General features: G+C 37.1%; 3 protein-coding genes and 2 pseudogenes across 8 annotated transcripts in view; 1 reads left to right on the top strand and 4 right to left on the bottom strand.

Annotated features, from left to right (window-relative positions):
* The first annotated feature begins 23,327 nt into the window (after nucleotides 1-23,327).
* On the top strand, nucleotides 23,328-25,964 carry LOC136222774 (triacylglycerol lipase OBL1-like; annotated as a pseudogene).
* A 1,497-nt stretch (nucleotides 25,965-27,461) lies between these two features.
* On the bottom strand, nucleotides 27,462-29,124 carry LOC136221759 (scopoletin glucosyltransferase-like; annotated as a pseudogene).
* Nucleotides 29,125-38,414: 9,290 nt separating this feature from the next.
* Nucleotides 38,415-40,270, bottom strand: LOC136221712 (scopoletin glucosyltransferase-like). Its single transcript, XM_066009141.1, has one exon. The coding sequence runs from the start codon at nucleotides 40,110-40,112 to the stop codon at nucleotides 38,649-38,651; it is 1,464 nt and encodes a 487-aa protein (XP_065865213.1). The 5' UTR covers nucleotides 40,113-40,270; the 3' UTR covers nucleotides 38,415-38,648.
* Nucleotides 40,271-41,193: 923 nt separating this feature from the next.
* Nucleotides 41,194-45,671, bottom strand: LOC136224952 (scopoletin glucosyltransferase-like). 5 transcript variants are annotated; one of them, XM_066013377.1, is made up of 3 exons: nucleotides 45,536-45,671; nucleotides 43,732-44,528; nucleotides 41,355-43,200 (listed from the first exon to the last, which is right to left on the bottom strand). In XM_066013377.1, the coding sequence occupies exons 2-3, from the start codon at nucleotides 43,749-43,751 to the stop codon at nucleotides 41,760-41,762; spliced, it is 1,461 nt and encodes a 486-aa protein (XP_065869449.1). In that variant the 5' UTR covers nucleotides 43,752-44,528; nucleotides 45,536-45,671; the 3' UTR covers nucleotides 41,355-41,759. The 5 variants fall into 5 exon arrangements, 4 of the variants coding, with proteins under 4 accessions (XP_065869449.1, XP_065869451.1, XP_065869453.1 ...); XM_066013379.1 differs by having other exon boundaries at nucleotides 43,732-43,901; nucleotides 45,536-45,668; XM_066013381.1 differs by lacking the exon at nucleotides 45,536-45,671 and having other exon boundaries at nucleotides 41,355-42,676; nucleotides 42,773-43,200; nucleotides 43,732-44,955.
* Nucleotides 45,672-69,193: 23,522 nt separating this feature from the next.
* Nucleotides 69,194-72,089, bottom strand: part of LOC136224815 (triacylglycerol lipase OBL1) — a 3,991-nt gene continuing 1,095 nt past the window's right edge. Inside the window, exons 3-5 of one of the 2 annotated variants that reach the window (XM_066013240.1) lie at nucleotides 71,143-71,176; nucleotides 70,343-71,046; nucleotides 69,194-69,564 (exon numbers count right to left, since the gene is read on the bottom strand). In XM_066013240.1, coding sequence (XP_065869312.1) covers nucleotides 69,316-69,564; nucleotides 70,343-71,046; nucleotides 71,143-71,176 — 987 coding nt within the window. In that variant the 3' untranslated portion in view covers nucleotides 69,194-69,315. The remainder of the gene's footprint in view (nucleotides 69,565-70,342; nucleotides 71,047-71,142; nucleotides 71,177-72,089) is intronic. The other variant, XM_066013241.1, reaches the window with a different exon arrangement.

Raw genomic sequence — 72,089 nt, 5'->3', positions numbered from 1 at the left:
ACAAACCGTTTACAAGGCAGTTGAATATGCAAGAGTACCTTCCTCTATTCGTCTACTCAACTCCTACTAAGTGTTATACCCAAACACCTAGATTTCTCTACCACTAAGCACTCAACACCGAGTACTCAGCACAACACTCTCAATTTACAATTGATACAAGTTTGTTCTTTTCAGAAGAAGAACACTTTAGATGATTACAGAAAATCAATCTAGCTTTTACACAAGAATAGAAATTTGGTGTAAGTTCTCTTTTGGTTTTTGTGTGCTTTGTATGTATGCTCTTTTTTTTTGTTGTAATCTACTAATGATCCAAGAATGATCATGTCCTTTTATAGTTGAGGTCGGAAGCAGAAATGATTTGAATCTTGGATTTGTCCGTTGATCCAAATGGCTCCTTTTTTAGACAAGTTCTAGCCAGCTTCAGTTTTGCAGGCCAATCCTGTCGTCTGAATTTCCACAATCATCAGGCTTGTCTTCTTCTCGCAGGTTTCATCTTCTTGTGCCAGTTTTTTTAGCTAACGAACAAGTGACCCATGCATCTCGAAATTGACTTTTGCGTAATTCCAAGGTTCTGGATTAGTGCAGACTGTTGTCGGATCTTGTCTTTTAGCAAACGGATCATTCATGCTGTCTTGAAGATCACTCAGCTTGACTTTGATAGGCGTTGTCTTTGATTGTTGTCAATTCATAAACTGAGTTCTCTTTTACTCAGCTTCCATGGCCAGCTTCGTTCTGCAAGACATAATTCTCAAGGAGACTTTTCTACTTTTGATACTGAGTTTCGCTCCACTCAGCTTCGTTGATTAGCTTGATCGTTTAGCTTCTGTTCTGAAGACAACTTATCTTCTTTCACGCTGAGTTCCACTCTACTCAGCTCGTGCTATGATCTTATGCTAACTTCGTCATGTCTTACTTTTTATTTCTATTTGTATTTATATTTATACTCAACATTGAACAAACATATTAGTACAATTAAATCAAAGCACTTAAATTTAATTGCCCCTTAATCATGGATTAACTTAAATAATTTTGTCAAATCAAAATCATGTCGAAAGGTGTTTTAACACTTTTTTGTTAAGATAGCTGAGGGCGTACCTTTAGGTTTTCCTTCTGGATGGAATTATAACCCAAAAGAGCAGGCGAATCAGAGTTTTACCCTCAATCAGGAGGAGAAAGATACTTTATGGATCCTTCGATTCGTCAAGTATGACTTCTGGGCGTATGACCAAGCCCTAGCAATTATGAAATCTGGCGAGCCCTTGGTAACACTACAAAATGGGGAGATCCGCTATGCTTCCTTCAAAGCCTTTGAAGGTATCTATTTATCCTTTTGTCCGCCCTTTTAACTTATTTTTGTTTTTCACCCCTTCTTGCAGGGGGAGGACTAACGTCAAAGATATCATTATAGAGAAGCGGAAGCTCCAAGCCGCCTTAAATGCTCAGAAGAAAGCGAATGCAGCTCTTAGCAAGTAGGAGGGGGAAAACACCCCACAACTGAGGTTCAAACTCAGCCTCCTCCGAAAAGGTCCAAGACTGATGGTACTATTAAGGAGAAGGTTGTGTAGGCTAGTGATAGGGGTTAAAAACCCCTATCTTTGGGTACGGTTTTAGGACGGTTTTTAGCTTAGTTTTGTGAATAAGCGAGCAATTCTCGCATTTATATGCTTTTATGTGAGTTAGTTAGAAATTGTATATTTTCTATTTATTTTTCGTTGTTTAGGCTCGTTTTCTGATTATTTTAGGCAAATATGGCCAAATTAGCATGTACTTAAGTTTAAATTATCTTGTATGGCTAATTGGTCCGCCAAAAGTCGCACCAAACGGAGTATTTACTCAAAACAAGCAATTGGCGGGTCAATTTAGCATCGGAACTAATGTTATTTGGAGTTTACGTGCGTGTGCAGGTTAAAACAGGAACGAGTTCGGGCGCAAATTGCATTTTGGGACATCTGGCAGTCGCACAAGGCGTTCTGGGCACTCCAGCTCGTCGAAACTGGCCTTTTTGGGCCAGATCAGTGAGCTGGCCCTCAGGGGCCTGCTCCGGCGAGCTAACCTACAGGAATCAGTCAAAAGACCGATTCTCGGCCCCACGATGCCACGATCTGTCCCCACTATTCCCACCTGCAAAAGGAAACGAATTAGGTCAGAATTGGGGCCCGAACCACAATTATAAATAAGACTTTCATTATGTATTTTAGATATCTTTTATCTTTGTAAAAACTCTAGCTTCCACCTTGAGAAATCCTCTCCACCTCCTCCATCTCCTTCAACCTCCATTGAAGACACCTCTGAAGCTCCATTCACTGAGGATTGCTCAAGTTCCATCTTTAAGTCCTAGGAAGACGCCTGCATTGGTAGACAGGTTCCCTGAAAGAGATTTTTCTTCTCTTTTTATATTCTTTCTAGCCTCTGATCCATGCTATGAATCCTAGGCTCATTGTATATTCGTGACAATACTCTTCATCTTTAATATATATTATAGTTTTGTTTTGTTCAATTGTTTTATTGCTTAAATCTTTGTCTTACACTTTGTCTTATTGGTTTAACTGATTCGATAATCCAAATATTAAGTTGGCACATATTGCGAGCTGACTCTAACCTAGTCAGTGCCTATAAGATTGACGACCATATAGATGATTAAGCCCAAATTGCTGAGCCTTAGAGCTAGTTTCGGCCTTACAAGGGAATCACGAACTAGGTACCTCAGAAGGATAGGTAGGGTTAATCGCCTCGGACACAGGTGACTTAGATTAGGTTTTAAATCCGTTGTCTAAATAATATATTTTCATTATTATCGCATCACCCCATGTCCCTTCGGGCAATTACATTGGTAAAAGATCACTTAGGAGTAGAATAATTTAGATAGGAGTAGAAGTAACTTAACTAGGAGTAGGTTAATTTAATCAAACCAAATTCAAACCCCCCACAACCTAGATAACAACCGAGACTGAGTAGATCGGTACTTGTAGGAATAAATCATGTGGATTCAATACCTGGACTTGTCCAGATTTTATTACATGATAACGACGGGGTACACTTATCCCTTAGTGAGCCTTCTGACAGAGGCGCATCAAGTTTTTGGCGTCGTTGCCGGGGATTTATTTCTTCTGCAATATCAAACCAAAGGTCGATTTGTTAGTTTAGGCATTCTTTTGTGAATATCTTTGTTAATATCATCTATACTTGTTTATATATAATCGTTCATACTTGTTCATATGTTGAATAAATTAGGTTGTACCTTTTTTATTTCTATGTATATGTCATACGAATATAGTATGTTGTCTTGTAAAAATCTGTACTATTTGTTTCGCCAAAAACGAACTTAAAGTATTCATGTAGGATTATGTAAATTGTATGATAAAATTCTATACTAGATAGTTATACTTTCCTTCTCTAAGGAAAACTTTTATTTTATTTTATTTATCTTTTCTTTTCAGCATATGCATACTCGATCAGCGGAAATACCGTGTGTCCTTTTTAACCTTGAACTTGAACGTACTCTTCGTAGGAGCAAGCAAATCGGGATTATCAAGCCAGACGAGATCATCGAACCAATCAAGATGATTGAACCTGGGAATGACAATACCAGCAACAACAGGAATATGAACAATGAGAATACTGAAACGGGAGCTGACACTCACTCGATGAGCAAAATCTTAGCACCACGCCGACACCAGCACCTGGCTGGGATCATTGCCCCAAACATTTCAGCTAATTCCTATGAAATCAAGTCATAATTCACTTGATTCAATAGACGGGATTTTTTGGAGGAGAAGTGCATGAAAGCCCGAATGATCATCTGGATCACTTTCTGATGTGCGCAGACACTACGAGAACAAACGGGGTTCCCCAAAATGCTGTCAAACTGAAGCTGTTCCCATTCTCACTGAGTGGACAAGCTTTGGAATGGCTGAGATCGATAGAGCCCGGGTCAATCGCCATGTGGGCAGGACTGGAAAAGGAGTTCTTATCTTATTACTTTCCTCCTTCGAATACGGTGATGCTAAGGGGTGAAATTACTTCATTCCACTAACCCGAGCACGAAGTGCTCCATGCAGCCTGGACCCGATTTAGAAAGATGTTGTGCATGTGTCGTCATCATGACATACCTAAACACCAGTTGGTGAGCGTCTTCTATCACAGCTTAACGCCCACTAACCGAGCTACTGTGGACTCCGCTGCGGGTGGAGATTTGTTTAGAAAGATTGCAAAAGAAGCGTATGATATGATCAATGAGCTGGAAAGGAAGAGTGTGCAATGGCAAGAGGAGAAACTCACTGGCCCCTCAAGGCAGTGGGTACTTGTTGTGGAAGACCAAGAAGAGAGCCCAATTATTGTGGAGCTGAGCAGAAAAATAGACGTCCTGTTGGCTAAATTCAGCCAACCTCCCACCTGTGTGCATTATGGCGGCGACCACCATGGAAAGGACTATCAAGCAAGTAGCCCTTTCGCTGGAGATGGGATGGATATGGTCAATTGCGTTGGAGGGACAACAGAGGTACAACCAGAACTACAATAACTACAACCCCAACAACAACTACAACTCCTACAACAACAACAACAAAAATTATAGGAGGCCTCACCACCCGAACTTATCTTACAAGAGCTCGAACTAGAATGTGCTAAGACCTCCCAAAGGCTTTATCCAGGAGCATAGAGAGCAGGGGCTTGGCATGCCCCCATATCAGCAGCAAAACCAAGGGCCCGTGCCACCTTCCAAAGAACCTGATGAGGTGGTGAATCTCCTGAAAGAGATCTTGGCCATGCTTGCTAACAACGAAGCCTTCTGCAAGGATCTGAGCAATCAGGTGGCTCAGATCAACAGGGATAGACCGGAAAGGCCATAAGGTTCTCTTCCAAGCACAACGGAGAAGAATCCAAAGATCCTGAGGAAGGATTGAGTAAGGGGGAAAAATCGGATTTTCCCCGGTTTTAATTCAAAATTGAACAATCATTTATGTTTTCAGTTTTTATTTTATTCTTTTTATAAATTTTGTTGATTGTTTTCTTTTGCATTTTGTTTCTTTTCGGTTGTCGATTTTGAACCCCCCATATATGCTTTTCGTTTTTCTCTGTTAAAAAAAATCGAATTTCCGCCCCGGGATGCCCAGCTCGGGCGAGCTGGGCGCTGCCTCCCAGCTCGACGAGCTGGACGCCCCAGCTCGTCGAGTTGCTCGGCCGAGACGGGCAGAGTTTGGGATTTTTAAATCCCGAACTTAATATATATATATATATATATATATATATATATATATATATTAAAAGGGGGATGAACATTCATCCCCCTTCTTCTTCCTTTTCTTCTTTCTCTTTTCTCTTTTCTTCTCTCAAATACCTAAACCACCAAATCCTCAAATCTAACCCGAAATCGACAAACAATGTATGGATTCTTACCTATTTTCGATTTCATGCATGATTCTAAGGTTAGATTTTAGTTTAGAGCCTTGATTTTTGATTATTAGGTAATTATTCGTTTCCTTATTACTCTTTTCTCATTCATCCCCCTCGGCGAGCTGACCTGCGGGAATCAGTCAAAGACTGGTTCCCGGCCCCACGACGCCACGATCTGTCCCCACTCTTCCCACCCGCAAAAGGAAATGAATTAGGTCAGAATTGGGGCTCGAAACGTAACTATAAATAGGACTTTCATTATGTATTTTAGATATCTTTTATCTTTGTAAAAACCCTAGCTTCCACCTTGAGAAATCCTCTCCACCTCATCCATCTCCTTAAACCTCCATTGAAGACACCTCCGAAGCTCCATTCACCGAGGATTTCTCAAGTTCCATCCTTAAGTCCTATGAAGATGCCTGCATTGGTAGGCAGGTTCCCTGAAAGGGATTTTCTTCTCTTTTTATATTCTTTCTAGCCTTTGATCCATGTTATGAATCCTAGGCTCATTGTATCTTCGTGACAATACTCTTCATATTTAATATATATTATAGTTTTGTTTTGTTCAATTGTTTTATTGCTTAAATCTTTGTCTTATGCTTTGTCTGATTGGTTTAACTCATTTGATAATCCAAATATTAAGTTGGCACATATTGCGAGCTGAATCTGACCTAGTCAGTGCCTATAGGATTGACGACCATGTAGATGATTAAGTCCAAATTGCTAAGCCTTAGAGCTAGTTTCGGCCTTACAAGGGAATCATGAACTAGGTACCTCAGAAGGATAGCTAGGGTTAATCGCCTCGGACACAAGTGACTTAGATTAGGTTTTAAATTCGTTGTCTAAATAATCTATTTTCATTATTATCACATCACCCCATGTCCCTTTGGGCAATTACATTGGTAAAAGATCACTTAGGAGTAGAATAATTTAGATAGGAGTAGAAGTAACTTAACTAGGAGTAGGTTAATTTAATCAAACCAAATTCAAACCCCCCACAGCCTAGATAACAACCGAGAGTGAGTAGATCGGTACTTGCAGGAATAAATCATGTGGATTCGATACTTGGACTTGTCCATATTTTATTACTTGATAACGATGAGGTACACTTATCCCTTAGTGAGCCTTCTTACGGAGGCGCATTAGCTGGCGGATTAGATCAATTGATGGTCCCATCGAAGACTTCAAAGGTTTCGTTGTTCTCTTCTGCTTTCACCCAGGTTAGCTCCTTTTTCTTTATGTTTTTTTATAAATGATATAAGGATTTTCTAAGCCTCGATTTGTCCCTTTGTGAATTTTCAGTCTTCAAAGCCAGACCTTGGCGGTTACTGGGTGGCTACTCATAGTCCGGAACTGGTTCTTACCTCAGATTTCGTGATGAACAACATTGAAGAAGCTATCGGCAAGATTCCCAATGTTTTGGAGACAAGAGCCAAGTACAAGACCGCTACCCACCTTAAAATGATTAAGCGTCGGGCCTTAGCGGTAAATGACTATGCTAAACCCGGTGATTTTGACTATCTCAATTCTCTTCTTTTCACTTACTGTTTTTATTTGATCCAGACCATTGATCATGTCAATGCTGTTGAGGCGGACATCGCCATGAATGCAGTGAATGAAGCCTGCCTTAGAGAATTGGAAAGCGAAGCATCCGTAGCTAGGTCTGATGCCCAGGCGGCAAGCGCTCTAGCGGATGGATTAAAGCAGAAGATTACTCAACTAGAGACTGATCTGGAGCAGAAGACAACGGAAGCCATCAAGCTGTCTGGTGATCTGAGGGTGGAGTAGGATCGATGAGAGAGGGACTGGGAACATTTGGAGGAGGCATGTGGGCTTCGCGCGTATTATTACAGTGAACGTATTATAGCGGCTCTCAAGAGAGATTTTTCGGACTCTAGGATCGATGACCCTGAGGTAGAAGTGCCCTCCGAAAAAGGCGGTTATTTATCAGAAAGCACTTGCTCCTCCTGTTGTGCCGGCGAAGAAGAGTGAGGGGGTCATCGAACTGGAGGATATCGCCTTTGATGCGAAGGCCCAAGATAATACAAAGGGTGATGATGCAAAAAATGGCGATGCTCTACCCGAGGCGACCCAACACATGGAAGGTCAACATGATTCCATCACCGAGGCTGTCGCAGAACCTCTTGAAGTTGCCCCAAATGTTTCCACTCCTAATGATAAGATCGAAGATCTTACTGCTTAGCTTCCACTTTTAAGGCTTTATCCATTTTTATGTAAAAATGCTACGATACTTTTCGCGAGTTGCTACACTTTTATTTTTATATTCCTTTGCTTTTTAAGAAGTTTCTTCTTTTTCCTGCATGTTTCAAGGATGCATGTTTACCTTTTAAGTGTTTAAACTTTTTTCACCAAATCATGCATTTTTTTATCCTTCTTGGGAAGAGATCTTTACGTGTTTAAACTCGTTCCACCGAATTATACGCTTTTGATCTTTTTAGAAAATATATCTTAAGTGTTTAAACTTATTCCACCGAATTATACAATTTTGATCTTTTTAGAAAAGATATCTTAAGTGTTTAAACTTATTCCACCGAATCCCGGGGTAGGTGGCCAGCCGTCCCCCAATAAGCTTGCGATAAGCTTTTAAGGATTTCCTTTGAGTATGATGTATCCGCCCTTTGGTAGGATTTCTAATGACCACTTCACAGGGAAGTGAGTCCATCCGTTCCGGGACTTTTTAATTGGATCCGCCCTTTGAAATGGACTTTTGTAAGATTTCTTCACGGGGAAGAGAATCTGCCCTATGGAGACTTTGTATAAGATTTCTTCACGGGGAAGAGAATCTGAATCTATGCTTTCCCTCTTTGTAAGAAGACATTTATGTATTATACGCCAAAAATAAATATTCATACAAAATTTATCAATCAAAAGTAATTTATTTAATGAGCAAGAAATGGCTTGCCTTTATTACAACGGCGAATGACCTTTCTTATGAGCCTCATTAAAACCTTATAACAGGAAAAAAAACCATTGGGAAAAAATCTTGTTCTAAGGAAAAAGAGTACTCAAGGCCTTTGTATTACATTCTACTTTTGAAAGTATTTGCGGAGGTTTTGGATATTCCAAGTTCTTGGTACCTCCTTTCCATCCATTTCTTCTAGCTTGAAGGTGGCGGCTGCAATCTTAGCTGCTGTTAGACAAGGTGCCGCGGCCTAATCTCCCGGGCGGACCGGGGGGTGGACACCTCATGGCGACGTAAGCGGTGATTGGCGCCGAAAGCAACCAATCGTGGAATCAAGCTGCTCGGCAGGACCGGAGCTCGGAGTATGGAAGAGTCGCCACCCACGAATGGGAAAATGAACACCGATCCCTTGCGGGAGACCGGTGAGGGTTCGGGAAACTTAGGTACGAGCCGAGAAGGCTAGCTCCTTTCCGGAGAAAGACTACTAGGCACCCCGACATCGCCCGGTTATGAACCACCGGCCTCCTACTCAGCATGTTAGGCGATAACGGACTAATCGCATATTTCTTTAAGTTTAAAATTCATTTGAAACCTTTTCTTTCTCGCTTTGAAAACCGTTTTGAGCATGTTATTCGAAAGCCATTTTAGTAAAGAATCACCCATTTTGTGTAAATTTAAAGTATATAGGAGAGAGAAGGGGAAGAAGAAAGAATTTGATTTGTTCACAACGTGATTTATACTTTATCTTATACACTAACTCTAAGCTAATCTCATTCCCCAAAACGAGTTTATTTACATGGTTCGTACCTTAATCGTCATTGGAACGATTTAGGTACGTTTTAAAACCCCGTTAATTTACATGACATCGACTCGAATCGCCGTTGGAACGACTCGAGTGTTTAAAAACGTGGAATAAAAAACTTTAACTCCAAAAACGTGATTAGGCATACAAGTCCATTTATTTTGTACAAATCATTTAAGAAAGCGATTCGAAACTCTATTATTTACAATGAAAACGATTTTAATTACAAGGTTTGCCTAATCCGTCGTTGGAACGGATTAAGGTTTTAACACGTGATATTTTGTAAATGGTTTAAAAAATTATAAGAAAACGTTATTTACACTTTAGGAATATCTAGAAAAGCTTTAATTTAAACAAACAAATTAAACTCTCTTTTTTGTGGTTTATTTTCCCCTTTTTCACTCAATTATCCTTTATGTAGATAAAATGACAACAAGTAATGAATTAAATCTCAAAATTCACCAAATAAAACCAATTTAAAACACATACACCTAAATGTCAAAAGAATAAGAAAAACAAAAGGTTATATACATATATATATATATAGATTTTGTCTAAAAATAATGATAAAAAATGAGTAAGAAGATAATAAGTAATAAATATATAGGTATAAGAAATGATAGTGAAAACATTAAATAGAGTACATTTTTATCCTACTTATAACTATGTGAAAATAATGAAAACCATAAAAACTAGAAAATAAGTTGGATATAATGAGTACATAGAAAATACCCTTCCCTAAATAATAGCTAAACCATCATTTGATAACCCAAGAATATATATATACATATATACCAAAACCAAATCAATGAAAATCATAATAAAAAATACAAAATAAGTAAATATATAGGTAGTTATAAAGGAAATACCTCAAAAATAATTTCTACCAACATGTTATATAATTATACATATATATATATATATAAAGGATTAAAATACCAAAAAGGTGAGAAAATGGTTTAAAAGGGTGATTTTTCGGTTTCCAGCAGATTACCGACGGAAAATCCGTCGCCAATCTGCTGTTAGTGACAGAAAAGGGAGAATTACAGAAACAGTCCACAACTTTCCAGATTTATTCAAACGCTTTGGATTAGATCTATTCTATCGTTTTAGACCTCCGAACTACCAAAAATTGATCATAGTCTATAGCGGAGGTTCCTAACGATGTTTTTTTATTTAAACCGTTATTTAGAAAAAAATTTGAAAATTTATAATTACAACGTTTTTTAATCCCGAACTACCTTTGAATCGGATCACGGTTCGTATTGGGATATTAAAACGAGGTTTTTATTTCAAAACAAAACCGAATGTTTATTTAATACGAGGCGAAAATTAAATAAATACGAAAAAATAAAGCGTGATAAATAAATAAATGACTAAATAAATAAAATTATAACCTAAAAATAAATAAATAAAGGAAATAAATTAAATAAAATAAAACGAGTCTAGTCCTCGGATAATACCTCAAGATCGGTATCTAACAGTCGAAGTCGGTTGATTCCGCAAATCGTGATTTTCCGGTGTTTTTTGTGTTTTCGATAAAATATTCAACTTTGGAAAATTTGGATTTTTTTGGAAAAAAAAATATTTTCTCCAAAAAATTGACCTTCTCTCTCTAAAAATGTCTAGAGTGAGAAAGCTCCAAAAATTCTCCTCCTCTAAATGCATGGGGATCCGTGCCTTATATAGGCACGGATCCCGGAGACTTTGGGCGACGCCCGATTAAGATTGGGCGTCACCCAAAGCAGGTTGGGCGGACGCCCAACCTTAGTTGGGCGAACGCCCAACTTATGTTGGGCGGACGCCCAACTTGTGTTGGGCGAACGCCCAACATTAGTTGGGCGAACGCCCAACTCTCGTTGGGCGCACATCCAACTTTCGTTGTTCGCGCGCCCAACAGGCGTTGGGCGTTCGCCCAACGTAGGTTGGGCGTTCGCCCAACGGACGTTGGGCGTCCGCCCCACGGACGTTGGGCGTCCGCCCCACGGACGTTGGGCGCTCGCCACGCCTACGATGGGCATTTGCCCCACGTCGTTGGGCGCTCACCCAACGGCCGTCGGGCACGCGCGCCCAACGGACGTCAAGCGTGCGCCCCGCGCTGCCGGGCGCGCGTCCAACTGTCGTCGGACGCGCGTCGGCTGCCGCTAGGCGTTCGCACCACGTCGCTGAGCGCTCGCGAGCCGTCCACTCGACAACCGCGACTCCCACTAACTTCTTCCCTTTTTTATTATATATTTTTATTTTAAAACTTCCGGAACCAACCGCTTCGACCGTCTTGTTACAGGTTTTCATCACAGGTCCTCCGACTCGGTGTCTACAGCTGCTACATGGTATGGACCCGTCCAGGTCATGCCCAACTTTCCCTTTCCATCTGCTAACTGAATTTTGTCCGCCTTCCTTAAGACTAAATCTCATTTATTCAATTCCATCAATCTAGCATTTTTGGTTTGATAGGAGGCGATTCGTTGTTTATAGGCGGCGATCCGAGTAGAAGCCTTATCTCTCATTGTTTCAAGATCATCTAGACTTTTTTTGAGCCTTTCACCATTTTGTTGTTCACAATAAAAGGAGACCCGACCACTTGGGTTCTTGATTTTTATAGGAAGAACTGATTCAACTCCATAAGTGAGGGAAGATGGTGTCTCTCCAGTTGCCACTCTGGGGGTTGTCCTGTACGCCCATAAAACTGACATTAGCTCATCCGCCCAACACTTTTTCTTTTCTCATAATCTTTTCTTGATTCCCCTTGACAAGGGTTCGGTTCGTGACCTCAGTCATGCCGTTGGACTGTGGGTAATAAACGGAGGTGAAGTTGTTGGTGATTCCCCAATCTGAATAATATTTTTTAAACTCTTCACAGTTAAATTGTGTCCCATTGTCTATAACAATTGTGTGTGGTATGTCGAATCTTCCGATGATGTTGTCATGGAGAAAATTGATCATTCACCTAACTGTAATGACGGAGACAGGTTCAGCTTCTGCCAATTTTGTGAAGTGATCCACCGCCACTATCACGAACTTGCATTGTCTCTTGGTGGGCGGGAAGGGTCCCACTATATCAATGCCCCAAGTAGCGAATGGCCAGCCTTCCTTAATCGGCCTTTAAAGGGCTTTGTGCACATATGTTTCATTCACATGGATCTGACAACTGTGGCATTCTTCTACTAGTTTTCTGGCATCTCTCTCCGCCGTGGGCCAATAATACCCTGCCAGCCTTGATTTTTTAAAGATCACAGCATACGCCTCATGTTCTCCACATATTCCTTCGTGCAATTCCCATAAGACGACATGTCCTTCTTTCGTGGCTATGCATTTTAACCCTGGTTGGCTAAATGATTTTCTGTACAACTTATCCTCTATAATAGCATAATGGGCGGCTTTCTTGACCACCCTTTTAGCTTGGTTTTTGTCTTCAGGCAAAATGCCTTCCTCCAAATACTTGACTAAGGTTGCTCTCTCCAGTCGTTTTGGGGTAACTGAATGATCGCCACTTCCGCTCTGTCGAATGTCGGTTTTATCTTTATTGTAAATGGGCAAGTAAGGTCTTGCCATTGGTTCTTGCTTGAGGCTGTTTTAGCCAGATGATCCGCCTCGACATTTGATTCTCGTGGGATATGTACTATTTCCCACTTTACGTCCTTGCCCTCCAGGATAGACAAAATACGTTTTGCCTCTTCCACATATTTCACCAGGGTTTCAGCTTTGACATGGAAATTTTTCATTATTTGGTTCACCATTAGTTTTGAATCACTGTATATCACCACATGTTCCGGGACAACCTCCTTTAACAATTGTAATCCCATGATCAGAGCTTCATATTCTGCTGCATTGTTAGTTACGGAGAAATATAGTTTAGTCGCATAACAGACTTGGATGTATTCTGGCCCTTTTATCACGACTCCCGCTCCCGCTCCTTCTTCCAAAGAGGCTCTATTTGTATGCATTGTCCACTCCTCCTTTTGAACTTTTGGTGAATTTGTGAATTTTTCTGTGAACTCATTAGCAAAATCTGCCAAAATTTGGCTTTTCAACGCTATCCTTCCCTCATACTGAATGTCGAATTCTCCAAGCCGGATAGACCACTCCATCAGCCTTCCGGACGTTTCTGGGCATTGCAACGCCTTTCTCATTGGTATACCTGTTTGCACTACGATGGTATGTGCTTGAAAATACGGACACATACGGATGGAAGTGACCACCACCGCCAATGCCATCTTGTCTAACTTTGAGTATCTCGTTTCAGCATCCTTTAACACCTTACTCACGTAATATATAGGATATTGATTTTCTTCTTCACGAATTATTACTGTACACACCGCATTTTCTGTGACTGATACATACAAATAAAGGTCCTCCCATTTAATTGGTCTACTCATTAACGGTGGCTTGGATAAGAACTCTTTAATTCCTTTGAAGGCTTGTTGACAATCTTCATTCCAATCAAATAAATTTTGTTTTTTGATCACTTCATAGAAGGGGAGGCATCACTTAGCGGAACAAGATATGAATCTTCCCAAAGCTATGATTCGCCCATTCGGGCGCTGTACTTCTCGAAAAATTTTGGCGACTTTATTCCTAGTACTGCTTTTATTTTTTTCTGGGTTTGCAGTAACTCCTGACGATTAATGATGTAACCCAAGAATTTACCAGATGTTGCTCCAAATGTACATTTCTCTGGGTTGAGCTTGATGTTGTGGGTTTTTAACACATCCATCACCTCCTTAATATCCTCGGCATGCTCCCTCATGGTTTTTCTTTTGATGATCATGTCGTCTACGTATATGGAGAAATTATCGCCTTTTTATCTTCAAAAATTTTATTCATCATACGTTGATATGTGGCACCTGTATTTTTTAAGCCAAAAGGCATCACCTTAAAACAATAAGTAGCCTCATGCGTGATGAATGACGTATTAATCCTATCCTCAGGATTCATGGGTATTTGATGGTAACTGGATTTTACGTCTGTGAAAGAGTAGACTTTATGCCCCGCTGTCCCGTCCACCAGAATATCAATGCACGACAAGGGGTAGTTGTGTTTTGGGCATGCTTTATTTAGATCCGTAAAATCAACACACATTCTGTAGGCTCCTCCAGCTTTTTTAACAAGGACAAGATTCGCCAGCCATTCAGTGTAAATCACCTCTTCTATTGCATCTGCTTTTTTGAGTTTAGCGATCTCTTCTTCTATCACCTTTTGTCTCTCTGGTCCGTGATTTCGCCTTCTTTGTGTAATGGGTGTAGCCTCTTCCATGATGTTAAGCTTGTGAATGATAAGGTATGGGCTTACCCCTCTTAATATTTCATTATCCCCTGCAAAAAATCTCTTGGCATTCAATGAGGGTTTGTACAATTGCCTCTTTGATCTCTGGCTGGAGCCCTCTCGCAATTTTCACCCTTTTGCCTTTTGAAATAAGACACATCTCCATATCTCCTAGGGCTGTAGTGTTCATATCTTGCTCATCCTTTTCTTCTTCATTTTCTTTCGGGCGTATGGTTAGGGGCGCCATGTATGTTTCTTGAGCTGTTTTTTTGCTCCCCTTGATCATTACCCCCACCTTTAGCAGTTGGCACGTACATTGTTAAATGGCGGACCGAGATTAAAGTAGCCACCACAGAAAGAAAAGGTCTTCCTAAGATGGCGTTATATGCCAACCAACCATCTAGGATGGTAAACTCCTGTTCTCCTTTCCAAGTTTGATCTCCATCCGTGGTTTCGAATTCCAGCATCGCCTGCCCTTTAGTTTGGACTGTATGTGCAGTTACCCCTAAAATGTCCACAATGGTAGCTTCCACCTGCATAGGATCTATTTTCAATTTAGCGAATGCATTTCTTGTAATCACGTTACACGAACTCCCAGTATCAATCATGACTCGTTTCATATCCCATCCTTCGATGGTCATCATGATTACCAAAGCATCGGCATGGGGGCCATTCGCCGAGTCAATTTCTGCAAAAGGTCCATTAAGAACCACTTTATCTAAAACACACGTTCTTGCTTTTTTAGTAAGCGGTTGATACCCTGGTCTGCCTGCAATAACATTAATCCCTCCCTTGCCTTTAGTTTTGGAACCCTCTTTTTCTTTTCCTTCATTGTGTTCGTTCTGGATGAATCTATCAAGCACACCACGATCGATTAATTTCTCAATTTTTTTATCCAACGCAAAACACCGGTTAGTGTCATGGTCTTGCCTTCTATGGAACCTGCAATATGCCTTTGCATTTTTTCCCATTGGGATGTGTTCTCCTCCTTTCAGATCGAGGTACGTGATGTCTCGTTTGAATCTGCTCTTCTCTAACCATAATAGAACTTCATTTTTTGGGATAAGTGTCGTAAAGTTCGGGCCACTTTTGGAGGGTCGCTTTCCTCTTTGATCCGCCCATCTGCTATCCGCCCACCTGTTATCCCTTCTGCCAGATCCGCCATGATCCCTTCTTTCTGGTGATTTAGTGATTGACGATTCGTTAGCCCGGTTGATATCGTCAATTTCCATGAACCGCTTGCAACGTTTCACCAATTCCACCATTGTTTTTGGTTTATGAATAACCAATTTCTCATGCAATTGCTTACACCTTGTGTTTTTAATTATGGCTTCAACCGTTGTGTTAACGTCAACATTTGTTATGTCAATGTACAGCTTATTAAATCGGTTGATATATGTTCTTAGGCGTTCGCCTTCCCTGTGCTTAAGATCATATAATGTTCTACTGGACACCATAGAAGGGATGCTACCTACAAATTTCGCACAAAATTCCCTGCTCAATTGCTCCCATCTGTCTATGGATCCGGCACGCCAGGGATTCGAAACACCCATAAGCTGATTCGCTTAGCGTTGTAGAAAACATTCTACAAAGAATTCCATCATTCACCCCATATATATCCATCAACTCTCTATATTTTATCTTATGTGCCTCGGGATTGTCTTCGCTTTTATACTGCGGCAAATTTGATGATTTGAAACGTCCATCGGTTTTGAATCCCATAATATGGACAGTGAAAGGCGAATGCCTATTGACCTGATGGGCGTATCGTTCTTCATTCTGGTTCTGCTTTCGTGATTCCTCTTGGAACCGTGCCTCTACCGCCGCAGTGAATCATTGTGGAGAAAGGGATTCCCCATTCCTTGCCTGGTTAGCATTTTCCCGTGGTCCTGGCGAACGCCTATGATGGGATCTTGATCGTTCTCGTGGCCCATAATTGTTTGGCACTATATTGGCTTGTATAGCATTAGTGGCTTCTCCCTGGGGTTGTTGTTCTGTGAACACCCTTTTAGCCCGATCTATCACATTGTTTCCATTGAGAATGTTTCGTGCTCGTTCAGCTGATTCATTGCCTAACTCTCATCGGACTAATTCCACCATTAGGTCGAAAAATGATTTTGGAGACCACTCGTGTGGAGGTTGAACCACGTCGTCAAGATGTGGCATGGTTTGTTTAGGAGGAATGACATGGTTGTCGTCGTTAGCCGGTGTACCTCCCATGTTTGTCGTAGTGGAGATATTTTCAGTGGGAATATTGAGATTATTTGAAGACATGTTTGAATGTTCGTTGTGTAACCCTATTACTATTAGGATTCCACCTTCACCGCACCAATTGATATTACGTAGATTTATCAACACTATATAGCGTCCCTATATAGCGTCCCTGAAAGGCGCCGTTGTGTTCGGCCGGGGGCACTTCAATGCTAAAATCAGTAATGTTCTTGAGAGAATAAACTGTAAACACAAGTAAGGTTTTTGGAAAGTGTGTACCTTTTGACATCATACTACGAAGGTATTTATATAGGTTTGAGTGATAACCGTAATAACCCACTTTTGATGCCTTTAATGAAAAGTAATACCTTTTTCGAGGTTTTAGTTTTATGATTTAAACTCTAAAAAGTTATTTTAGTAAAATTTAATATTTTCTGTGTATCTTTATTTTGGGATAAGGTACCAAAATAGGCCTAAGGTTTTTGGGGAAGTACCAATTTAGGCTCAACGTTCAAAATAGCACCAATATAGGCTTAATGTTTACAACATAATATCAATTTAGGCTTAACGTTTACAATATAGCATCAATTTAGGCCTCACGTACAAAATAGCACCAATATAAGCTTAACGTTTACAAAATAATACGAATTTAAGCTTAACGTTTATAAAATATATCCAATTTAAGCTAAACGTCACAATTAAATTAATCATATTATATTATTTTTCTATTAACTTTATATATGTCATCTTTTTATTTAGTTCTATTTTCTTATAATATAATTAATTAGTATTCTTGTCCATTAAAACCTTATATTTGTTTTTCATCGACCATTCCATGACTCCTAAATTCCATGGCTCATGTAATACATGCAAACAAAAAATAATTGAATATCCACAATATTTCGAACACTAGTTAAAATAATATTGATATATGTCAGTGTTCGAAATATTGTGGATATTCAATTACTTTTAGTTTGCATATATTATATTAGCAATGAAATTTAGTAGTCATGGAATCATAGATGAAAAACAAATATAAGATCTTAATTGGCAAGAATACTAATTAATTGTATTATAATAAATAAGAATATATAACTAAATAAAAAGATAACATATAAAGTTAATAGAGAAAGAATATATTATGATTAATTTAATTATGACGTTTAGCTTAAATTGTATATATTTTATAAACGTTAAGCTTAAATTCGTATTATTTTGTAATGTTAAGCCTATATTGGTGCTATTTTGTACGTGGAGCCTAAATTGATGCTGTATTGTAAATGTCAAGCCTAAATTGATATTATGTTGTAAACGTTAAACCTAAATTGGTGCTATTTCGAACGTTGAGCCTAAATCGGTACTTTCCCAAAAACCTTAGGCCTATTTTGGTACCTTACCCCCTTTATTTTTTTTTAACTTGACCAAAACTAAGATAATTAGACATATTGTTTCTTCTCTATTCTTTTATTCATTTTAATGTTAGAGTGGTTTGGTGTTTCTTCTCTATTCTTTTATTCATTTTGGTGCTATATTGTGGTTCATGTCATAAGATGTGGTTAAATTTTACGCTGGCCGCCACAAACCTACCGCAACCCTCCTCATTTGTCCGGGCTTGGGACCGACTGTAAAGGCCACCAAGTGACCCTCACAAGCGGAGTTGTATATCAATAAACTATATTTTAATAAAATACTCCATCAACTGTATATCAATAAATTCATCACAAATCGTATATCAATAAATACTTCATAAATCATATCTCGATAAATACTTCATAAATCATATCCATCCGAGAGATAATCCCCGTATGTATCAATCCCCACAATATAATAGAATCGAGATATCTCATAATTTTGCCTAACCCGCATGGTCTTACTCAACACTTCTTTGCCATACCCGATAGGTCTTTCAACTGTGTACACAAGCCGTATTTCTCACTAAATACGGACTTTAATTAAAGCCACCTATCCGGATTACTCTTGATGGATACTAAAAACATTATAATTTCATAATATAACTTAAAATCAGAAATATATCATAAATCAACATCATAAAGTTTCCAAGTACTTTTCTCAATCAATTTCTAAAATATTCAATCATAAACCATAATTGTACTAAAATCACCAATAAATAATTTCAAAATATATTATCAATACTAACTTCAATTTCTTAAAAATAAGCACATAAATCATCATATATAAAAACTTTATTTCATAAATCACAAGTTATCAAAAACACTATTTTAACCATCTTAAAATCAAATATTAGGTTAGAGATAAAATTTATAAAGATCACTTAACATATATGTATAGATAATCAAAATCATAAAAAGGTAGTTGATAAATTACTTACTTCGGCAATGAATCGACGAAAGACACATCTCGAGTCTCAAAATCTGTCTAATGTACACAAACTCGTCTTAAAGACTTTGCAGTCCAATCTTCACCACTTAAACTATGAATTGAAGTGTCTGGACATTCTCACTTAACTCAATTTACTACTAACTTTCTCTTATTCTCACTCTTAATTTCATTTCCTTAGGGTTCTCTCTCTTTTTCTTTTCTTTTTCTTTTTTTGTTCCAGGATGAAAATAATGTATAGATATGAATATCCTTTTTTTCAAATAGATTTCTACATATATTAATCTTTTCTCAAATGCATGAATGCCACCTTTCATATGCATGACACATTTTTTTTGCAAAATTTACATGTATGACACATTTCATAAATGCATGCCCCTTTTTTTTAATGTTTAAAAATGTATATAAACCAAGCCATCACTTCCATTTATTTAATATTATGTAGGTGATATACCAATTCAAATTAACCATTTAGAAAAATAAATTTTCTTTTTTTTGTAATTATTTATTTTTGGAATAAAAATTAACTTACTAGACTTTCTTTTTATTTTCATAATATAAAATTCTAAAATAAAATATTGCTAAACTAATATCTTAAATCAAAACCACTATTTCTAAAATAAGTATAATACATATATATTGTTAAAAAAAAAGTATAATATATATATTAAATAAATAATAAATTAAAAATAATTAAATACTTAAATTGATAATAATAATAATAGGGCAAATAATTATAAGGTCCCTGTGTTTTTACCTAATACACTATTTAGTCCCTATATTTTTAGAAATAATTATATAGTCCTCCAGTTTTTGTTTTTGTTAACTCCTTAGTCCTTATGCTTGGGTCAATGGTCAAACTATACTAAATAAATTTCAAAAGACCAAAATTACCCTTTACTTTATGTTTTAATAATAAAACATCTATTTTTTCTATTTTATATTTTTTTCTTACATAATCACAATCTTTCCATTATAAACTCCAATATAAAGTAATTGATTTATTAATTTTTATAGAATTATAGAACTTTAATTTAATAACGTAAACTCTATTGACTAAAAAAATAAATGAAAAATATTTCAAAAATTGTTAAAATAGGAGTAAGACTATCATTGTAAAAAGGTTTTACAATTCTAATAAATTTTACGAATGAAGAAAAAAATATATAATTTTTAAAAAATTATAAAAAAATTATAATAATATTTAATGTTAGTTTAAAGATATTATATCAAAAAAAATAATTGCAATTTAAGAAAATTAATAATACATTTTTTCAAGTATATTAATTTCGGTGTATATGTAGTTCAAAAATTTCATTAAAACTAATTAGATTAAATTTGAAACTAAAAGATTAATTTTTTTTAATGTATATAACTAGGGACAAATTTGGACTTTCATTTACAAAAACCGATGGAAGGACTAAAGAATTGATTACGATAAAACTTAAGGACCTTATAATAATATGATGGACTTACTAGCGTGTTAAGTAAAAACGTAAGGACCTTATAATTATTTACCCTAATAATAATAATAACATTTATTTACATGTGGAAATTTTAGGTATATGTGGAAAATATGCATAATGGAAAACATGCATGATGAACACTTGAGTCTATGTACATATTGAATTTTTATTTTACTTTTGTTTTGTATTATAAAAGTAATATGACATTTTTGTAATTTATTTTTCACATTATTTCCAACCATGTAAATTAACTTAGAGAACACAAATCTTGATTTGTGTTATTGATCTTCCCAATAAGAGAAATAGTCCATTTTGATTCCTTTTAAAATTTACTTCTTTTAAAAGTTACCCTAAACTTTTAATTTTACATTTAAAATCATGAAATTGGCATCCAAACTATATCCATAATACTCAATTAACTCTCCAATCAATAAATAAATGTAATATAACATAATATTAGGGTATAATAACTAAAATTAGGGACATGTGACACTTTTAATGCCTTTAATGAAAAGTAATACCTTTTTCGAGGTTTTAGTTTTATGATTTCAACTCTAAAAAGTTATTTCAGTAAAATTTAATATTTTCTGTGTATCTTTATTTTTTGTTTACTTGACCAAAACTAGGATAATTAGAAATTATTACTGATGAGAAGTATATATTTAATGTCTTGATCTTAAACCGCGTAGCGTGTATTTCAATGTGAACATTATTTCAATTTTGAAACTGAATGCATGCGAAGACAGACAAAATTATGGACATCATTCAAACCAATTTTGTTGCATTTGTTTTGTTTAGTGTGACATTTTACTCACAAAATTTCACGTTTTTGTTTGTGTTCTCCTTGCTATTATTTATTCATTATATGACTTCGGTTGGATCCGCCATGAGCTTGTCTGTATTACTTTAAGGTAAAGTTCAAATAAAACCCCTATGGTTTCACTAATTTTCAGATAAAGGACTGTGGTTTATTTTTTGTCAAAACGAGGACTGAGATTTTCAAATTTAGTAATATAAGGACTTTTTCGATTGATACTATTAAAATCACCATTGGCGACTTCAAAAATGACATGTTTTAAAAACTACTAATATTCTAAGCAACTTTCATTCTTCAACTTTTTTATTTCGAGATTATTTAGATGATATTTGGTAAAGAGAGAGAAAGTTAATTTTTAGAGAGAGAAAGTTCCAAAAAAGATGATTTTCTAAAATCGAAAATGTAGTTCCATAGAAAATATGGCATTGAACAACTTTAATTCTTGAAAATTTTCATTTTCAGGTCGTTAAAGATAGTTTTAATAGCATTATTAAAAGTGTGAAACTTCAATCCTCGTTTTGACAAAAAGTAAACCATAATCCTTTATCTGAAATTAGTGAAACTACAGGGGTTTTATTTGAACTTTACCCTTACTTTAATTATGTTCAGTCACTTAGCAGAATCTAGTCTTATAAACTTTACATTCTAATCATGAGAATGTGATACTTGATTCGTTCATCATCTAACCAAAAATACTTAAAATGTGCAAACCAGCTTTGGTAGTTCGCAAATTATTCGAGCTCAGATCGATGAAAGCTTGATCAAAGCTCGGCTCGAAAGGGTTCGACTCGAGTTTGGAATCGGCTCGAACACTAACGAGTTGAGTCCGAACTTCCTTAGGTTCGGTTTCAAAGCTCACGAGCTGGCTCGATTATTTTTAATTACTATATATATTTCATTGGTTATTATCATCACATTTCACAACTCAAATTAGATTTTACCCATAAAAAAATAAATAAAAAATGGCAAAAAAAACTTAGACCTAAGTCAATTAGGTTTGCTAAGAAACTGATACATTACCAACTTTAATATATATTTCAATTGTTTGAAATTTTCCTTCGAGTTTTTGTTTTCCGACTACAAGTACCATCTACTATTCTAGAATCTCAATTATAACATGATTGTTTTCCTTTATAAATATTTTAAATTCATATGAAGTATGTTATAAGGCTTTTTTATTTTCTACACTACTTATTCTATGCATGTATGACGAACTTGGTTAAAACTCGTTAGAAGCTCGATAAAAGCTCGGTTCAATCAAAGCTCGATTAGTTTCGGTCAAAGCTCGGCTCGGTTAAAACTTGACAAAACCCGGTTCGAGAGGGCTCGACTCGAGATATTAATGAGCCAATACCGAACCTATCTAGGGTTCGGCCCGGCTCGACTCGTTTACATCCCAATAACCAACAATAACAAGTATTCCAATTAAAACATACTGAAAAAACAAAGAAAACATACGCACACGGGGCGTTTAGTATTTTATTGGGATAGGGACAAGGATAAATGGTTGGGATAAGGATAAAAATATGATAGTCTGGAATTATTATTCAATGTTTGGTATGTGGAATAGAGATAGGGATAAAATAATACATTTTACTATTTTAACCTTATTATTTAAACTGTACATAATATTAATTTGAGGGATAAGATTAACTTTTCCAACATATTAAAATCACAGGAGCTTATCCCGCCTCCTTATACCACCCCTTTTAGGTATAAGATTTGAGGGATAAGAAGCTTATACATCATCTGTCTCCTTCTTCTGTCTCGCAAACAAACACGGGACGTGTTTTTTTATCCATATCCCACATGTTATATCTCTCCTAACAAACACCCAGACAGAGTATGCTTAAAACACAATAAAATCCATAACTAAAAAAATTTGACAAAACATGAAACATGAAAATAAAATTTCAACCATGCATTAGGACTGGTTATCTTACGTATGAAAGACCACGTGGTTTCAGAGCTTCATACACGCCATGAAGTAATAATTTTAGATATTGGCCATCCAAAGAGGAAGGATAGAATCTATAAATAGAAACAATATTAATGAAATGTCCCAAAAGAAGTAGCCAATTTCAGTAGGGAAGAGCCATGGCTGAAATTTGCACTTCTTCTCCACCTCCAAATTTCCTGATAGTGAATCCTAACAAGGGAAGAAAGAGAGACATAGTGAAGTGTTTGGTTGGGAAAAATGTGAAGAGTGAAATGACTTTTTTGGACAGTTCAGAAGAGGGATTGAAAGGTGAAGTAGCTGTTGATCATTGGTGGATTCTCTTGGTTTCTATTATAATTTGTAGATTCCTTAACCTCATTCAAAAGCCACTCAGATACATTGGTCTTTTCACTGAGTTTTTCCTCAATCTCCTCTCTCAAAATGGTGGCTTCTCTGGCATTCTCCATAACTTCTTTCATGGTATATCCATCTCAAAATGTCACAGATATATCTGCAAATCCGTGTAACCATAGAGTATCTATTTGTAATTAACCCTAAATTGAATTGCAGGAAAGCTGAGGATACCTAGAAGAGGATCAGAGAATTATGTGAGCACGATTGGGCAATTAGATGGAAGAATCGAGCTGTACAGGAGTAGAATCTTATCAGAGCAAGCTGATGATTCTATTACTAGAGATGTTTCAAACATTAAAGATAATCTTGGAAACAAATATCTAATGGATCTTTGCATATGGCTTCCAAGCTAGTTTATGAGAATCAAAAAGTTGTTCAAAATGTCATTGATACTTACTGGAAGGCAAGTTATTCCATCTTCTTCTTCTTCTTTAAAGTAATCTTATTATTATTAATTCAATCTACACTCTAATTTCAATATTTTCTTGTATTGATTTTGACATAAAACAGATGCATTTTGTGGCCTTCTACAACTGTTGGAATGGTAAGTAACCTTAAAATATGAGTACCTACTAATGTTTTCGATATCTTATATAAGCCTTTAGGATCTATTTCCTTCAAGTGGTAGCGGTTAGAAATTAATATAAGATCTATAATTGGGTCTTAACTGTCAGCTTGAACTTTTAGTTTAATTGGTTTAAGGGGTGTTTGGTGGCTCCCTTATCATTTGGTTAATGAGTTCCTGTTTGCCTTTTTACAGTTGAAAGTGGCCTTTTAAAAAAAACCATGAATACTCAAGGGGAGGGTACATGAAAAATTATTAAAAATTACATAAAAAAATAGATTAAGCATCAGAATCAGATAATTCTTTTGTAGATTCTGTCAGTAAACCCAAATCTGTTAGAGATTTTGAATAGTGTGAAATTAAAGACAGAAATTTCTGTTTACATATAATGTGTCCGGTGGAGGGGGTTCCATATTCCTTTGTGACCCCTTATGGGAGTGTCAATGATCGTTGGTAGTTTGCAAACTATTCGGACTCGATTCGGTGAAAATTCGATCAAAGTTTGGCTTGAAAGAGTTTGAGAGTTTGGAATCGGCTTGAGAACTAACAAGCTGAGTCTGAACTTCTTTAGGTTTGGCTCGAATATAGTTTATCTGATTTCTCGTTTGGAGAATCATCGGGCACCAGTCGTTTACACCACTGATCTCCTGTTGGTGACTGTTGTTTTCGGCTATTATTGAGATGTTTTTAGAAGTTGTTAGTTATTAGATATTAGCTGATTGATAATTAGTAGTTTTTTAAAACTACAACGGGCAGTTTTCCTAAAATTAATTAATGTCTTTTCTAATGCGACAGAGAATCAAAAGGCAAACAACACCCAAGTGTTCATATGCTGCGACAAGCCAAAAGATGCAAAATTGATAGTAGTAAGTTTCAGGGGAACAGAACCCTTTAACGCCCAGGATTGGTGTACTGATTTCGATTTCTCCTGGTACGAAATTCCAAAAGTCGGAAAACTCCACATCGGATTCCTAGAAGCACTGGGTTTAGGCAACAGAAGTGATGCCACCACTTTCCAAACTCACCTTAGAAAGAAGCACACTGATGCTGCTGCTGCTGCTGCTGAGGCCAATATGATGGATTGGCCTAAGAAACGTGCATACTATGTTGTGGCTTGGAAGCTCAAGAACTTACTAAAAATACACAAGAATGCTAAATTTGTAGTGACAGGACACAGCTTAGGAGGTGCACTTGCTATATTATTCCCAAGTGTGCTTGTGATTCAAGAAGAGAATGAGATGCTCCAAAGGTTGTTAAATGTTTACACATTTGGGCAGCCAAGAATAGGGGATTCAAAGCTTGGGACATTCATTGAAGCCCATTTGAATTATCCAGTTACTAAGTATTTCAGAGTTGTTTACTGCAATGATATGGTGCCTAGAGTTCCTTTTGATGATAAGGTGTTTGCCTTTAAGCATTTTGGAACCTGTCTTTACTATGATAGCCACTACTTTGGCAAGGTATGCAATGCACTTATAATAAGTTCATAGCAATTTAACTTATTGTGTAGTTGATGTCATATGTTTGGATTATTGTAGTTTATGGAAGAGGCGCCGAACAGAAACTTCTTCGGATTGAAACATGTAATACCAATGAGGATGAATGCAATATGGGAGGTATTGAGAAGTTTAGTAATGAGGCATACACATGGTCCAGATTATGAAGAGAGTTGGTTATGCACATTTTTAGGGCACTTGGATTGGTGCTGCCTGGTGTTGCTGCTCATAGCCCTGTTGATTATGTCAATTCGGTTAGGCTCGGAAGGGAAAGAGTTGCTCCTCTCACCTCTTTGAAAAGCTTTGTTCAAAAGTTATGAAATTCAAATGGAGATAATAATTAATTGGAGCCTGAATAACCTTGTTTTTCTTCATTATCATTTATCATAAGGTCAAGAGATACATTGGTTTATAAGAAAATTCATATGCAAAATGTATTTCTTGTTGCTATTGAGTAGTTTTAATTATGTTATCATTTTCTTCATTTGAATAAAATCTATGAATAAATGTTTTCTACATTTTGAATTTCAATGAAAACATTAGGCATAATTGCATGTTTTTATCCTCATAGTTCTTCAAAGTTATATGAATCGTGTATTTGTAATGTAATTATTAGGTCGGTATCTAATGAGTCAACTCTAATTTGATACAAATTGGACCCAACCTATTAAACAAACTAAGTACTAACCCTTAATTTTATATTAGATGCATGGTGCCTTCTATACTTATTTTGTTTTTTTGATAAAGTAAGCCAACATTGGATAATGGTGAAATTTAAAAAAGTAAGTTCATCAAATGGTGGAAAAAAATAAAATAAGACTTGTTTTGTCAAAAACAGGTGAATTATCTCACAAAAACAGGTAGATTATCTCCAAAATCAGCTCTTTCAGTTTCTAAAACTCTCAGATTTGAATCCTCGGAGCTGCCTGAGGTTTATTTATTTGTTTTTATTATTAGATAGTTGATATGCATGATGATCCTTCCTTGCTACGAACATAAAGATAGTAGATGTACATTTCTTGATTCCTCTGAAACATAAACATAGCATGTTTCAAACTTGTTCTTATCAATTTTTTGGAGAATTATATTAAATACTTACTCTTGGCATAATGAATTCTATAACATGTATGATTAAGTTCATTTGCAAACGCAATCTCGTGGTAGGAAAAAAAAAGAAAAATGGGAGTCGGGGGTTTGCGTCTTTAGCAAATATAGTCCAAAATGTTAACGATATAAAAAACACACTCTAACATGGCATTGGTATTGAATTTTAGTTTGATATTGGAACCCGAATTTCCGTCTTTAGGATTTGTCAGGATACAAAGAGGTTTATTGAGGTTTCTTGAAGCAAAAAGCTTGGCTATGTCTACCATTGGAATCATGTGGCTATGAGCCATGAATGGGAACAAAAATATATGTGGTTTTTGAGATTCACTTCCCATGATTACTTTCAAAACAGCTTTTTGTTTCATGAATATTGCTTGAATTGTTGTGGCTAAGTTGTTATTTCCACGTGGCAGTACTAGGAAATCTATTCGACATTAACAGTTTAAGGAAGTTGAGATAGTAGAAAAATTGTTTTAAGCAGGTTGAGGTGACCATAATTTAAAGCAAGATGAAGTGGAAAAAAATTCATTTTTAAAAGTTCAAAAAATCATTAGCTTTTGAGTGCAAGTTGAAGGGGTTGGATAGATATTAAGTCGGTTAGTTTTTGGTACTTTTTTTTTATATTCGATTATTATGGTATGTCCAGAATTATATGTAGATGGTGTTTTGAGGATATGAAAAAAAGAGATAAAAATAGGGTTTAATTTCTGTATGTTAAACGTAATCACATACGTCATAGATTCAAGATTCAAGAATATATATAGGCCACGCAAACATGAAAATCCAAATATCTAATTAAAGGATGAATAGAACTTCCTTTAATTAACATTAAGGAAAATTAAACTTAATTAGTTCATCAATCAAAGCATTAGTATCAGAATAGGAAGATCCGCCTTCTTCAACAGCCTTCCTTGCCATGTCCCTAAGTTCTTTTGCTTTTCTTCTCATTTCTTCACTTTCTTCGCCTTCCATTATCCGATTTATAGCCTTCTCTATACATTCACTCTTTATAATGTTATCATCACCATACATTGTCCATCCTCGGGTGCCAATCGACAATCCGATTTTAACTACTTGTGTCACAAACTTTTCGTTGTAAAATTGCTCGCCCCCTATTGGCCAAGCCACCATTGGCAAGCCAGCTGTTACTCCTTCGAGTGTCGAATTCCACCCACAATGAGTCACAAACCCTCCTATTGCTTCGTGTTCGAGTATTAGTACTTGTGGTGCCCATCCTCGAATTATTAGTCCTTTTCCTTTCATTCTTTCTTCAAATCCTTCAGGCAACCAATGTTCGTCTTCAGGATTCGTGTTCGTGTTCGTCCGGACGACCCATATGAAGTCCTTTCGAGAAGATTCGAGTCCGACCGCAATCTCCTTTAGCTGAGTTGCTTTGAAGTTTGCTATACTACCGAAGCACAAATAGACTACCGAATTCGATTTCTTGGAGCTAAGCCATTCCAAGCACTCGTGTTCGCTAATCGATGCTTCGTTCCCTCTTTGTGCTTTATCTTGAACTTCTCGGCTGTATAGTGAAATAGGGCCGATACTCCATGCTCTCCTTCCGAAAAAATTTCTATAATGATCAGCGTAAGCTGATTCGAGCTCGTAAAAGCTGTTGACAATTACTCCAAAGCTCTTCAGTTCCGATTCCAGGGCCAACTCGAACAATTTCGCGATCTCTTTCACAGTTTCCTCTCTATAACTAATCGGTATTTCATTTCCTGACAGCTTAATGTCTCCAGGAAGATTCGGAACAACGACGAATGGGATGAAACATTCTTGTAAGGCTTATACTGATCAATACTTAACATAGTACACAGAGAAAAGAAAGAAGTTCCATGGAAGACAAGCCTCGGAATCCCGAATTTCGCAGCAGAATCTGTAGTCCAAGGAAACGTCATATCAGCAACAAGGCAATCGGGGCGAATATCTGTCAGGATTTTCTCCAGGGGATCCTGAAAAAAGCTTGTCGAGACGAAGAATTTGTTGATAACATCCAATCCCAAGTGTTTGGAAGTGATGAAGTCGAAATTTTCACATCCTTCTGGCAATCCAGACTCCGCGGTAGGAAAGTTGATGACTCGAATATTGATATCGGAACCTGAATTTAGGGTGTTCAGGATTTGCCTGGAGATAAGAGGTTGATTCAGAGGAGTAGTAAGAATGGTGATTTTGAGGTTTTTTGAAGCAAAAAGCTTGGCTATGTCTACCATTGGAATCATGTGGCCATGAGCCATGAATGGAAAGAAAAGTATATGTAGCTTTTGAGATTCATTTCCCATAATTTAATTGTTTTGAAATTAATCAAAAAACAAAGAAGATGAAGCTGCAGTTTACAGTAGAAGATAGAAGATATCAATTTACAATGAAGAAGAAAACATAAGAAATCAAGTTTAAGATAAGATGTTATCCATATTGTCTTCTAATGAGAATGTCCAATTACCACCACAAAATCTAGATATTGTTTTTTCAATTAGTACATATACGGTCATAACTAACCCGTTATTTTCACGTGGTAATATCATACATTATATTGCGTCACTAGCAGTTTAAGTAGGTTGATAGAAAAGTCATTTAGAAAGTTTAGGTGATGGATCCTGGGGGAGAGGGATGTTCACCGCCCATTGGTTGCCAGAAAAATTTTACGATATCTTTAATTTTTGGTGTTGTTTGGTGAAAAGAGAGAAAGTTAATGTCTAGAGAGAAAAAACTACAAAAATAATTTTGAAAAATAAAGAACGCGGTTCATAATAAATATCATACTAAACAATTTTAATTTATGAAAATTTTCATTTTGAAAATTGATATCAACAAGCACAGTTCTCGTTTTGACAAAAAAAAAACATAATCCTTCATCTGCAAATTAGTATAACATATGCGTTTTTTTTTTAATTAACCCTCATTACTAATGAATTATGTATTTCTTTCTATTTATAAGTGTATAGATAAAATTAATCCAAAACCATGTGTAGTTACATATTTCATGTTCAAGTCTTGGATAGATAGGAGGTAAAAACTTGATTATGACTTTAGTACACTATTCTACCTTTAAAAAACAGAAAAAGGAAAAAAAAATACAAATCTAGCTCCAAGATACATCAGTCTTTGCAGCAACGTAATGCTCGGTGTCGGTTCAAGGATGGACGCCAATGGCATTGATCTTCGGTGTCAGTCTTTAACAAAAGACAACATAAACAACAAACTAAAGTAAAGCGAATTGCTCAAAACTGTTAAAATTATTGAATTTCTGTTATCCAAGGGTCTGGTCGGATTGAATTCAAGCTTAACTACTTTGTTCAGATGTTCAGAAAGGCTCCTCGTTTAATTCAGCTGTATATGAATTGAATGAGGTAATTTTAACATTAATCCTTGAATTCTCATTAAAAACAAAGCTCCTAACTATTACATTTTATATTCTAATGTTTAGGGTGCCCATCAAGTAAACTTGGTAGTTAAGAAAAGAGGATGACAAGTGTTCTAATTTGGACCATTGATCTTAAGGTTTTAAGATTAATGGTGGAGATGCATTTGTGGAGTGATCATGTGTGTCAAGGAGCATAATGTGTTGGTGAAGCTCTTCTAGAATATACCACAGACTTGAGAATGACGAAACTGCCCTTGGTTTATGCGAAAAGACGCATGTGCCCCCTGGATATTTGACCTTTGTGTATTCGGAAGACTTAAAGCCCTTCCATTTTCCTGTACTTGTGCATTTACTTTCTTTTCTGTTTACAAGAAAGAAACCCAAACGTTTCTCCTTCTTCTTCTCTCTCAAGCTCGAGAGCTTGCTTCTTCCTACTGTAATCAGCAATTCTTTATTCAAATCTTCAATACTCCCCCTCAAACTAGACTTGGTATTGGTTCTTCAAGCCTAGTTTGCTTACGAGAAAACGCAACTGTGGTGCATGTTGTGCTTTTGTGAACAAGTCGGCGAGCTGCAAAGCCGATGGGATGGGCATGAGTCGGATGAGGCCTGCTTGAACTCTTTCGCGAACAACGTGACAATCAATGTCAATATGTTTCGTTCTCTCATGGAAAACGGGATTCTGGGCTATATGCATGGCTGATATGTTGTCGCAGAAGAGGAGAGAGGCTGATTCCGGCGGTGAATGAAGATCCCGGAGGAGATTTGTGAGCCAATGGAGTTCGCAAGAGGTAGACGCCATGGCGCGGTACTCCACCTCCGATGAAGATCGTGATACTGTGTTTTGTTTCTTCGATCTCCATGAGATCAAGGCAGATCCGAGGAAAACTGCATATCCGGTCACCGATCTTCTTGTTTCTGTGCAAGTTCCCCAATCGGAGTCTGTAAAGGCCTGTAATTGGAGGTCGTTGGGTACCGGGAAGAAAAGCCCTAAGCCTATCATCCCCTTGAGGTAACGTAACACCCTCTGAGCTTTACTTTGGTCATCCGTTGTTGGTTGCACAAGATGTTGTGATAATTGGTTCACTATGAAGGAGAGATCGGGTCTTGTATGCGTAAGATATAGTAATTTGCCAATAAGTTGTCTGTAGGATGTGTTGTTTGGTAGAAATGTCTGGTTTTGACTTGGCTTATGATTTGGTAACGCTGGGGACGAGGCTGGTTTACAGTCGACGTACCCCATTTCTTGTAATAATTCTAACGTATATTTTCTCTGTGTCATGTGGAGGCCATGCTTGCTGCGAGAAAATTCGAAGCCAAGAAAATAATGGATGGTGCCCATGTCCTTGATACTGAAGATGTCATTTAAGTGCCTCTTGACCTGAGAAATGGCATGCATGTCATTTCCTGTTAATATAACATCGTCAACATATACTAGAATGGTTGTTGTGTGGCCTCCCTCCTTCTTGGTAAACAACGACGGATCTGCAACAGACTGTGTGAACCCAAACTGTTTGATGGTTGCAGTTAGTTTTGCGTTCCATTGCCGTCCAGCTTGCCTGAGCCCATACAAGGCTTTGTTGAGTTTACAAACCTGTCCGTTGTGTTGTGGTTCAATCCCTGGAGGTAGGGCCATGTAAACGTCTTCACTCAAATCTCCATGTAGGTAAGCGTTGTCTATGTCCAGTTGATGTATGTGCCATTCTTTATTTACCGCTAAGTTCAGAAGCATTCTAATGGTTGTGAATTTTGCAACAGGTGCGAAGGTGGCTGTGAAGTCAACTCCCTCCTGCTGAGTATACCCCTTCGCTACGAGCCTTGCCTTATATCTTGCGACGCTTCCATCCGCCTTATGTTTGATTTTGTAAACCCATCTGCATCCTATGGGCCGCTTTCCCTTGGGTAAGGTAACTAGGCTCCATGTTTGATTAGACTCCAGAGCCGCGAGCTCATTGTTCATAGCTTTAATCCAGTCAGGATCTAACTTAGCCTCTTGGTATGATGCAGGTTCCTTATGGCAAGCAAGGTTAAGAGAGAAGACTCTCTTGGCTGGTGAGAGCTTCTCGTAGGAAAGATGCTTGGAAAGATCGTGTGGAGAGTTTGTTGAGCACGGCAATGATGATCCCTGAGCCAAGGCTAAGTGATAGTCTCTGAGATAAGTTGGCGCACGTCTGGTTCTTTGTGGTCTTTCCCGGATTGCCTGATTATTTGTGAATTGTGTTTCTGTGGGCTCATGGTTTTCCGTCTGTGTGGCATCAACATGTTGCATGATGTTTTGAATCTCTGTTTGTGTTTCTGTATCTGGGGACTCTTCCTCATCATCTTTTATGGATGCAATGTGTAGGGAGTCTAGCTCTTCTTCACTACAGAAATTCTATGTCTCTTGTTTGCCTTCTGAAAATGGAAAGCATTGTTCAAAAAATTTGACGTGCCTGGAAAAGAACAACATGTTAGTGTTTAAATTTAGGAGTTTAAACCCCTTTGTGCCGAGTCGGTACCCCATAAAGGCGCATTTGATTGCCCTTTCTGTAAATTTTCCCTTATGTCTATCCAGCGATGATGCATAAGCCAAACATTCGAATATCTTGAGGTCATCTGTGTTGCTTTTCTCCCCATACACCCTTTGGTAAGGTGTTAGCCCTAGGATTGGTGCCGAAGGCAACCTGTTTATGAGATAGACAGCATGACTGACGGCCTCTGGCCAAAATTCCTTGGGCAATGAACTTTGAAACATGAGGGCCCTCGTAGTGTTCATAATGTCTAAATGCTTTCTTTCCACTCTTCCGTTCTGTTGTGGTGTCTCCGGACATGATGTATGATGAATGATTCCCTTTTCGTTGTAGAAGTCCCTCATGATGAACTCAGGGCCATTGTCTGTTCTAATAATCTTTACATCTTTGTTAAACTGTCGCTTAACGTATGTGCAGAACTGTTGTAATGATGTGCTTGCTTCCCCCTTTGTTTGCATTAATGTTACCCATGTATACCTGCTATGGTCATCGAGTATCGTAGAAAATAACGTTTGCTAGAGTGTGATTCTATTGCCGGACCCCATATGTCTGCGTGTATTAAATCAAAGCATTGTTTAGCTATGGTATGACTGTTTGAGAATGGGATTTTTTTCTGTTTGGCTTTTTGACAAATGTCACATGGCATTCCTTTTGATGAATCAAAATCGTTACAAGGCAGGTTGAGGCCCTTCATCCTCTCGTAGGAGGGATGGCCAAAACGCTGATGCCATACATTTGCTTTAATTGAAAAAACAGAATTACTAGGCAATGGATAATCTAAGTAATAAAGGCCTTCATGTTCTCTAGCCAAGCCAATCCTCTTCCCACTTGTTGTGTCCTGTATCACACACACAGACCCGGTTATCACGATGCATAATTTGCCAGTATCAAGTAGTTTACTAGTTGATATGAGGTTGTAATCAAAAGCAGGTATGCATAGAACATTGTGCAAAACAAGTTGCGGACTTAAAACCACAGTACCAATATGCTCTGCCCTAACCCTTTCACCGTTAGGCAGGTTTACCCAACATTTGTCTATTCTTGTGCATGAAGAATATAATTTTGTGTCACAAATGATGTGGTCCGTAGCCCCAGTGTCTATTATCCAACATGATGGGGCAAGATTAGGGTTCAGACGTTTACCAGAATTGTCTCCCTTGGCAGAAGTGTTGACGCTGCTGCCTGAGGCTGGGGCCTTTCCTGAATGGCTCAGAGGCAATAAGGCAACAAGCGTCTGATACTGGTCTTTGGTTAGAGTGAACGATTCTGCGTTTGTCTGCCCACTGTCTTCTTCGCCCGAGTCCCCATAATCTCTGCCCTGATTAATCGCTGAGTTGGCCTTGGGTTGGTTAGTTCTGAAGGGACCTCCTTTGCTTTTATTTCCATAGTTTGGTGGGTAACCATGTTTTTTGAAGCAAATATCTTCAGTATGTCCTGTATTTCCACAAAAAGTGCACAAGGATGTATTTTTGCCATTTTTCTTGTTTGCATACCTCGGGTTGTTGCGGTTACCATTTTGTCTTCCTTGTGTGAAGCCTGCAAACGGACTTCCTTCATTTCCCTCTGTTTGCTTGACAGGTACAAAGCCAATCTGCCGTTCATGTTGAATGGATAAGGCGTAAACTTTGTTGAGCGATGGCAAGGGCTCCATGAGGAGTATCTGAGAGCATATGGTGGAATAGGATTCATTCAATCCTTGTAGGAACGTGATCACTTGATCCGCGTCCTGTTGATCCCTCAATGTTTTGAACGCGCCGCAACCACACACCGTCCGACAGGTACATTATGGCATAGGTCGTAGGTTCAGTAGCTCGTCATAGAGTATTTTTAGATTGGTGTAATACTCAGTGACACTTGTATTACCTTGTTTCAGGCTGTGGATTTCTCGTCGAAGCTCCAGAATTCTTAAGGAGTCTGCCTGGGCAAAGCGCTCCTTCAGATCCGCCCATATCTGTTCTGCCTTCTCCAGCCATATGACACTACGGGCAATGGATGGTGCGATGGCATGGTTTAACCATGAGATAACCATGTTGTTGCATCTCTCCCATTGATTGTACATCGGATCATCCAAAGGTGGTGCCTTGATAGTTCTATCCACAAAGGCAAACTTATTTTTGGACATAAGAGCAACCTTGACGGCCCGAGACCATTGGTGGTAGTTAGGCCCGGAGAGTTCTTGTGAGACGAGGGACAACGCCGGAGTTTCATTCGGCGGAAGATGGTAGGGGCTGCCGGTATTGATTACGGGAACAGCCATTGAAGTCTACTCAAGGATAAACTTCAGTTTTGCTCTGATACCATATGAATTGAATGAGGTAATTTTAACATTAATCTTTGAATTCTCATTAAAAACAAAGCTCCTAACTATTACATTTTATATTCTAATGTTTAGGGTGCCCATCAAGTAAACTTGGTAGTTAAGAAAAGAGGATGACAAGTGTTCTAATTTGGACCATTGATCTTAAGGTTTTAAGATTAATGGTGGAGATGCATTTGTGGAGTGATCATGTGTGTCAAGGAGCATAATGTGTTGGTGAAGCTCTTCTAGAATATACCACAGACTTGAGAATGACGAAACTGCCCTTGGTTTATGCGAAAAGACGCATGTGCCCCCCTGGATATTTGACCTTTGTGTATTCGGAAGACTTAAAGCCCTTCCATTTTCCTGTACTTGTGCATTTACTTTCTTTTCTGTTTACAAGAAAGAAACCCAAACGTTTCTCCTTCTTCTTCTCTCTCAAGCTCGAGAGCTTGCTTCTTCCTACTGTAATCAGCAATTCTTTATTCAAATCTTCAATACTGTATATAACCACAAGTTAAATCTTTGAGATGCAAGAAAATGTGGAGAAGATGAAGAATGACAAGGTGATGCAAGTTTACTTCACTTCTTTTTCTGCTTTTCCTGTCTGGTAAAGATATATACTTGCAGGGGCCGAGACGTGGTTCTGGCGACCGATAGCCACGAGTAGTTTCGGCACCCGTCTCCCCAAAATTTAAAGTTATGGTAATTCCGGCCTCTGTTTCCAAGAAATTTAGCTGGCGTGCTATATTAGACACTGATTTAGCAAAAAAAAAAAAAAAAAAAAAAAAACTTTACACACCACATGTAAAATCCGCCCCCAACCGAACAATCCTATGTTCTCCACTGTATCATTGTGCTGCTTTTTTGGTATAAAACTACCGATGAAGACTGGTTCCGTCTCTAAAACAACCTTTTGTTTTGCTTGTAATGGCCATGGGATGTTCAACAAGGTCCCTGGAATCGGATATTCAAATCTTTGCAACTCTTGGATCCATTGCTTTCAATTCAGGCCCCGTTTGTTTGGGGAAAAATATTGTGTTCTGAAAAATTTTATGCATGAAAAATATTGTACAGGAAAATAAAATATTTTCCTGTGTTTGGCAACAACACTGGAAAATATTTTCCGGTGTTTGGCTACAACATTGGAAAACACCGAAAAATATTTTCCAACCACTAAATATAGATTTTCTGTATTTTTTTATTTTCAATTGTATATATAAAACACAAAAAATATGTAGAGACGTGGAAAACTGTGAAAACGTAAAAAATAGAAAAAAATGTAAAAAAACCCATGAAAATAAGAAAATGTAAAAAAAACACGAAACATAAAAAACTTGAAAAGATGTGGAAAACACGAAAACGTTAAAAACACGAAAACATGCAAAAATATAGAAAACAGAAAAACGTGAAAAAACACAAAAAAAAATATAAAAATTTATTAAAAACACAAAAAGTGAAAAAATGCGAAAATTACGAAAAGTAAAAAAATATTAAAAACATGGAAAAAAATTGAAAAACACAAAAATATGAAAAAATAAATATAAAAACACGAAAACATTTTTTCACATTTTCGGCATTTTTTGTACGTTTTCAACGCTATTATATTTTTTTGCACTTTTTCTTCTTTTTTGTGTTTTCACGTTTAGCTTTTCGGTTTTCAGTTTTTCCCTTTTTCACGTTTTCTTTTTTTCGCGTTTTTTATTTTTCGCATTTTGTTACTTTTTCGTGTTATTCGCGTTTTTTTTCATGTTTTTCGTATTTTTCACGTTTTTGTGTTTTTTATGTTTTCGTGTTTTGTTTGCATTTTTCATCTTTTCATGTTTATCGCGTTTTTCACGTATTGTCACGCTTTTGTTTTTAGCATTTTTTGCGTTTTCGTGTTTTTCATATTTTTTCACGTTTTTGTGTTTTTTGTATTTTTCATGTTTTTGTATATTTCGTGTTTTGTCACTTTTTCTTGTTCATGTTTTGTGCTTTTTCAAATGTTTTTTTTTGCGTTTTTGTATTTTTCGCATTTGTTCACATTTTCATATTTTTTGCGAGTTTTTTTTTTTGTCATATTCTCGTGTTTTTTAACGTTTTAATATTATTTATATTTTTCATGTTTCATATTTTTACATTTTTTAACGTTTTCCCAATTTTTCTCTGAACGCGTATGTTTTGGGGAAAATGTTTTACCCTAGGATAAAACATTTTTCCTTATTTCTTCCTTGTTTTTCCATTGACTTGCAACTTATTTTCTTTTGACTTATTTTCCTGCCCAAACAAACACTGGAAAATTGGGAAAATATTTTCCTGCAGAATATTTTCCCCAAACAAACGGGGTCTCAGTTTCAGTGCGTTTAATCCAAACTACTCCTGAACTGCAAGGAATAGGAATTGAAGTTGGCTCGACATTGTAATGGAAGATGCAGAGAATGAGAAATGACTACCATTGGAAATCATGTGGCTATGAGCCATGAACGGGAACAAAAGTATATGTGGTTTTTGAGATTCACTTCCCATGATTTAACTTTCAAAACAGCTTTTTGTTTCCTAAATATTGCTTGAATTGTTGTGGCTAAGTCGTTATTTCCACGTGGTAGTACTAGGAATTCTATAGGCCATTAACAATTTAAGTAAGTTGAGACGGTGAAAATGTTATTTTAAGGAAGTTGAGACAGTGGAAAAGTTTTTTTTTATTTTTTGGATAATTAATTTATTAGTTCCTATATTTTGATAAAACACACTGTTTAGTCCCTGTATTTTCAAAAACACATGGTAAGGTCTCTAACCTTTTTCTCAGTTTAGTCCTTTCGTCTGTTTGTTAGATTTTTACCGTTTATGACTTCGAAAATGACGAAAGTACCCTTTACTATTTACCTTCAAACTTCAGAAGAGAAAATCCAATTTAGAAGAAGAAGCTATTTGTATGGAGAACAACAAAAAGAACAGACCCAATGCTTACGAATTTGAACGATTAAAAAGAAATTCAAGAAGAAGAACACTCAAAGTTGATTTCAGATGCATTAGAGTTTAAAGGAAAGGAAAATAAAGGAGAGTCTAACGGCAGGGACTAAACAGTTCACCGAGAAAAACATTAGGGACTAAACAGTTAATTGAGAAAAACGTTAGGGACTTTACCATGTGTTTTTTAAAATATAGGGACTAAATAGTGTGTTTTTTGTCAAAATATAGGGACTAATAAATTAATTACCCTTGTTTTTTTTGATGAAGTAGAAAAGTTGATTTAAACAAATTGATGTGACGGTAATTTAAAGCAAGATGAAGTGGAAAAAAAATCATTTTTAACAGTTTAAAAATCATTAGCGTTTGAGTACAAGATGAAGAGGTTGGATAGATATTAAACCTGTTAGTTTTTGTATGTTTTTCAATTCAATTATTATGGTATATGCAGAATTATATGTAGCTGGTCCTTTTACGATATGAAAAAAAAGAGATAAAAGTAGGGTTTAGTTTCTGTATATTAAACGTAATCTCATGCGTCGTAGATTCAAGAATATATATAGGCCACACAAACAGAAAGGAACTAACTTAGCTGGAGATTTAGATAGTAATTATATATTTGAGTGCAAATTGAAAGAGTTGATGTAATAGTCTCGTCCTATACTATATAGATATTGTCCAGCCAAATTCAACACTTTGACCTCATGACTTTAAAACGCGTCTATATCATCACCACTAACTTACAGATGAATAAAACTTCCTTTAATTAACATTAATGAAACTTAAACTTAATTAGTTCATCAATCAAAGCATTAGTATCAGAATAGGAAGATCCGCCTTCTTCAACAGCCTTCCTTGCCATCTCCCTAAGTTCGTTCGCTTTTCTTCTCATTTCTTCCCCTTCTTCGCCTTCCATTATCCTATTTATAGCCTTCTCTATACATTCATTCTTTATAATGTTATGATCGCCATACATTGTCGATTCTTGGGTGCCAATTGACACTCCGATTTTAAGTACTTGTGTCACAAACTTTTGGTTGTAAAATTGCTCGGCCCCTGTCGGCCAAGCCACCATGGGCAAGCCAGCTGTTATTCCTTCGAGTGTCGAATTCCACCCACAATGAGTCACAAACCCTCCTATTGCTTCGTGTTTGAGTATTAGTACTTGTGGTGCCCATCCTCGAATTATTAGTCCTTTTCCTTTCATTCTTTCTTCAAATCCTTCAGGCAACCAATGTTCGTCTTCAGGATTCGTGTTCGTGTTTGTCCGGACGACCCATATGAAGTCCTTTCGAGAAGATTCGAGTCCGACTGCAATCTCCTTTAGCTGAGTTGCTTTGAAGTTCGCTATACTACCGAAGCACAAATAGACAACCGAATTCGGTTTCTTGGAGTTAAGCCATTCCAAGCATTCGTGTTCGCTTATTGATGCTTGGTTCCCTCTTTGCGCTTTATCTTGAACTTCTCGGCTGTAGAGTGAAATCGGGCCGATACTCCACGCTCTCCTTTCGAAAAAGTTTCTATAATGATCAGCGTAAGCTGATTCGAGCTCGTAAAAGCTGTTGACAATTACTCCGAAGCTCTTCAGTTCCGATTCCAGGGCCGACTCGAACAATTTCGCGGTCTCTTTCATTGTTTCCTCTCTAAAACTAATCGGTATTTCATTTCCTGACAGCTTAATTTCTCCAGGAAGATTCGGAACAATGAAGAGTTCCGAATGGGATGAAACATTCTTGTAAGGCTTATACTGATCAATACTTAACAAAGTACACAGAGAAAAGAAAGAAGTTCCATGGAAGACAAGCCTCGGAATCCCGAATTTCGCAGCAGAATCTGTAGTCCAAGGAAATAACATATCAGCAACAAGGCAATCGGGGCGAATATCTGTCAGGATTTTCTCCAGGGGATCCTGAAAAAAGCTTGTGGAGACGAAGAATTTGTTGATAACATCCAATCCCAAGTGTTTGGAAGTGATGAAGTCGAAATTTTCACATCCTTCTGGCAATCCAGACTCCGCGGTAGGAAAGTTGATGACTCGAATATTGATATCGGAACCTGAATTTTGGGTGTTGAGGATTTGCCTGGAGATAAGAGGTTGATTTAGAGGAGTAGTAAGAATGGTGATTTTGAGGTTTTTTGAAGCAAAAAGCTTGGCTATGTCTACCATTGGAATCATGTGGCCATGAGCCATGAATGGAAAGAAAAGTATATGTAGCTTTTGAGATTCATTTCCCATAATTTAATTGTTTTGAAATTAATCAAAAAAACAAAGAAGATGAAGTTGCAGTTTACAGTAGAAGATGGAAGAAATCAATTCATAATGAAGAAGAAAACATAAGAACTCAAGTTTAAGATAAGATGTTATCCATATTGTCCTTATTTCCTTCTAATGAGAATGTGCAATTACCACCACAAGATAGATATTGTTTTTCAATTAGTACATGTACAGTCAAATAAAATAACACTTTCAGGCTTTCAACTTGCTTAGACGTCATAACTACCCCGGTATTTTCACGTGGCAGTATCATACAATATATGTGCCACTAGCAGTTTAAACAAGTTGATATGGTGGAAAAATCTTTTTAAGCAAGTTGATGTGGCGGAAAAGTAGCCATTAGGCATTTGAGTACAAATTGAAAAGGTTAGACACGTGCACAGACGGATCCAGGATGAGGGGGAGGTTTACCACCCATTGGTTGCTGGAAAATTTTATGATTGAAGCTTTCTATGAGAGCTTTAACTTTTTCTACAAAAATACCACAAATTGATGACTTTTGAATTTTGACATTGTCAAATTTGACTCTCAATAATCTCAAAATTAAAAATTTCAAGAATCTAATGATATTTCGAGTAACTTTAATTCTTTAACATTTTAGTTTTAAGGTCATTTAGGTGTTGTTTAGTGAAGAGATAAATTTAATGTTTTGAAAGAAATCTACAAAAATGATGGTTTTAAAAAAATAAAAAATGTGATTCATAGTAAATGTCATACTAAACAACTTTAATTTTTAGATATTCTCATTTTAAAGTCGTTAACGACCAAATTTAGCAATCTCAACCAAAAGTCACCACTTTATAAATATCGTCAAACACCGTTCTTGTTTTAACAAAAAAAACACAATTCTTCACCTGCAAATTAGTGTAACATATGAGTTTTTTTTTTTTAAATTAACCCTCGTTACTAATAAATTATGTAATTCTTTCTGTTTATAATGTATAGATAAAATTAATCCAAAACCACATGAATCTCTTATTCTTGTAATTAGATATTTCATGTTCAAATCTTGGATAGATAGGAGGTAAAAACCTGGTTGTCTTTAGTACACTACCTTTTAAAAGCAGGAAAAAAAAAAGTACAAATCTAGCTCCAAGATACCTCGGTCTTTGCAGCAACGTAAAGCTAGGCATTGGTTCAAGGACGGATGCCAATGGCATTGATCTTCGGCATCGGTCTTTAACAAAAGACGAACATAAAAAAACAAAGTAAGTAAAGCGAATTGCTAAAAACTGTTAAAATCATTACGAATGAAACAATTACAGAAATACAAATAGAGCTGCACCAATGCGTCTCGGAACAACATAAACAAAACCTTGCCACAACATCAGGAACCTGATTTTCTTTCTGATAGACACGAGTAATAACAAAATCGTATGGAGGAAAGAAAGAAAATGAAAACAAGTCAATCAATCTTATCTAAACTTTCAAGGAATTTCCAGAAACATTACTTAAAGACAATGTCAGTCATTCTCCCAAGCTTTCATAACCACGCTATAGCGCAATTAGGGCCCCTTAGCACCAGCATTTCTGAAAATCCCACCCGAACCAGCAGCTCCAGGAGTACTAAGAGCAGAACCATCTGTATTAATTCCTACTTTTGGTAAATTAAGATTGAAGCTTAACGAGTTCATCAATTAAAACATTAAGATCAGAATAGGATGATCCGCCTTCTTCAACTGCCATTCGTGCAATCTGGCCAAGTTCATGAGCTTTTCTTCTCATTTCTTCACCTTCCATTATCTGATTTATAGCCTTCTCTACATATTCACTCTTTATAATGCTATGATCATGAACACCAATAGATACACCAATTTTCAATACCTCTGTCACAAATTTTTCATTGAAGAATTGCTCACTTCCTATAGGCCAAGTCACCATTGGCAACCCCGCAACTATTCCTTCAAGTGTTGAATTCCATCCGCAATGAGTCACAAATCCCCCTATTGCTTCGTGTTCGAGTATAACTACTTGCGGTGCCCATCCTCGAATTATCAGCCCTTTTCCTTCCATTCTTTCTTCAAATCCTTCAGGCAACCAATCTTCGTCGTCTTCGAGATTAATGCTCGTCCGGACGACCCATATAAAGTCCTTCCGAGAAGCTTCAAGTCCGATTGCAATCTCCTTCAGCTGAGTTGCTTTGAAGTTGGTTGTACTACCAAAACATAAGTAAACAACCGAATCAGGTTTCATGGAATCAAGCCATTTCGAACACTCGTGTTCATCGATCAATGATTTGTTTCCTCTTCGTGCTTGTTCTTCAACATCTCTATTACAAAGAGAAACCGGGCCAATACTCCAAGCTCTCCTGCCCAAAACGTTTCTGTAGTGTTCAGCATACACCGGTTCGAGCTCGAAAAAACTGTTTACTACTACTCCAAAGCTCTTCAGCTCCGATTCTATGGAAGCCTCGTACAGTTTCCTTATCTCATCGGTTTCACTTTCTCGTAACTCAGGTTTCAATAGTTTGTTTCTTGAGAGCTTCATATCTCCAGGAAGACTCGGAACGACAAAGGGCTCCGAATCTGACGATATGTTTTTATAAGGTTTATATTTGTGAATAGATAACATAGTACATAAAGAAAAGAAACAAAATCCATGAAAAACAAGCCTTGGGATACCAAATTTGGAAGCAGAATCAGTAGCCCAAGGAAATATCCAATCAGCAACAAGACAATCTGGATTGATTTCTCTTAGGACTTCTTCCAGTGGATCCTTAAACAAGGGTGTTGCAAGAAGAAATTTGGAGAGAATTTCCCATCCTAGATTCTTGGAACTGATAAAGTCAACGTTTTCACATCCTTCTGGTAATCCAGCTTCAAAGATAGGAAATTTAAGGATGTGAAGATTGATATTAGAATCTGAATTTGGGGTTTTTTGAATTTGTCTAGAGACAAGAGGTTCATTGAGAGGTGTTGTGAGAATGGTGGTTTTGAGGTTTCTTGAAGCAAAAAGCTTGGCTATGTCTACCATTGGAATCATATGGCCATGAGCCATGAATGGGAACAAAACTATATGTGGTTTTTCAGATTCACTTCCCATTCTTTGACTGCTTTGAAATTAACCAAAAAAACAAAGAAGATGAAGTTGCAGTTCAATAAAGTATAATTTGTTATAATAACTCTCTCTAAAGTTGACTTAATACAAAACTAATAATAATAATAATAATAATAATCAAGGATTTTTTTTTTCTTACAAGAATATTATACTTTAAGATGTATCATGTGAGATGCAAGTAAATGCCACATTAGTCATAATTGACTTTTTTAGATGCGTACAGTGACAGTTGACTTTTTTAGACAAGTACAGAGGCAAAGACAAGATATTTAAAAGTTTTTAACCATGAAAGGCCAAACCACGACAATCCATGTTACAGAATTCATTTATTGTGCCAAGACAAGATATTTAATATGATTCTCCAAGAAATTGACAACAGAAAAAATAGCAACCATGATTCAAATGCACATCTACTATCTTTATCTTCAAAGAAAGGAAAGGATAATCATCATTCAAATGCATATAAACTATCTAATATTAAAAATAAATAAGTAAATTATAAATTGAAAGGATAGTTGAAAACCTCAGGCAGCCATTTCTCATTCTCTGGATCTTCCATTATAATGTTGACTCAACTTCAATTCCTATTCCTAATGCCGAAGCTTATGCTCTTTGCTCTGCCTCTCCTTCCACCGTTACCGCCATTGAAGCCAAAACGGTTCATCCCACCTCGATCCTTCCCGAAACCAGGCACTGGTCCAGTAAGAGGAATTAGAAATTGAATTAAGAAAACTGAAAGCAATGGATCCAAGAGTTCGCAAAGATTTGAATATCCAAAGACCCTCAAAGGTGCATTGATTAGGATTCCAGGCATCCTCAAGGAGCATCCTCGTGGCATTTCACATATTTTTCAAGAAACTCCTCTCTGAACATATGAACAGACTAGCTATGCTTGAATTCAATTTGACTAGACCCTCGGATAACAGAAATTCAATAACTGCACCTCTTGGAACAGCCTCTTCTTCAAGCTATATCCGAGTAGTGGAGGACATTATCTTATCCTCTGAGATTGACAGAACCGCTGGGAACTTCTTGAAGGCTGTAATAGTATCTTCATCGGACCAACCCCACCTCTTATAAATTGCAACCTTCTCATCCCTCTTCAATTTGCTCACTCCTATCAATACTTTGATTGCAAAAACAAACTGTAACTACAAAGGATTAAATCCCATTTCCTTGACTTCCTCAATAATCTTTCCAAATTTGACTGGATTTGTTCCAATACTTACCCAATAAGTATGAATTAACCACAAAATTGTTGATGCAGGCACTCCATTTTCTCTCAAAATGTCCATATTAGGTATTAGAGCAGCTTCAAGACTATTATTTAGAACACCAGCATTTCGTTTAATCAATTCAATGGCTTTGTATTCAGATTGCAATAAGTCAATAAAAAAAGTGAGCAGCTAAATACCGCACTCAAATTACTATCACCGCCTTCATTTGGACTTTTTTGCCCTTCTCATAATTTTGATAAAAAACTAAAAATTCTCTCTCCAAAATCATAAACCCGAAAAACAATAATTGAAATTATGAAAATAATTGATTTGTAACAACCTGAACCACGAAAATGGACGATTACGAGTCGGAAACATTAAAATTTATGTTTTTTTATCAAAGAACTCATGAAAATAATACATATTTTTCATGACGATTTTGTATTTTTTGTCACAAAAAATTGGGGAATTTTGCATTTTTCGTCATAAAAAATTGAACGATTTAGTATTTTTCGTCACTAAAAGTTTTACGATTTTGCACATTCAAAATTTGGCCTAAACGGATGCGGCATCCGTTCGGCCCATGGTGGGGGCGGACCTGGCACTCCGCCCCACCAATGGTGAGAACGGATGGCGCATCCGCCCGGCCCATGGTGGGGGCGGATGCGCCATCCGTTCTTGCCATGGGTCAGTCGGAGTGCCGCGTCCGCCCCCACCATGGGCCGAACGGATGCCGCATCCGTTTTGGCCAAATTTTAAATTTTTCTCTCAAATTTTTTTTCTCAAATTTTGAATCAAAAATTATGCAAGGTAAAATTGTCAAAAGATGGCGGTAGTAAGGAATTTAAGGGCGGTAAATAGCAATACCCTAAAAAAATTAAAATTACCAACCAACCTATTTTCTAAGCTTTTGTTGAACATCGCAGGAAAGATTGTAACAAGGTCAGGGGTTTAAGCTCCCCTAGAGCGAAAGAACTCAAGTTTAGGGGAAATGGTCTTCATAGAAATTGAGGTGCGACAGTGGAACCATTTCTAGAATGGAAAATCGTTTTTCATAAAAATTGAAACATGATAGTTCTAAAACTGAAGATTGTGAAAGAAAAAGCTGACCTTTGCTCGAGATTGGAGACAAGCCTCGACCATTGTAATTCCAGTTCCAGCAGATGAAGTTCAGAAATTCAGAAACTATGAAGAAGAAAGCAAAGCCCTAATAAAGAGAGAAGAAGAGAGAGTAAAATGATGTCGTTTTGATGGGATTCCAACATTTGACTGATTGTAAAGTGTTACTTGGTATGTTACCTTTTTTTTATTAATTTATTTATTTATAAACAGCAGCAATATATTAGCTAAGAAAACACATTGTCATTAGCAACATAATATAAAATACAATTCGATACAGATTTCCAAATCAAATAGAAATACAGTCAGGCAGCAAAATTATGAATAGTTGTATTGGTCTGACGTCGTTTATGAACGAACTCAACACAATCAAAGTACCTAATCTCTTTTTAAATATCCTAGATAATAATTCCTAACCAATTTAAGACATAATTTCCATTCTTGAAAATCTACAGCAGATAAAGAATCCAAAACAATCTAAACTCTTCCAAATCTCATTTCTTTTTGCAACACGGATTGAAAATAAGATACTTTGAACTTCAGTAGAAAAAGCCGAAAAAGAATACCTAATTGGATCTTCTCCGGACAACAATATCCACCCACAATAATCACAAATAATGAAACTGAACGAAAATACATAAATACGTAAATACCAAGTAATCAATGCATCAATAACAGTTGGGAACAGAACAGAATAGCAAGTAATCTTGAGTGGTTTGGTTCTTTTGAGTGGTTTGTTCCATTTCCTAGAGAATCCCATATGAACTTTTCCCAATCAAACACTTGTGTGCAGAATTATTCGGAAACAAGTCAAAAATTATTCAGCTTAATATCTTTACAACAGCAAATTGAACTATTTAATTTCTAATACAAGCAACCATCACTTGCATAATTCATTATTCCAATCAATGCAAAATATAACTGTCATTAATTTGAAAAAATGTTTGGTTTATTATATATATCTTGAAATGAATCATGTGAATACAGGGAGAAACGGAAATTGAGTACAAAGCTAGACATCCCAACTAGGTTGGCACCCCTAACACTAGACCCGAACACCCCTTTAAGCAGCTGAAATGTGTTGTGTAAACTTTACAACTTCTTTTTGCTAAGAATTTTACCTTTGGAAAGTGTTTTGTTGAGGTGATGGAGTTTTTTTTTTTTTTTGGATTCTGAAATATTGGGAGAAATAGGAATAGGGTTTTGCAATACCAGAGCCTCAATCTTACTGTAGAGTTGCCTTTTCCATTTGAGAACACGTGATGCATATTGGAGGATTGGACTCGAGAGTGGATGGTTTTGCCAACATTGGTGGAGAGAAGGAAAGCATTTGTGACAGGGAAAGAGCACGGCTTGGAGAGTGCTTTTCAGACATATGTCTTCCAATTCATCTCTATTAGCGGTCTTCAATGCTACTTGTACCAATTAGAGAAGGGTCTTCTTCATTTCCATTGATCTGAAATTGCTGAAATTGAATAAATTCTATGTGTTACAGTTATACAAACAGACGGAAATTGAAGAATTAAAATACATCCATTAGCAAATTTAGTAAACAAGTATTAAGTATTCATTAATAGAAAACACAGAAACTCAAGAGAGAGAACAGAGCAATAAAGAATCTCAGAAACACATCAAATAATGCGTAGAAACATACCAGCCTAAAAGATTAGCATATCAGTTACTAACTTCCATTTCAATAATATCATTCCATAAAGCGTACAGCAGTCAAATTTCTAATGTCTAACGATGTGGAATTTAGTTTATTGTGTTTCAATATTCTCAAGCATCCCATTCAAATGAAAAGATAAATTGAAAATAAAAAAAATCTAAAAACCTAGGAAAAATAAAATGATGATGGTTTAAATCACCTCCCGTTTAATTTTGAATTTACTTGCCCAACAGAAAACTAGGCTTCGAATGTTAGGTAAATGGGTTTGGGCTTGGGGTCCTTGAATTTAGGGTTAGTTACATATTAGTGAGATTTGGTTAACTATTTACAACAAACTATTAGTGTAAAAAAAAATTCTTTAAATGTCAAGTTTTTTTAAAAAAATGGTTATATCATCAAACATTGCAACTGTAGAGATTTTTTTTAATTAGAAATAATTTAAAAATAACTGAAATGTGACAAAAATAGAAATAAAAAATGACAGAATGATAAAAATCTAAGAAAAAAAACAGAAAATGATAAAAGCAGAAAAAAAGAGTTATTAAACTGTAAAATAATTTTCAAAAGTGTTGTTATATGTAATTTCCTCTTGAATTTAACTTGGCCCATAAATTTATTGAAGCTTATTATTTTTCTTTTTTAAATAATGGGAAATTTACATGGAAACACACTTTTGAAAAACAATTTACAATTATATCAAGTCATAATTTTGCATTATATCAAACTAGTAAAATCATTATTTTTAATACATTGTAAGAATTAGAGTTTATAAACTAGAGTCTAGGATATGTTGTCTAGGATTTAGAATATATGAATTGGAGTTTAATTTTTAAAAATTATGGTGTAAAATCATATTTTATATATAGAACATAATGACATATTTAGAATTAATTTTGATAATCTGATTTAGTTGTAATTTTATAGCTAATTATAGTATTTATGTAGGATGCCCGATAATAATTTGTTTAAGAATACTTTCTTTCTTTATTTTTAATGACCTCATAACCATTCAACTTAATTAATTTTAATTGGTATTCATAACTGAGTTTCTAACAAGTAATGAGTACGCTTGAGTTATGAACTTAATTTAAAAGTGAAAGTTGGAGAGATTATTTAACCATTAAATTTAATTGAAACTCATTTATTTGTGCGCGGTTTTGCTATTAGGCAGAGAACGGAGAAATTAGGAGCTATATATTATTATAAGATAAGTTATAAATTTAGTATATGGTAATTGAGGAAGAGTACAAAACTTACAATCTTAAACATAATATTTTACTAGACAGTGCAATTTCAAACATTATTAATGAAATATGAATTCTTTCATGTGTAATTTCATGTTTGGCTACTTTGCCATTTCTAACATTTTTACCACTAAATAAGACTTGAAATTGCAAATTTTATGTATGAAAAATGTAATTACTATAAACAATCATTTAAATGTGTTGGGAGATGAAATTGTGGAATAGCACAAAAGTCAAGAACCTTATTGTGTATTATTGAAAATACACAGACTAATGAATGTATTAGGTAACGATATATACAAACCAATAAATTATCCACCCTAAAGATTACAACGGACATTCACCATTCAGATATTAACACATGTCCTCTATCAGGGGAGTAGGAGAATGGTGTACAAGGAGTTCTTCCGCACAGGGGTCCAATTTATTTTATTATACAAATTTAAATAAATTAATGTTATTAATTATTATATGAAAAATTAAGTAAATGTTAACTTATCCTGAAAATTAACGTTGTAAGAGTATTAAGGGGCTCAATTTTTTATTATTATTATTATACAATATCTAATTTAATTATTTTTATTATATTTATTATGTTAAAAATCATGTTAAAAGTATTTTGGTGTTTCATTTTGTAGAAACATTATGATTATATGATAATATTAATTTTTTTAAGGTTTAATATATCATTTGCCCCCTGAACTTGTCCAAAAAGCTTGATTGGCCCCCTAAACTTTCAAAGTATTCTAATAGCCCCTTGAACTTACATAAAATGTTTAGTTAGCTCCCTGAACTTGCGTAAAATGTAATCAATTGATCACTCGGTCATAAAAAAAGTAAGTTAAATGCGAAAGATGTATTCCATGAGTCTTAACAAAAGTAAAAACAACCAAAATCGGGATATACGGTTCTAATATTAGAGAAGACAAGTTTTATAGTTGAGCACGTAATAACTTCATTTTTAATCTGTTTTTGTATTATGTAATAACATTCTAAGATGCGTGGAATACATCTTTCCCATTTAACTTACTTCTTTGCGACCAAGTGATCAATTGATTACATTTTATGCAAGTTTAGGGGGCTAACTGAATATTTTATGTAAGTTCAAGGGGTTATCGGGATACTTTGAAAGTTCAGGGGACCAATCAAGCTTTTTGAACAAGTTCAGGGGGCAAATGATGTATTAAGCCTTTTTTTAATGAATATGGTCCAAAATTTTTTCATTTAGCATAGGGCTCCAAAAATGTTTAAGACGATCATGTCCTCTATAATAATTATCTAAAAGTAATTTAAATTCAATTATTATCAATTTAATTTAATCTCATAAATATTTAGATTTCATAGTTGATATGTCATCGAACCAATTGAACTAAAAAATCGAGCTGACAGTTAAGATCCAATCGCAGATTTTATATTAATCTTTGGCAGATGTTAATATATGTGAAAATAAGAAAATCTATTTTAGGCCTAGTATCACAATCTCTCATAATGAATGAGAGTTCATACCCTGACAATCCTATTGTTCATTAAATTTGATCACATAGTAAGATAGGCCTTATTATGCATGTTTTAAACTGGAGGGCTATTTGTGTGAAGTGTGTGTCGAATAGACCTTAACTATTAGTTTAAAATTTTAATTAAAAAATTTCAATGTATATATTTCTAGAATTGTATTTTTCTAAATTTGAAATAATATTTTTATAGTTTCTCTATAACCACATCACACATATAAAAAAAATGTTTTTGAACTGTTAAAAGTAAAATTTCGAACGCTATGAAATGAATAATTGTCACATAAATGAGTTTTAAAATCAAAGCTGACTTTTCTAGTCATCAATTACTTAATGTGAAAAGAAAAGATCAAAGGCGTAATGTGTTGAAATAAAAGTTCAATGGCTCAGTCCACCAAAGTCATGAGTAATATGAAGTTTAAGGATGCATGTTTCCAAATTAAAATGGGTAGATCAATTTGATATTTGAAGTTTGTTAGTAGGATCAATTTAGTCCAAAATCAAATTTGGGTATAATTTGACCCTTCAACATGGTATCAAAAGTCAAATGAAACCAAAATATCAAGTGTCAACATATGATTGATAATATTTAACACGTGTCACTTCCTAATGTTGACACGTATTATTTTTGGGTTAATTTCAAATTAAACATATGGTTACACGTTTTTGTAGATCAGTTCTTGTAATTATTTTTTATTGCAAATCAAACCACGGGGTTTGTAAAAAAATTCATTTTGAGTCAACCTTGCCAAATTAGACCCATTACGATCTTAAAATAAAAAATTTCAAAAATTAAATAATAATTTAAATAACTTTAATTTTTCAACTTTTTAAGTTTGAATTAAAACATGTGTATTTTTCTCGAAATAATCTTCACCAAAATTTGTGCATAACTAAAACTCTTCACTTCTCTCTTCAAATGTATGTAGGTGTACTTAAGTGTTGTTTGATACATTGCAACTTTAATTTTTTATTTACATCAAATTTTTAATTTTTTATTTTTTATCATGATAAATACTTGTTTACTAAATTAGTAAAAAAAAAAACAATTAAGGTGTTGAGTGCTTCTAGTTGTTTAAGCTACGTCTCAGGTTCAATTTCTAGAGTATGTAAAAAATATATGAATTGACTCAATTTGTCAACATTAGAGATTGATAACATGGTGATATTATCCCAATGATCAAAAGGGATATTCACCTAGAGCGCCACGTGTTGATCACCTGATACCGGAGTATCACGGTGTATTAAGCAAAGGGATCCGACAGGCGGATCACCAACATCTCACCACAAGAGATCCGCGGGCGAACCTACGAGGCGAATCGCCATAACCGCCCAATCCGCTATTGAAACAGCTGAACCGATCCCGCAATAAAGACCATTAATAAGCAATCAATTTACTAACGGGCATGCTTAAAGGAAATCCGAAACCCCCATTAATGGAACATTAATGGAGACTTTCTAGTTACTAAAGGTTACAACTTCATGACTATATATAGCTAGTATCTCGAGCTATCAAGGTACACATTCGCTCACCCTTTGTCAATTCAGTTTGCTCTCTTGTTCTTCTATACTGACTTTGGCATCGGAGCTTCCCCCCGTCGAACCCAACGACGCCCCCACAGAAACGGAAGTCAATCGAAAATTCTCCACTAGTCATCAATTGGTGCGGTGAAGGTGGAATCCTTAATCAAATAAAGGGTTTTCGTTCACATTAAAAAGATATGACGAATGGAGAACAGAACCCCTCCTCGGGGGTTGAAACACCATCGGTAACACCATCAAGTCAACCTGAAACAAGCGCTGGTCGCGTCGATATGAGCACTTCTGCGACGCAGGATGGAAGGGGTATGTCGCCGGATACATTCATTGAAACATGTGGAGGATCCATAGGAAGAGCGTTTGGCCATGAGATGGAAAGACGCCTGAGGTCATTCATGATAGTACCAGAGCTTCGACGCACAAATCCTACGACGTCTCTATGGCAACAGGCCGTTATAGGATTAAACGCTCATGATTCTTCATTCTTCCAAATTCAACCCACAGATTCCATGGTGACTACCACCGTAGCAGGCAATAACCCACCACTCAATCGGCAATTATTCTCTGACGGAGCAGGAGGAAGTCGTGGGAATAACCAAACTCCACCTGGGGGATCCGCAGGCCAAGCGATAAATCTGGGCGGATCAGGTAACCCAAGCCGCCCACGGTCGAATCTCCCCGAAGTCAGATCAAAAGGTCGAAGGCACAAAAAGCGGAGAAAGGGGAAAAGCAGGCGGTCGAAATCCCCTTCGCCCCCAGACAGAGATCTTCCCATCGGGGTAGATCACCCCCATCTATTGGGCGTAGACATAGCAAGAGGCCAGTAGAGACGCCACGTTCGGATAGGCCACCGCCACCACCAAACCAAGGAGAGGATAGACACGTTCCTTCGGGAGGCCATGGAGGGGATAACGGCCAAGCTCCTCCTGGAGGACAGAGTGGTGGAGGTGGGCATTCGCCATCAGATCCATCGTCCGGGTCTAGCTCCTCATCTTCTCCAAGTAGATCTCCCCCTAGGAGACCGCCGAGGGTGGGTCTGGAGAATTTTGATGATCGTGTTAGAGCTGCGGTGCTTCGCATTAATGAAGAGAATGCCCGTCATAATCCATTCGCTAATCGTGATTCGCCCTTTACAGCATGGATCAAAGCTAAAGAAACGGAAAGGCATTTTAAAATACCTAATATACCCGTTTACATGGGTGCGGACAACCCAGAGGCCCATGCAAGAAAGTACCGAATGTTGCTCAGCCTTAACCGTGCAAGTGAGGTGGTCTTATGCCGGATGTTTATCACCACCTTAGGAGGCCCCGCCTATGATTGGTTCCAATCTTTACCTCCTGGATCAATCGACAGTTGGGATCAATTGAGTAGAGAGTTTTGTGCTAAATTCGCCGGATGTATTCCTCCAGTGGTCAAGTCACGGAAGCTTTTTGAATTAAAGCAGAAGGCGAATGAACCCCTTCGAGAGTATGTAGACAACTTCAACAAATTGTGTATACGAATTGTCAATGTGGATGTCTCCATGGCAGTGGAGGCTCTAGCGAAAAATACCACGTGTAAAAGCTTGCAGGAAGATTTAATTCGAAAGAAGCCCAGAAGCATGGCAGAATTAATTGAAAGATGCAAGGACTTCATGGAGGTAGATGACATTCGCAGAGAGTCATTGTCTCCGCCCAAGAAGGATAGAGGCGAATCTCGCCCTCGAGATAAGGAGAAAGACAAGCACCAGGACTCATCCTCTAGAGGTCGGCGAAGAGGCTCTAAGAACAAATCGGCATTTGTGTCATCATTTACGCCGCTCAATGCCTCTAAAAGCGAAGTGCTCATGTGGATTGAGAACAGTCAGCACAAGCGGAGCATTTCATACCCCGAACCAAAACGGGGGAGTACACCAACACTGGGAAAAAATCCCAAAAATTATTGCAAATACCACAGGAAGAATGGCCATGACACTGACGCATGCTAGGAATTAGCCAGAGAGATAGAAAGGCTTATCGAAAGAGGAAAGTTGGACCGGTTCGTCCAAAATGATGGCAAGAAAGGAGAGGGTGATAGATCCCGAGATGATCAGAAGAAGAAGGCAAAGGGGACCATCAATGTCATAGCAGGCGGACCTGGGTACCAACCTGTGTTGAAAAAGGCAAAAACCACTGCTCTAGACAGGGCATCACTCAATCGCCCTTTTGCGGATACCGGTCCGGAGATCTCTCCACATGCAGATGCTCTGGTCATTACTATGATGGTGGAAGGTTGGGAGATGAAAAGAGTGATGATTGATACTGGGAGTTCATGCAATGTCATCATAAGAGGAGCATTTTCCAAACTCATGGTCGACCCAATCTAAGTGGAAACCACCCTGGTGGACATCCTGGGAGTAACAGGACACACCATCCAAACAAAGGGCCAGGTAACATTAGATTGTGAGTTAGTAGATGAAGATCAAATCTGGAAAGGCAATCTGGAATTCTCCATCCTGGATGGCCAGTTAGCTTACAATATCATCCTTGGGCGACCCTTTATCTCCGAGGCAGCAGCTCTTATCTCCATACGCCACTTAACTCTTTACATCCCCACGGCCAAGGGAGGTGTAATGATCAGAGGAAGCCAAAAAGTGGCTCAGGAGACGTATTCAGCATCGTTAATGATTCGCCCACAGTCTAAGGATGAGGACGAAGAAGAGCTTGTCACAATGGCCTTGGGTGAAACAGAGATGTACCTCATGGCGGATGAAAAGCAGGTACGAATGGCTAAAGGGCTAAAGGGAGAAATTAAGGAAGTTATCACCAAGGTTCTCCATGAGTCAGAGGATGTCTTTGCATGGAAAGATGAGATTCTCCCCGGGATTAGTCCAGATGTGATCACTCACAAACTCAACATCGACAAAGACGCGGTACCGGTGGCCCAAAAATGAAGAAACCATGGCCCTGAGAGGCAGAAAGTGATAGAAGAAGAGATCACCAAGCTCATACGGGCAGATGCCATCGAAGAGGTACTTTATACACAATGGCTGGCGAATGTGGTTCTAGTCAAAAAACCGGGCGGATCATACCGCATGTGTATTGACTTTACAGATCTCAACAAAGCTTGTCCCAAAGACAACTACCCCTTGCCATGTATTGATATTCTAGTAGATGGAACCGCGGGACACGCCATGTACTCTTTCACTGACGTGAAGTCGAGTTATCACCAGATCCCAATGGAGCCTTCAGATAGGATCAAAACTTCGTTCGTGACTCACCAAGCCACCTATTGCTTCAAAGTCATGCCCTTTGGGCTTAAGAACGCGGGTGCAACCTATCAACGGATGATGAACAAAATATTCGCAGAAAGCAAAGGTGAAAACTTTTCTGTCTATATGGACGATATGATCATCAAAAGTACCACTGTGGAGAAACATGCGGATGACATAAAGGAGGTATTGGGCGTACTCCGACATCACAACATTAAGTTGAACCCGGAGAAATGTACCTTTGGGGCGACATATGGAAAGTTCTTGGGGTTCATGATTAGCCAGAAGGGAGTGAGCCCAAACCCTGATAAAATCAAAGCAGTTTTGGAGATGAAAGCGCCACAGAATATTAGGGAAGTGCAACGCCTTAATGGGCGTATCGTAGCCTTGGGCAGGTTTATCTCATGTTCAGCCCGACGATGCCAGCCCTTTTATGAAGTAATCAAGAAGCAAAAGGCGTTTGAATGGAGCGAGGTCTGCGAGAAAGCCTTCCAAGGGATCAAACGGTTTCTCACGGAACCACCCCTTATGAGTCGTCCATTGAAAGGTGAGAATCTCTACATGTATGTTTCAGTTACAGATAAGGCTGTTTGCACGGTCATGATAAGGGAGGAAGAGGGCCAGCAATATCCTATCTATTACATGAGCAAAGTATTAAAAGATGCTGAAACCCGATATTCCAAGCTGGACAAAATGGCACTGGCCGTCGTCACCACCTCCATACGCCTCAGGCCTTACTTTCAAGCACATACTGTCATAGTTCGTACAAGTGTACCCATGAGGAAGGTATTGCAAAAACCAGAAACTTCGGGGAGATTGATGGAGTGGGCAATCCGCCTTGGAGAATTTGATGTACGATATGAGAGCAGATCAGCCTTGAAGAGTCAAGTCTTGGCAGACTTTGTGAATGAATTCACAGAAGAGGGGATGAATCTCCCCAAATCTAAAGTCGAGGAATGGACGATGTATACGGATGGAGCCTCCTCAGCAGAAGGTGCAGGAATAGGCATCATGATCAAAGGCCCCAATATATAAAGCTACGGTACGCAGCAAAATTGGATTTCCTTGCAACCAACAATGCGGCGGTATGAGGCCTTAATATTGGGGCTGCGCCTGCTGAAAGAAATCACTCTCGAGCGGATTGTGATCTATAGTGATTCCAAGTTAATGGTCAACCAGGTGATCAAAAATTACGAGGTAAAAGATGATGTTTTGGCTAAATACGTTGCTGAGGTCAAAAAATTGCTGGATCACCTTGAAGCCAAAGAAACTAAGTGGGAACTGATTCATGTACCTCGAGGATCAAACACAAAAGCGGATCACTTAGCTAAAATGGCTTCCAGCAAGGAGAACTGGGCGGATCCATAATGCCCATTCGAAGTCAAAGCAGCTCCTGAATTCACCTTGGAGGAGGTATCCATACTCACAACAGTAGAAAATGATTGGAGATCTACAATCCGCCAATATCTGATAGATGGAGCTCTACCTATGGATAAGGAAGAAGTTCGGCGGATAGTCAGGAAGGCGGCCTATTTCTCCATGATAAATGGTTGCCTCTAGAGAAAGTCTTTTAGCCAGCCTTGGTTAAAATGCATTTTGCCAGAAGAGGGACAACAAGTGCTCAAGGAGTTGCATGAAGGAACATGTGGAGCCCATGAGGCATCTGCCTCCATCTTGAAGAAATCCAGGTTAGCAGGATTTTATTAGCCCACAGCGGAACTTGATGCACAAAAATTGGTGGAATCTTGCCATAATTGTCAGATCCATGCAAATGAATCACACACCGCTAAACACCTTCAAAGTCCCATCATCGAAGGTCGACCCTTTGCGGCCTGGGGTATTGACATAGTTGGACCATTTCCTCCCACTAGAAGACAAAGGAAGTATGTTGTAGTGGCTGTGGATCATTTCACCAAATGGGTAGAGGCTGAGGCTGTCTCCTCTATCAATGCTGAACGAATGGTGAAGTTCATCAAAGATAACATCGTAGGAAGGTATGGAGTTCCTCATACGATTATCACTGACAATGGAACGCAATTCAACTGTGCAGAGTTCAAAACTTTCTGTAAAGAATTGGGCATTCTGAACAGATTCGCCTCAGTTTATTATCCTCAGTCAAACGGTATGACTGAAGTTACGAACCGAACGATCGTTAAAGGAATAAAGAAAAGATTGGGAGAGCATGACAAGAAATGGGCGGATCAGTTAACGAGCGTCCTATGGGCATATCGCACCACTCCTAGAACAGCCACAGGCGAGACGCCGTTCGCCCTTTGTCACGGCATCGAAGCTGTAATTCCAGTAGAAATACAGGTCCCCAGTGACAGAGTTGCATTCTATTACGAGGATGAAAACAGCCAAAAGTTGAAAGAAAGTCTTGATCAAGTGGAGGAAAGGCGAGAAAAGGCATACGTACGCATGGCGGCTTACAAGCAGCGGATCGCAGCTTATCATGACAAGAACGCCAAACTTGTAAACTTGAATGTGGGAGACCTCGTACTCCGTAAAGCAGACAAAATCCAATCCAAGGAAGGAAAAGGAAAGCTAGGACTCTCCTGGACAGGCCCGTACAGAATAATCGACAAGATTGGGTTCGCCACATTTAAGATTCAAGACATGGAGGGAAACACGCTGCCGCGTACATGGAATCTCCAAAATCTCCACAAATATTTCGCCCGAAAATAGAATGTAAACAAGGTCTTGAGTACTCTTTTTCCTTTAGTAAGCTTTTTTCCCATGAGGTTTTTCTTATTAAAGGTTTTAATGAGGCTCACATATAAGACCCGCTTGCTGTAATAAAGCGTATCTCCGATCAATAAAAAGCAATTATTCTATTGTCAACATTCTTTTTAAGTATTTTCTTGCAGCAATATAAATATTCCAGCCTAAAAAAGAAGGGGAGTTACGCAACGCTTCCCACAACAAAAAGTACTGCTATCACATAGCTACTTTTTCTCCTCAACGATAGGAGATCAAATCTCATGGGCGAATCAATCCTTAATTGATCACCATTAGAGATAGAGTTAAAACATTTCTCGGACGCGAGATCTTTACACTCTCTTACGTCCTTCCCAAGGAAGGGTTCACAAGTCCTAAAGGCGGATCGATTCACCTCAAAGATAGGTAGCAAGATGATCCCTAAGGCAGCTTAACTTCCTCTAAAGGAATAAAACAGCTTCAAACCTTCACAAAGGTTCACATAATGGATTATGGTTGGCCACCTACTTCAAAACCAATCCTGAAAACTTATATATTTACTTACGCAAATGTAAAAGTAAAATAAATAATAGTAAGGATTAAACAACTGTACTTAAGTTTTACAAACAAAACTAAACATTGATAGGATCATCCTCCTTAACATCTTTCTCGCCTGATGTGCCCTCCTGTGGGGCTCCCTTCTCAACGGCTCCAGATACGCCCGATAAAGGGACTTCCTTTTCCACAGAAGTAGTTCCCTCAAGGGGAAAAGTGCCATCAGTTATCAGCTCCTCACCCGCCTTTGGAGGTACTTCTTCAAGGTCCACCAGCTTGATGCTGACAGGAGGTTTGCTTTCTTCGGCGGGTCCCTTCATCCATTTCCAAACTTGATCACAGATGTAATCTTTGACGTCCGGGATTTTGTGATATTTAAGGACGACATCCGGGTCAGGAACGGCGAACTCCGGATCAGTAAAATCAATCTCGGGATTCGCCAGTTGGACGTACGCCATGATCCATTCACCGTAAAAGAAAGCTTGCTCCCCTGCCATAAATTCAGCGTCTGCTAAGGCATCCTCATGCTCCTTAGCATCCGCTTCGATCTTTTCCTTCAGCTTCTGGATCTCGGCATCCTTGAGGGCAATGGCGGACGCGGCATTCGCGTTAGCATCAGCAACTTCTTTCTCCAACTTTTCTATAGTGGCCTTATCCGCCACACCTTGAAGGAGCTCCGCCTCCATGGCACGCAAACGAGTATACATCTATCAAGGAAAACAGTTCATTTAAACGAAAGAACAAATAGCAAAACTCTCCCCAAAGGAGATCACTTATTCATCCAAACAATAACAAAAGGACAGAAGGAACTTACCGTTAAAAGCTCCGTCTTTCCCATTTGGACATGGGCTGATCCTGGGATCTGGTTTTGGTTCTTCTGCACCTCGCCCAACTGACCAAGAGCCTCGTCCATGTCATTGATGACAGACTCATTCTCCAAGGATCCCTGGATACCATATTTGGCGGACCAGTAACCACCCAAGTTAGGCTTCGCCATCTGCACAAAGATGAGAAGATCAGAACTTAGATTCAAAATATAGCAAGGGGAAAAGGTAAAACAACCTACTTGTTCCTTCTCCACCAAAGGCATTGCGGATTTCATGGCATCCGCCATAAACTTTTGACCGCCAGAAGCTGCAGGTTTCCTCTTCTTTAGAGGCGGGTCGACCATTATATCCGCAGGACGTTTCCATGCACCCTTTTGGGGATCTGTTGCCTGACCTTTCTTTCGAGCCTCATCCTCCTTCATCTTCTTGCGCATCTCTACAAGAGCGTGATTGGCCTTAGATAAACCCCTGACAAAGAGCACAATAAAGTAATCAAGGTTCAAAGAAAAAAACAAAGTTACCTTGATCAAGTTGAGCAAACTTGGAGTAAATGAACTTGTCCCCTTCTCGGCGAATCAAAGGAATGTCATTCATCATGAAGTCTAAGGCGTCAGCGTATGTCCAAGCATCCGCCCTGACACTCTTCATGAGCTCCTCCACTACCTCATCACTATCTGTCAATATGCGCATGTCTCCCGCCATGTGCAGAGGTTTGGCATTCCAGTACGAGGGAAAGCCTAAAGATTTGCCCTCTTGAATCTTTACATAGAAGAATTTTTCGTCCCAAAGATGGACGTTAGACATCTTGCCGCTAAACGGCGAATATACTCCAAACTTTGCAAAAGTGAGGAAAGACTCAGACTTTCACTTTGACGGTTTATGAAACGATCGAAAGACACGAGGGGTGCACACTACCCCTAAGTTTGAAGCTAGGTAACAATCTAAAGCTAGATCTAACCATCCATTTGGATGTAATTGGCTGGCAGTAATGTCAAAGTAAGCAAGGATGTTTGCCATCATCTTTGGAAGAGGAAGTCGGAACCCTCTTTCTACATGGCTACTATACACAGACAGATATCCGCTTGGCGGACAGGCGGGTCGTTGATGGGTAGCCGCCAACTGGGTCTCATAGATATTTATCCATGGAAAGCGACTCGCCAGATCCGCTAGATCCGCAGCACTCATGCGAGATGGAGTAGACTCCGCACGAGGCGCCTTTTTCCTAGACGGGGCAGAAGAAGAAGCCACCATCCCGGAAAATCGCCTAAAGTCTATTGCCGGAGCAGTACCGGTAACGGGGATGGAAAGATTTTGAATTCTACTTGAACGAGTTCGACCACTATTACACGCCGAGTTACGCAACTCAGCTAAATTAGAGCTAACTGTATCTTCAGAGGAATAAGAATTTTCCGATGAAGAAGTAGTCCAGCTAACTACGATTTCAGAGGAAGAGGTCAAATTAAAAAGTTCGAAGGTCGATTCGGAGGATGAAGAAGAGCTCCTAAATATTCAGAAAAAATAGAATGAAAGAGATGAACTTACATGAAAGTAAAAGCTTGGAGGACTCTGAAACTCCGGGAAAAACTCTGGGCAAAGAAAACGCAAAGAAAATTGGAGAAGACGAGCAAATGAGGAAGAAAGAGAAAGAGAGAAAGGAAGAAGGCGTTTTCTCTTTTCTCGAGCGGCGCGCCCACAAAACGTGTCACCCATCGATTGGCATCGAACAGAGTGACCATCAATGCAGGTAATCATGACGGCGCGCGAAGATGCTCAAAAGCCCTAAAGGGCTTTAAAGGAACTTTAGGGGGGCTTCTGATAACATGGTGATATTATCCCAAGGATCAAAAGGGATATTCGCCTAGAGCGCCACGTGTTGATCACCTGATACCGGAGTATCACGGCATATTAAGCAAAGGGATCCGACAGGCGGATCACCAACATCTCACCACAAGAGATCCGCAGGCGAACCTACGAGGCGAATCGCCATAACCGCCCAATCCACTATTGAAACAGCTGAACCGATCTCGCAATAAAGACCATTAATAAGCAATCAATTTACTAATGGGCATGCTTAAAGGAAACCCGAAACCCCCATTAATGGAGCATTAATGGAGACTTTCTAGTTACTAAAGGTTACAACTTCATGACTATATATAGCTAGTATCTCGAGCTATCAAGGTACACATTCGCTCACCCTTTGTCAATTCAGTTTGCTCTCTTGTTCTTCTATACTGACTTTGGCATCGGAGCTTCCCCCCGTCGAACCCAACGACGCCCCCACAGAAACGGAAGTCAATCGGAAATTCTCCACTAGTCATCAGAGATAAAATTACTCTTAGCTATTAATATTAAGAATAAAATTGTTCATATCTGTAAATGTTAGGGGTATTTTTGCACCTTCTCTCTCCTACCTTCCTCTGTCTTCCTTGTTTCTTCGTAAAATTTTCTTCAAATTTACCATTTGCACCCAATCCCATCTTTATGTTTCTGGTAGGGATGCAAACAGGGCGGGACGGGGTGGGGAATGCATTTCTCATCCCCATCTCCGACTAGTCGGGGATTCTCTGTCCCTATCCCCGCGAGTTAGACAGGGACAGATTTGTCCCCCATCCCCGTCCCCGCGGAGATCCCCATCCCCGTTTAAAAACACTTTTTTCCCTATTTCACATCCCCATCCCCGCAGGGAATCACCATTTATATATTTTTTTTTAAATTAGTATATGTTTCTTTTGAGGGCGAGCCTTGGCGCAACGGTAAAACGTTGTTGTCGTGTGACCAGAGGTCACGGGTTCGAGTCTTAGGAGCGGCCTCTTGCCAATTAAATTGGCAAGGGAATTGGCAAGGGAAGGCTTGCCCCCAATACACCCTTGTGGTGGGACCCCTCCCCGGACCCTCGCTCAGCGAGGACGCGTAATGCGACCGGGCCGCCCTTTTTTTAGTATATGTTTCTTTTCTCTTCTCCTTTCTAATTCTACTTTTTGTTCGCAAGATTGGCAGAGATACTATTCCTTTAGTTTATTTAGTTTAGAAAAAATATCCATTTAGTCTTTGACTAATAATATTTTATTTATCCCATTTAATTTTCCATTTAAGAATAAGTCTATTTAATTTAAGTTAAATATTATAAATTATAATATTTAATTATAATGGGGAATAATTGGGGATCCGTCGGGGATTCCCCATCGGGGATGAACGGGGTGGGGTCGGGGATCCCCACGGGGCAGGGATACCATTCCCCATCCCCACCCTATCCCCGTCATGGGGGATAAAATTATCCCCATCCCATGGGGATTCTTATCGGTGATTCCCCGTCCCCGTCGGGGCGGGTCACCGATGGGGATGGAGAATCCCCGCCCCACTTGCATCCCTAGTTTTTGGAAAATTTTCCATCTCTCCTTTTCCAACTGCATTAAGAGCAAATTATAGGGATGGTCAATTTCGAATCCGTTTCAAAAACGTCACTGAACTTAATTTTATTTAAATAAAATCATTGAAGTTTCATTTTATTGTAATAAAATCATTCACGATATTTCATACAAAATCACTATAATAGTAACGCAATAGTAACTTTGGAAATGATTGTTCTTACGTATAGCATTGCAACTCCATGTGAAAATAATAATAATAATTACATTTTTTATATACTTAATTAAATTGTTTGAGACTATCACATGTCAGCCAAAAATATACATTCTTTTTATATTTTTACCTTGTTAAGTGGCATACACGTGGTTGCCATGTGGACGTAATGTTCTAGATAAACATAAGTTCATTCTAACTTGTTGTCACTTCACTGTTCCAATGATTTTATTTGCATGGATTTGTTAGAATGACATTATTGAAATGAAAATGAAAATTTAATAATTTTATTAAAACAAAATGAAGTTCAATTTAGTCCTTCAAAAAATAGACTCCTAGTAAGTGTTAAAAAGAGAGTGAGGAGATAGCAATATAAAGCGTTCAAACACAAGATGTGTTGAGCACAATTCTATAACTATGATAGCCCAAACTCTAAAAATTTGTATCACTGCCTAGACTCCACTTCATCAAGAAGATGTGATGAAATGACTAACTTTCTATTAGGGTATAATTAAAAGAATGCATGCACCGAAAGGGATACGCTAAGCGTCATCCTTAAAAACGGTAAGTGACGGTGACATGTAAAAATGGAACTCTATTTGCCGAATCTTTCCCGAGAGTAGGATAGTCAGGTTCCGCAGCCGCTCACAAAACCCACTAGGTCATTTTTGGATTTTGGAATGTTGGGAGAAATAGGAATAAGGTTTTGCAATACCAGAGCTCCAGGCTTACTATAGAGTTGCCTTTTCCATTTGATGAGAACACGAGATGCATATTCTCTAATTACTTTCTTACATCGAGGATTGGACTCGAGAGAGTCGATTGTTTTGCTGACATTTAGGAGAGAAGGAAAGCATTTTTATAGGGAAATATCCCAGTTTCGATAGTGTTTTCAGACATCTGTCCTCCAATGCATCTCTATCAGCAGTCTTCAATGCTACTTGTAACAATTCGAGAACAGTCTTCTCCATTTCCATTGATCTGAAATTGAATAAATTCTATGTGTTACAATTAATACAAACTGAATAAACACTCTATTGTTCAGCAACATATAATTAAAATCTATTGTGGTCACTGACAAAATGTGCACAAAATATATATACTAAGTTTTAATTTAATTCATCTTTCCTTGCAATTTCCTGTTGTCAATCATAATTTATCCAAAAATTGAGATAATTTTTTTTTACATTAGCGTCTTATGAGGATTTAAAGTTGAATTTTCAGATCACCTACCAATAAAGGCTAAATTTTGAGGGAGTTAGGAATCGAACCTCAAACCTGATAAGCAAAGATTCAACTCTTTACCACTCGAACCAACCCTCGTTATCCAAATCAACGGTAGGTTAATAGCTTGGAATAAATTCTAAGAAGATTCTTAATAAACACTCTCTATTTGAGGGATATTCAATCCCTCGAAGATTTGTTGTGTTATATTGATCCTAAAAATGGTATCATCACTGCTTCCTTTGGTTTTAGATTCTGAAACCACCTTTTTGTGAAGAAATTTGTGCTTGGAAAGTGCCTTTTAGAGAGGTTTTTGTCTTTTTGATTCGGTAACCTTCCATGTATTCAAGTTTTTACAAGCGGGCCGCTCAAGTGTTGTATTAGACACGGCACCAAATTGTTGACTTAATTTGACTGAAGTGGTCGAATTTGGTCAAAAAGAGTCAAAAGTTCATTACACTTCTGAATATGTTTCCTCAGAGATATTCGGTCTAATCTTGTATTTTTAGAATATGTTGCCAGCCACAAAGAAATTTGGGACCTAAATGTAAATTTGTTGTTTTTTAATTTGCAAATAAAAATATAATTTACAAAGTTAACATATTATTGGTATTCAAATCATCCATCAAATCTCCCTCGACAGTTAGGGTCCTCTTCATCTTCACAATCAGAATCCTCATGGGCATCACCCAGAATAGCAAAGGGGGTTTCAGGGACAAGGTCCATCGATTCTTCCTCATCAGACTGCCCTAGCAGACAATTTTTGAACGACATCTTACGCTTCGTAGGAGAGGGAGAATCTGTCTGCAGGGAGCTTGCGCTTTCATCAGGACGCACGTCAATACCTTTGGATTTCTTCTTGCAGCGATCAGGTGGGGGGTCATCGGAGGGGCTACAATTGGAGAGAGCAGTGAGGCTATCGCAGCCGGCCATTTTCGGAAAGATCTCTTTTAAAAATGAGCTTCGTCTTACTTTTTAGTTTCCCAGTTATTATTTTAATATAGCTGAATTTAATGGTTAAATAAAAATTATAAAAGCAAAAATTATATAGCTGAATTGAAACTTTGAATTTGAAATCTCCAATCGAAAGTCTCTCTCAATTAAATTTCAATACGTACTTCATGATTTGAACCCGAGACCCTCTAACTTAATACTCAGTTATGGATAGATTATTTAACCAATAAATTTAATTGAAACTCATTTATTTGCATGTGATTTTTGTATTAGGCGGAGAACAACAGAGCAATTAGCATCTATATATTATTATGAAACTCATTATGCTACTAGGCTCGACGTATCCCAGAACAAACATCAAAACAACGAATCTTTCAGAAAGAAAAATGTATCTGCAAACCTCTTTCTGTCTTTATTTCAAAAGCAAGTTGAAGAAGTCCAATCTTTCGGGATAACTTATACTTCTTTTTGAAATAAAATAAATTAAGATGATGGAAGAACAGAAGCTAAACGTCTATACAATACAGAAGTATTCTATAATGTTAGCATAACTAAAAACAAAACTAGAGGAGAAACTCGAGAAGGAGTTACACCATATATCCGCCTACTAAACATGACAATAGTCTGATCAAATCTGTTTGCTTCTAATAGTTGTTGATGAGCAGATTATTTGTATTCAAATCATCCTTCAACTCAAGCTACAAATTTGAAGACAACATATAAAAAATGCAAAATTCAATGACAACACAAGAAATTTAATAATTAATAGTTTTTTAAGTGGAAGAAAATGTACATGTAGAAGCTTTGATGTTCCTCTTTTACCATAATGCACTTGTTAAGAGCTGCAAGTCTGATATTATTATTGAGATATTTCCTTTGATGGCTGGCCATATCTTCTGGTTTCAGCTCTACAACTCTCTCTATCTTGATTTCTCCTATTAGAATCTTCCTTTTAAAATCAGGATTTGTTGATCTTTGAGGTCGTATAAGAACGATTTGTATTTGTTTTTGTTGCTGCTATTTGAAAACCAAAGTCTCCAATTGTTGTACAATGTTGACTCCACAGAAATTGCAACTCCAATTGGATCACAACTTGACTTAAAAATTCCATCTACACGGGATTCTTTCAATGCCATATTCAACCCCTTGAAAACTTCTTGTGTTATATAGCTCCTCAAAATGGTATTATCGTTGCTTCCTTTGGTTTTAGATTCTGAAACGACCTTTTGTGAAGACTTTCGTGTTTGAAAGTGTCTGTTTGAGAGAGTTTTTGTTTTTTGATTCGGAAAGCTTCTACATATTCAAGTTTTTACAGGTGGGTCGCTTAAGTGTTGACTTATTTTGACCGGACTGGTTGAATTTGGCAAAAAAGAGTCAAAAGTTTATTACAATTTTGAATATGTTTTTTCGAATATTCGGTTCAATCTAGTATCTTTAGATCTTGATCGATCAACAACTGAATATTCCTTCCTTTTTCTTTTCTTTCAGCTTTTTTCCATGAAAATAAAAGTTTAGATTAATGATATAAATATTAAGACGAATGTGAAGAAATAAAATAAATCTGTTATTAAAAGACAGTGATGCAATTAGGGAAACTTTTTACCTCTCTTTTACCGATACTTTCTTTCTTTCTCTGCTAATCAACAATAGCTTGGAATTTTGAGAGATGAAGAGCAAGATTCTTGGAGGCTAACGAAATAAGGAAATTTCCCTCAAATCTAGTTACTTGTTTGTGTTCCAATAAAATTCTATTTTCACTGATAAATATCCATTGGGGTTCCTTATGGACGGTGTAATTTTTAATTGAGTTAATGTGCAAAAATATCCCTAACGTTTTGGGTCAGGAGCAATTTTACCCCTAACATCTAAAATGGTGCAATTTTACTCCTAACATTTGTAGCCAATGGCAATTTTACCACTAACATTGATAAATTGGGTCAATTTCAGACACTATTATAAAATACAGTCTTTTTTTTCTTTATTTTGCACCAATTTGCTATCAATTTGTTCTTAAAAAAAATGATATCATGTTTTTTGTAATTTAATAATAAAATTGGAAATTACTAATATTTATAAATTTGATGAATTTTTTGAATTTTTTGTCTACTTCGTACAAAAAAACGGTATATTTTTTATTTTTTTCATATTCCAACATATGTTTGTGATTTGTTACTGATAAAATAACGCATGTGTGAAGTGTAAATGACAAGATTCATGACTGAAAAGACAGTTTGATGAATTGTTTCTCAAATTGACCCAATTTATCAACGTTAGGGGTAAAATTGCTCTTGACTTCCAACGTTAGGGGTAAAATTGCATCATTTTAGACGTTTAGGGGTAAAATTGCTCCTGACCCAAAACGTTAGGGGTATTTTTGCACATTAACCATTTTTAATTTAATTCATATGTTGTCGACATTAATCCCTTTTTCTTTCACTTAATTTCAGTATCAGTAATTACTTATTATAATGGCTTAATATCCTTTCAGGCTCCTCAAGTTGGTCCAATACTGCAACTGACCCTGTATTTACACTTTTAACAAGTAACATCTCCAACTTGCTTATTTCGAACAAATAACCCCTCAAATAGGTTATTTCAGGAGCTTTTTGTTATTTACTTAATGTATCACTATATTATTTAGATGTAGCAACCGATAATTTGAAACCTTTTAATTTCGATGTAATATTATGTGGAATGCTTTTTTGGGTTTAGGGGTTATTTGTTCTAAAGAAGCAACTTAAGGAGTTATTTGTTCCAATTGAGCAATTTAATGGGTTATTTGTTCCAAATAAACAAGTTGAAGGGTTACTTGTTAAAAGTGTAAGTACGGGGGCCAGTTGCAGTATCGGGCCAACTTGAGGGGGCTGGGGGATATTAAGCCTATTATAATTATAATTATTTATTATAATTAATTTTTTATTATTGTTATTGTTATTATTAGAACCATTATTAGTTTTATAAGCTTTTTATTTTAATTATTGCTATTTTTAAAGGATTATATTATTATTTCAATTTCAATAATGTTGCTAACGTTGATGCGTATTATTTTCTGGGTGAATTTTAAATTAAACCTTGTGGTTACACGTGCACGCTTTTGCAAATCGGTATCTATAATAATTTTTGTTACAAACCAAACCATGTGATTTGTAAAAAAAATCATTTTGGATCAACATTGCCGAATTATGCCGATAACGACCTTAAAATGAATTTTTTAAAAATTAAATAATATTTTAAACAACTTTAATTTTTTAACTTTTTAGGTTTGAGGTTATTTAGGTGTTTTTTTATGAGAGAGAAAGTTAATGTGTTAGAGATACAAAATCTCCAAATATGATGATTGCAGTTCATAGTAAATATGAGTACTAAACAAGTTTAACTCTTGAAAATTTTCATTTTGAGGTCGTTATCGGCCAAATTTGGCAAACTCAATCCAAAATAATTTTTTGCAAACCACAAGAGTTCAGTTTGTAACAAAAAATACTTCAGATACCGATCTGTAAAAATATCTAACTACAAAGTTTAATTTGAAATTAACCATTTTTACTAATATGTCACATATTAGTCAGAATTGGTAGACATTGCAAATCAAAAGTTTCATTCATACCAACTCAACCTTGAGGTTGGAAACATTGCACAAATTATTCCAAATTTTAGATATTCAAACTAATATATTTGAGCTGATTTGTAAAAAGCATAATACATCACTGATATCCGATGGGTAGTTGAAAGGTGCAGTTGCAATATTTCCTCGCAAATGTGACAACACTTGTCACAGATGCGACAACACTTGTCGCATTTGCGATGAAATGCGACAGCTGTTGTCGCATTTGTGACGAAATGCGATAAATTTCGTCACAAATGCGACAACAATGAAGAAAAATAGTGGAAAATTGAGAAAATTGAAACGATACCATTATAGATGAAGAAAGAGGCAAGACCAGCGAGAAAAGCAGACGTATAAGCTAAAAACATACCATTTCTACGGAAAATTGAACATAATACTTCAAAAATCGCTAACGATTGATATGATCCATCGATCAATAGAACTAAGGGTAATTTTGTCCAAAGTGGATGAAATTGTCTGATTTGGTAAAATGGAAGCAAAGTGGGTTAGGTATGTAAATGACCCCTCTTAGTTGGGCTAGATTTGTAATTAGCCCAAATATCAAATGCTTAACGTGTTGAAAATAATATATCAAGGGATCAATCCACCAATTTCCAGGATGCTTTTTTCCAAATTAAAATGGATAAATATTCATTTTGGCCCTTGAAGCTAACTAATTGTATCAATTTAGTCCAAAATCAAGTTTGGATATAATTTTCTCTTTTAACTTGGTATCAGACATCAAATGGATTTGGGTTTAATCTGATAGTAGTGTTCACATGGATCCTAATGAACACGGTAAATTTGATCATTCACCGTTTGATGTTGGCTAATTAAATCTAAGTCTTAGTATACTTTGTGATCATCAGGGTTCATATGAAAAATACTGTAATTAAAACTCCTTGTAAAATTTCTTCCCACAATTTCAGTTTGCATTAACTCTTAACTCTAACTGAACTATCGTAGATTGTTATGGAACCGTGACGGCCATAGATTCCTCTACATTAGTGTGATCTATTAATAAAATTGGCCTATTTGATACAATAAAAATACAAATATGTCTTTATTGGAAGCAACCCAAATGAGAAAACATGATTAAAAACCAAAATGAGCAAACATGAATTAGAAACAAGAAGTTGTTACATGTGATGAAAATGGTCCTTTCCAAGCCTGATAGAGTTGAGATAATTAAGAGTGCAATGATCAGAAAGTCCAGGGACTGCAAGTCCTATTATCCTGAACCCAGTGGCAAGCCATCCTTCTCTGTAGTCAGGTCCATATAAATAGCCTGCTATCAAACTTCTTGTCAATTCCCACACAGCATTCAGATGCAATGGAATCACATATCTCAATCCAAAGTAGTTTGGGTCTGGCTCCTCACTCCTTTTCTTCAATTTGCAAAACAGCAAGAAGATTATTCCAAATTCAGAAATAACCAACATTTTAACGTTCGCTAGTAAGATCAATTAGTCTAAAATCAATTTCGGGTATCAATTTAGTCCTTCAACTTGCATCTAGAGTCCAATCAACCCAAAATGAAACGTGTCAATATATGATTAGTAGTTATTTGATACATGTCCCTTCCCATTATTGACACGTGTGAAATTAAAGGGACATGGGAATTAAGGGCCCGTTTGTTTTAACTACTGTTTGCTGTTGGTTTGCTGTTTGCTGTTTGAAAAAACTGTTTTTTCAAAAAGCAGAGATTCCTGCTTTTACAAAGGTGTCTAACCAAACACCTAAAACTCTCATTTTCAAAGTAAAAAGACAAACGGAAGGTGTAAAAGCAGCAACCAAACACCCCCTATGGCTCAAAATGGCTCTGAAGTTGGCAGACATGGTTAGGTTAGCCTAAATCGAAGTTTAGTTATCAACTCAGTCCTGAAGCTGACAAAAATTAACAAATTAGTTCAAAGCAATCAGTTTTAATACCTAAAAATATGTCAAATTTGGGCTAATTCGTCATATTTTGCCAACTTCGAGACTTAATTGATACCTAAACTTCGATTTAGACTAAACTAACCCTACCTGCCACCAACTTCATGGGACATTTTGACCCTTAATTCGGCCACATGATACCCAAACTTGATTTTGGACTAAAACGATCTTGCTAGCTAACTCCAGGAACCAAATTAACACTTAATTCAAATCAAAATAGACACATACCTGTTCAATGTAGAAGCTGTTGTAGTAAATGCAAACACCAAAATGCTTATAAAGGAATGTTTTATCATCATAAGGCAATCTAGGAACAATATCATTGCAGTAAACAATTCTGAAATACTTAGGAATTGAATTTCCCAATTGATCTTCCATGAACTTAGCTAACTGCAAATTCCCAATTCTTGGCTGTCCAAATGTGTAAATACCAAGTAATCTATTCATCAATTCAATCTCTTCATGCAAAACTAACACAGTTGGGAACAAAATAGCCAGTGCTCCACCTAAACTATGTCCTGTAACGACAAATTTCGCATCTGGGTTCTCCCTAAGTAAGCTCTTCAGCTTCCTTCTTACAGCATAATATGCACTCTTCTTTACCATATCAGGTGCGGTAGAGGAAGTTCCGTTAAAATACGAGCAAAGTTCGCAGCTTTTCGGGTCTTTCGAGTGGTTGGGCATGGTTTTGTTGTTCTGAAGGTGGTTTTTGAAGGTTTTAATGTTGTCTCTATTGCCTAAACCTATTGCTTCTAAGAATCCCATATGAACTTTTCCTAATTCCGGAATCTCGTACCAGGAATAATCAATGTCAGTACTCCAATCATCCATATCAAACACTTCTGTTCCCCTGAAGCTGATTAGGATCAAGCTTGCATCTTTTGGTTTGTCAGAGATTATGAACACTTGGGTCGAATTCTCCTTTTCGAAATCTGTATATCGAATCATTACGAAATTGAATAAGTTGAAAACAAAATGAAAGCTTGATAAAGAACAAGTTGAAACAAGAGATTATGTTTTTTTCTTACCATTCCAGCAATCATAGAAGTCCACGAAATGCATCTGGTTTAGACAAAATTTAGATTTTGTTGCATCAGATAACATGAAAACATATTCATATTTGAGCACTAGTTCAAATAAGTGAGGGGCAAAAAAAAAAAACTTAAATCACATCATATTATAGGAAAAAATATGGTGCAAAATACATCCATGGTCTTCAACTATGGTCTTCAACTATAGTGCTACTAACATTGTCGCCCATAAACTTTATTTCGTGACATGAGAGTCCTTGAACATTGTACAGCCGTTAAAATCCAAATCAAAGAAAATATGTTTAAAAAATGGCAAAAAGCATCTTAAGGCCCTTCATCTTTCATTTGTTGGTTCATTAACTAATTGATCTTTTTATTTGGACACATTCAGTCCCTGATCATTTATTTTTGGCATAATACCTATTTGGCTCCCCAAACTAAGGCTTCAAAGTCAATTAGGACTTTGAACTATCAAAATCATCAATCAGGTTTTTGAACTAAGCAAACAGTATCAATTGGACCTAATTGTACTTTTTCCTTAGTTCAGAGACCTTATTGATGATTTTGATAGTTTAGGGTCCTAATTGACCTTCAAGCTTTAGTTTGGGGATCCAAATGGGTATAATGCCTTCATATTTTGTCGCAATAAATTGCCAAATTAGTTAGTTATGAACATCTAATTAAGTTAAAAATGGCTGTATTCATTTAAACGGTGTCTGAAATTAAATCTTAGAAACAAGGTTTTAACAGTTTCTTTATATCCATATTACACCTATCAAAACTATGAAAAATACAAATTTCGAACGCATAGTGAGCGCCATAATAAAATATCACAAACTTAATGTATCTAAATAAATAAAAGATCAATGGCTTAATGAACAAATCCGACCTCAAGATGCTTTTTACCTTAAAGAAACAAGGAAATGATGAAATGGTAACAAAGA

The sequence above is a fragment of the Euphorbia lathyris genome, chromosome 3 (genome assembly GCF_963576675.1).
Source record: "Euphorbia lathyris chromosome 3, ddEupLath1.1, whole genome shotgun sequence".
In the NCBI taxonomy this organism is placed as follows: Eukaryota; Viridiplantae; Streptophyta; class Magnoliopsida; order Malpighiales; family Euphorbiaceae; genus Euphorbia; species Euphorbia lathyris.
Note: the sequence above shows the minus strand (reverse complement) of the source record. Positions and strands in the feature narration are given on the sequence as shown.

Bases quoted from the DNA above. Each gene is read 5' to 3' on its own strand.
- LOC136224952 (XM_066013377.1), bottom strand. From the start codon at position 43,751: ATGAGAAATGGCTGCCTGAG. The intron at 43,201-43,731 runs GTTTTCAACTAT...ATTTCAAAGCAG, and splicing joins ATGAGAAATGGCTGCCTGAG to TCAAAGAATGGGAAGTGAAT.
- LOC136221712 (XM_066009141.1), bottom strand. From the start codon at position 40,112: ATGGGAAATGAATCTCAAAAGCTACATATACTTTTCTTTCCATTCATG.